This window comes from Salvelinus sp. IW2-2015, linkage group LG37 (genome assembly GCF_002910315.2).
Source record: "Salvelinus sp. IW2-2015 linkage group LG37, ASM291031v2, whole genome shotgun sequence".
Taxonomy (NCBI): Eukaryota; Metazoa; Chordata; class Actinopteri; order Salmoniformes; family Salmonidae; genus Salvelinus; species Salvelinus sp. IW2-2015.
In genome coordinates this window covers 9,636,652-9,708,740 of record NC_036876.1, presented here as the reverse complement: position 1 = coordinate 9,708,740, position 72,089 = coordinate 9,636,652, and the positions used below count along the sequence as shown (strand labels likewise).

The 72,089-nt window shown below is 43.7% G+C and overlaps 2 protein-coding genes across 4 annotated transcripts in view; both read left to right on the top strand.

Moving 5' to 3' along the window:
* LOC111960002 (coiled-coil domain-containing protein 149-like) overlaps nt 1-15,851 on the top strand; it is a 27,629-nt gene extending 11,778 nt beyond the window's left edge. Inside the window, 12 exon segments of the mRNA XM_023981837.2 lie at nt 2,496-2,657; nt 2,923-2,961; nt 5,341-5,448; nt 5,549-5,665; nt 5,874-6,046; nt 6,430-6,502; nt 6,763-6,847; nt 7,816-7,960; nt 8,249-8,325; nt 13,213-13,326; nt 14,660-15,052; nt 15,055-15,851. Coding sequence (XP_023837605.2) covers nt 2,496-2,657; nt 2,923-2,961; nt 5,341-5,448; nt 5,549-5,665; nt 5,874-6,046; nt 6,430-6,502; nt 6,763-6,847; nt 7,816-7,960; nt 8,249-8,325; nt 13,213-13,326; nt 14,660-15,052; nt 15,055-15,197 — 1,629 coding nt within the window. The 3' untranslated portion in view covers nt 15,198-15,851.
* A 12,142-nt stretch (nt 15,852-27,993) lies between these two features.
* LOC111960242 (ATP-dependent RNA helicase DHX15) lies at nt 27,994-60,307 on the top strand. 3 transcript variants are annotated; one of them, XR_002876793.2, is made up of 15 exons: nt 28,585-28,721; nt 30,203-30,500; nt 31,250-31,443; nt 31,741-31,900; nt 34,003-34,221; nt 40,842-41,009; nt 48,130-48,216; nt 48,701-48,850; nt 49,509-49,617; nt 53,027-53,218; nt 54,838-54,960; nt 56,464-56,654; nt 59,302-59,471; nt 59,550-59,668; nt 59,866-60,307. XR_002876793.2 is itself a non-coding variant. In XM_023982151.2 (14 exons), exons 1-14 carry the CDS (start codon nt 28,148-28,150, stop codon nt 59,981-59,983), a joined length of 2,187 nt encoding a protein of 728 aa, XP_023837919.1. In that variant the 5' UTR covers nt 27,994-28,147; the 3' UTR covers nt 59,984-60,307. The 3 variants fall into 3 exon arrangements, 2 of the variants coding, with proteins under 2 accessions (XP_023837919.1, XP_023837918.1); XM_023982151.2 differs by lacking the exons at nt 28,585-28,721; nt 59,550-59,668 and adding an exon at nt 27,994-28,155; XM_023982150.2 differs by lacking the exon at nt 59,550-59,668.
* The last annotated feature ends 11,782 nt before the right edge of the window (nt 60,308-72,089 follow it).

Below are 72,089 nucleotides of genomic sequence, written 5' to 3'. Positions count from 1 at the left end.
TGAATCCACCAAGACTCTTCCTAGAACTGGCTGCTCGACCAAACTGAGCAATCAGAGAAGGGCATTGGTCAGGGAAGTGAACAAGAACCCGATGGTCACTCTGACAGAGCTCCAGAGTTCCTCCAGTGCCTATAAAGCCCTTTTAACATCTGCCGATGTCACAGTGCTATACAGAAACCAAGCCTAAAACCCCAAACTGCAAGCAATGCAGAAGCACGGTGAGTAGAAAAATGATAACAATCACTGTGGTTGTAGAGAGGTGCAACAGGTCAGCACCTCAGGAGTAAATGTCAGTTGGCTTTTCATAGCCGAGCATTCAGAGTTAGACAGACAGAGCGAACACAGCAGGTCCGGGACCTTTCAGAAGGACAACCATCTCTGCAGCACTCCACCAATCAGGCCTTTATGGTGGAGTGGCCAGACGGAAGCCACTCCTCAGTAAACTGCACATGACAGCCCACTTGGAGTTTGCTAAAGGACTCTTAGACCATGAGAAACAAGATTCTCTGGTCTGATGAAACCAAGATTGAACTCTTTGGCCTGAATGCCAAGTGTAACGTCTGTAAGAAACCTGGCACCATCCCCACGGTGCAGCATCATGCTGTGGGGATGTTTTTCAGGGACTGTGAGACCAATCAGGATCAAGGGAAAGATGAACGGAGCAAAGTACAGAGAGATCCTTGATGAAAACCTGCTCAGGACCTCAGACTGGGGCAAAGTTTCACCTTCCTACAGGACAACAACCCTTAGCACATAGCCAAGACAATGCAGGAGTGGCTTCGGGACAGGTGTCTGAACGTCCTTGAGTGACCCAGCCAGAGCCCGGACTTGAACCCAAGCGAGCATCTCTTGAAAGACCTGAAAATAGCTGTGCAGCAACGCTCCCCATCCAACCTGACAGAGCTTGAGAGGCTCTGCAGAGAAGAATGTGAGAAACTCCCCTAATACAAGTGTGCCAAGCTTGTAGCGTCATACCCAAGATGTTTCGAGGCTGTTATCTCGCTGCCAAAGGTGCTTCAACAAAGTACTGAATAAAGGCTGTGAATACTTATGTAAATGTATTTTTTTATTTTATAAACATTTGCATAAATTTCTACATTTGGTTTTGCTTTGTCATTATGGGGTATTGTGTGTAGATTGAAAAAGGCTGTAATGTAACAAAGTGGGGAGAAAATCAAGGGGTCTGAATATTTTCCAAATGCACTGTACTTGTATGTAAAGTGATATACTTATTGAGTCACAGAAGAGGAAGATGTCACAACAGTTCTGAGATCTGGGACTTGAAAAATACTCAATCTCAAAACTATGCATTTTGCAGATAGAACCGTATAGTCTCAAGTCCTTTATTTTTAATATCATAGGTTCTGGTCCTCTTTTGTAATTACTTTTTTGAATTTTGAATTTATTTTTATATCACCTTTTCTGAAGAAGAAGCTCTTTATGGTAAAAACCCAAACAAATAAATACAGGTGCTTTAGAGCACGTTTAAGGCCCTTAGAGGCATTGCTGTTTTTGTCTTGTTCTATATCAATACAAAAAGCTCCATGGACGAGGTATTTCACTAAAATTACTAACATTTTATTGATGTGATGTACGAAGGGCTATATAAAATAAAATTGAATTGATAACTAGCAAGTAGTTTACTGACTTTGGATGTCAGAGACCAGACAAATATATCAGTTTACTCATCCAGAGCTAAACCTTAGCAATGTTGCTAGTTATCCATATGATAAGGTGTATTTATCATTTTAGGGAAATATTGCTTTAACAAATGTGTGATGAACATTAATTTGATGATGTGATTAGAAAGAAGGAAGGGTGTTGTCGTTATTCATTAAATGTCTCGAGTTTTTCAATTGAAATTGAAATAATTTTAACTTTCTGGGCCAGATAAAACGTTTTGGCTGAACCAAGAATGACATTTCAGAGCCATACGGTTCTGTCTGCGATAAATTATTTACAAATGTCTTTAGGATTTTGATGCTCTGCACTTCGGGTACCTTTTTTAAGGTTAGGACTTTGATGTGTTGTGAAAGAAGAATTCACTTTAATTCAACTTTAATGCTGAATATCTCAGAACAATGCTTTGTGCAGATAGAACCTTTTTATAGTCCCAAGGTCTTGAATTGTCAGTATACTGTGTATGCAAAAGTGAGGATGAGATTAGAAAGTAGTACCATGGTTGTAACCACTTAACTGTTTAGTTCTCATTTTATTTTTCCTGTTAAATAACTTAATGAAAGGGCCTTGATTTAGTTTTTCACCATATTATTTTCACCTTTCAAAGCTTTCAAAGCTTTGAATCAAATGAAATGAAAGCTATTCAACACGATTGGTGCAAAGCCCACACTTTCTGAAATACAAACCTGTCCTTACACTTTATCACAATGGGAGCAATAGTTTTTTCCTTTGACATCCGAACACGTAACGTGAGCATCCACAGTAGGAACCGGTGTTACTTCCCAGTCTGTACCCTCCCCTATATTGCTTCTTAGTTCCTGGTGTGTAAGCGTAAGCTGGACAGCAAGAAGGAGGCCCTCCTGATCCTGTCCAAAGAGCTGGACACCTGTCAACAGGAGAGAGACCAGTACAAGCTGATGGCCAACCAGCTGCGAGAACACCACCAAGGACTCAAGAAGAAGTACAGGGAGCTCATTGTGAGTCTGTCTATAGGATTTATGTTCAATGTTTAGAAATCTTCTTTATCTGTAATGATTTGCCTTAAAGTGATAATCCGGCCAAATGACTACTTTGACTTTGTTTTATGGTTTCTAAAAAGTGGTTTATGGACCTGGAAAATCAGTGACCCATGAATGTTTGTTTAAATTTGATAGAGCTTAGCATTAGTATTGTGAGGGCAAAACAATGGGACCACTGTTCATGCTCTGAATCAACTTTTAGTAAAATGTTTATTTCTTTCAGGATGGAGATCCTTCTTTACCACCTGAAAAACGCAACCAGGTAAGTTAAGCTGTCTCTAATGCCCATGCTACAGTTGAAGTCGGAAGTTTACATACACCTTAGCCAAATACATTTAAACTCAGTTTTTCACAATTCCTCACATTTAATCCCAGTAAAAATTCCCTGTCTTAGGTCAGTTAGGATCACCACTTTATTTTAAGAATGTGAAATGTTAGAATAATAATAGAGAGTGATTTATTTCAGCTTTTATTTATTTCATCACATTCCCAGTAGGTCCGAAGTTTACATACACTCAATTAGTATTTGGTAGCATTGCCTTTAAATTGTTTAACTTGGGTCAAACGTTTCGGGTAGCCTTCCACAAGCTTCCCACAATAAGTTGGGTGAATTTTGGCCCATTCCTCCTGACAGAACTGGTGTAACTGAGTCAGGTATGTAGGCCTCCTTGCTCGCACACTTTTTCAGTTCTACCCACACATTTTCTATAGGATTGAGGTCAGGGCCTTGTGATGGCCACTCCAATACCTTGACTTTGTTGTCCTGAAGCCATTTTGCCACAACTTTGGAAGTATGCTTGTGGTCATTGTCCATTTGGAAGACCCATTTGCGACCAAGCTTTAACTTCCTGACTGATGTCTTGAGCTGTTGCTTCAATATATCCACATAATTTTACTTCCTCATGATGCCATCTATTTTGTGAAGTGCACCAGTCCCTCCTGCAGCAAAGCACCCCCACAACATGATGTTGCCACTGTCGTGGAAAATCACTTCAAATATAACTCTTACAAGAACTTTGTGAACTCAAATATGATTTTTAATACAAATTGTATCGCAATCTGGAATGTCCGCGGAACACACACCGCTTCCCAACCCCGGTTCCAACATTTATACATAAATAGCATATGGGTCCACCCCATATGCAAATAAGCATACTTCCCCTAATTCTTCCTGCCATCATTATCTTTTTAGTTCAGGCTTCCTGCTTGTTCACGCCTACCAACGCCCATTATCTGCTTTCAGTTAAATTATAATAGTGGCCAGACCCGTGCTTGTCTTAAAAATAATATATGTCCATCTATCCTCTAGGCCTCTAACTCAACCCTGTATTTAACTCAATGCCCCAGCATGTTCTCTGGTATGTCCTTATTGGAATTGGCAGACTCTATGTCTCTACTTATCATTAGTGTCCAGTTGCCTTAGGCATATTTCTCTGGTATGTGTCTTATTGGAATTGTCAGACTATATGTCTCTTCTACCATTAGCATCCAGTTGCCTTATGTTACTACTACACCACCCCCGTGCTTCACGGTTGGGGTGGTGTTCTTCGGCTTGCAATCCTCCCCCTTTTTCCTCCAAACATAAAGATGGTCATTATGGCCAAACAGTTTTATTTTTGTTTCATCAGACCAGAGAACATTTCTCCAAGAAGTATGATCTTTGTCCCCATGTGCAGTTGCAAACCGTAGTCTGGCTTTTTTTTATGGCGGTTTTGTAGCAGTGGCTTCTTCCTTGCTGAGCGGCCTTTCAGGTTATGTTGATATAGGACTCGTTTTACTGTGGATATAGATACTTTTGTACCTGTTCCTCCAGCATCTTCAAGGTCCTTTGCTGTTGTTCTGGGATTGATTTTCACTTTTCGCACAAAAGTACGTTCATCTCTAGGAGACAGAACGCCTCTCCTTCCTGAGCGATGTGACGGCTGCGTGGTCCCATGGTGTTTATACTTGCGTACTATTGTTTGTACAGATGAATGTGGTACCTTCAGGCGTTTGGAAATTGCTCCCAAGGATGAACCAGACTTGTGGAGGTCTACAGTTTTATTTCTGAGGTCTCGGCTGATTTCTTATGATTTTCCCATGATGTCAAGCAAAGCAGAGATTGAAGGTAGGCCTTGAAATACATCCACAGGTACACCTCTAATTGACTCAAATGATGTCAATTAGCCTATCAGAAGCTTCTAAAGCCATAACATAATTTTCTGGAATTTCTCCAAGCTGTTTAAAGGCACAGTCAACTTAGTGTATGTAAACTTCTGACCCACTGGAATTGTGATACAGTGAAATAATCTGTCTGTAAACAATTGTTGGAAAAATTACTTTGTGTCAAGCACAAAGTAGATGTCCTAACTGACTTGCCAAAACTATAGTTTGCTAACAAGAAATTTGTGTAGTGTAAACTTATGTAAACTTCCGACTTCAACTCTATATCCCTCAAACTGTTACATATGTTATACTTTTATCACAATGTTTATATGATGGACAAAGCTTTATCTGACGCTTCCCCAGTTTGACTTGACTTGATCCTGCTCTTTCAATCGCCAACCTTGTGTGTCTGAGGGGTTGGGTACAGCAGAAGATGACATTTATGTCTCGTATGAATTAGTAAAAGCATTCTTCTATTTCTCTGACCTCTCCCCAGGTGAACTTGGCTCAGCTGTTGAGAAACGCAAGGGAGCGAGGGAAACAGCTAGTCGAGGAGGTGAAGGAGCTGAATCAGAGACTGGCAGAGGCCCAGGGGGATAACAAGGTAGGGCATCAAACGCACACACACACACACAAACCTACATCTTTCATACTAACTCAGTGAATCTGTTCCTCTATTTGACCCGTCTCTCCCTGGTCCACAGCTGCTGAGGATGACAATCACTAGACAGAGGCTGGGGGATGAGGAGGTGGGGGCACGCCACTTCCCCGCCCATGAGAGAGAAGACCTGGTCCACCAACTGGAGAAGGCAGGGCTACAGGTGGGAAGGGATCTTGTCCAATGGGAATGCTCTTTTTCTATGGTACATCGTGCCCTAATGAACACGACCCAGTGCCTCTTCTTCTTCAGCACTTTAAGAATAGTGCAAAAATGGAAGATAGGAGACAACCGTGTCCTATTCGCTTTCTTTGTTTCTCTCGTTCGCTTTCTCGCTGTTTCTCTCGCCCACTGTCTCTCTGTGTGTTCAGATGGAGGAGCTGGAGAACAGTGTTAAGGCACTGACTGATGAGCTGGAGGATGTTAAGGCAGAGCGTGGCGTGTTCAGCGAGAAGGCTGAGCGCCTCAACCTGGAGCTCAACCATATCCTGGGTGGCCACGAGACCCGGATCATCGACGTGGATGCCCTCTGTATGGAGAACAGGTGAGGGGGGGTGGACTTTTCTCTGCTAGTATTACATTTTACATTACAGTTGAGTAATTTAGCAGAAGCTCCTATTAAGAGTAACTTAGTCAGTGCATTCAATTAAGGTAGGTAAAAAAATGACATGCCACACAATGTTCAACACAATTAAATACCCCCCAATGTATATTAGGCTATGCACGCACAATTTATTTTTACTTCTGTACACCATAGGAGACATTTTCATACACTGTGAGGTTGGCACTATTTCAATGTCTTGCTATTCCAGGTAGGCATAGGGTGTTCTGTGTGTGTTTCTAGTTGAATAATTGTTGTTTGCTGCTGCTTTTGTTTCTTCTTTTGCCCAGAAAGATTAATCTAAAACTATTTTTTCCCTCTGTCAGGTATTTACATGAGAGGTTCAACCAAGTCCAAGAGGAGGTGAACTTGCTGAAGTCTAACATCATGAAATACAAGGTAGAGAGGTCTCTGTCATTCTGTCTGTCTGTGAGAGTGGGCTCAATACCCGCATTGCAGTAACAAGTAACTTTCTTTACCGTCAGACTCTCCTCACGTTTAGATACTTCAGAATAAGGTGTGTGTGTGTGCATGCAGTAAACAAAGGCGCTGTGTCAACATTGCATTGCAATTACATTGAATTCTAGCCAGTGTCTCTTGACAGTCCCAAAGAGAGTTAGAGATGACAGCTGATAGAGGTGGGTGTATTTGTTTTGCAGACTGCGTTGGAGAGGAGGAAGAGCTCTAAATTGTCTGGGAAGTCCAACAGCAGTGCTCTAACAGGAGTCCTCTCTGCCAAACAAGGTACACCACCATCGCATACAGATGCGTCCAGCTACCACATGGCAGGTCCCAATTCAGACTGGTAGCTCTGTAGTGAGTAAGATAGGGATGCTGGTCAGAGCAACTGATCTGAGAAGAGCAGTTAGGAACTTTCTAAGTGAGCTCCTCTCTCATTGAATCTAGGTAATGCATAGCCCAGTGACGCATAAGTATAGAAGATGTGAACTAACTAGCTAGTGAGTGCAAGCCCACTGCAATGATTTAACCTTCCCTAAGATTTGAAGGATCTATTCTAGAACCTGTGTTGTAGCGTGGCAGTGCGAGTTGCATTACATTATTTACTTGAAGAAATCAAGCTACAGTAGCACACTGACGTGTAGAAGCTATTTTCAGCTCTTGTAAAAGCCTATCATATTTATTCTACACCACCAGGGTTCCAGATAATAAAATAAGTACCTGTAATGCCCATTCTGTCTGAAGTAGACATTATTTCTTCATTAGAGTTATGTTAGTCTCCAGTGCCTAACCTTTGAAACACCTGAGACTCGTCCTAATTTGTATTCAGAGTTCTGGCAGAGATACAAAGCATAGGTCTTGATTGACAGTTCTCGGCAGAGCCAGCACAGTAGGGCAGCAGTTCAAGCTAGAGGAAGCAGGGAGGTAACCTATTGTACAGACAGCTGTTTCTATCGCTCTGTCACTCTTTCACTCACTCTCTCGCTTTTTCTTTCTTTCTTTATCCCTCTCATCTACCCTGTGTGTCGCTCCTGTCTATATACTGTTTCTCTCCTATTTTTGTCAGTCTCGCTATCTGTTTTCATCTCCCTCACTCTGTTTCACTTATGTCCTCCCCTTTCTTCTCCCCCTCTCTCTATTCCTGTCTCTCCCTTCCTGTCTTTTTTTTTTTTTTCTCAACGACTTACTACTCTTCCCCCTTTCTTTATCCCTCTTCCTGCTATCTTCTCGCTCGTCTGTCTGTGTGTCTGTAGTGCAGGAGTTGTTGTCTGAGGAGCAGGGCTGCAGTCTCCCGGCCACGCCCCAGTCCATCTCTGACCTAAAGTCCCTGGCCACAGCCCTGCTGGAGACCATCCATGAGAAGAACCTGGTCATTCAGCACCAGAGACACACCAACCGGTATACACACTGGCACACACATTTCTACAGTACACACAGGCCTACACACACACATGCGCGCGCACACACACAGCCCACACATTCTCTTTCTTATTCTTTCATATCCTTTATTTACGTCTGGTGTGCTTTGTCTCCATTAACCTTTACCCATAGTAAGTTCATAAACCTCGCCACACATTGTTCTCCACTCCTACTAGTCAAACAGTGGAGACACACTTAGTTTACAGTCTGGCCACTGGGCCATAAGGGACCTTGTGACTCACCCTCCAGTTTACCTTCTCCACACAGGATTCTGGGGAATAGAGTTGCTGAGCTGGAGAGGAAGTTGAAGACATTAGAGGTGTCCGGCTTGTGGAGTCTTCCAGGTTGGTTCCAATGATGTTGTTCGAATGCATTGACTGTTATTGACATGAGTGTAAATCATAGACAGTGGGGTTTTAGTTGGGTGGATAATACTAGATCTTGCAGCTAAATAACACTACAGAGAGCAATGCACCACACCATTAGCAAACACACTGTCTACCAACATTTCTTTGCAAATATCTGGTTAATGCTAGCTCCAATGGGACTGTATGATGAAATGATACCCAGCTTTACCTATTGAGAATTTTTTTATTGATACTTCAATTTACCAATGAACTGACCAATTGGTGGTGAACAGTCCAATGAAATGCTGTTTTATTAACTGGGTATCTCCTCCCTGGCTGCGGCTGCCTACAGGCCTGACCTACCACGTTTCTCTGGGAATAGGGAGTATGTGTTCTGTATATACCGCCCTTCTTAGCCCATGCCTTCCATTGTGTCATGCCACCTTGGCATCATCCCCAAAACTGCCATCTCATATCCATCGCCCTAATGCTACCTCCATTCCAGCCCAAGGCCACTCCTTGTGCATTCATGTCACCTGTTGGGATTTTCTCACCTGCTGTATGTAGTCACTTACGGCTTAACCTCGGAACCCAGAGCTAAATCACACTTGCACAATGGCCACCTACTCAGTTTGGTTACTCGATTCATAACATTTGTGTTAGCAGTCTCCTGAGAGACTACTTACTGCTCCGTTTATCAGAATAAAAGGTGAGTCCGTCTTTTGTATATATTTGAATGTCGGTACAACTACAGGTAGGTAACCTAGCGGTTAGAGCGTTGGGCCAGGAACCGAAAGGTTGCTACACTGAACACCAATATAAACGCAATATGCAACAATTTCATAGATTTTACTGAGTTACAGTTCATATAAGGAAATCAGTGAATTGAAATAAGTTCATTAGGCCCAAGCTATGGATTTCACATGACTGGGAATACAGATATCCATCTGGTCACAGATATCAAAAAAAAAAAAGCAGGGGCGTGGATCAGAAACCAGTCAGTATCTGGTGTGGCCACCATTTGCCTCATGCAGCGCGACACATCTCCTTCACATAGAGTTGATCAGGCTGTTGATTGTGGCCTGTGGAATGTTGTCCCACTCCTCTTCAACGGCTGTGCGAAGTTGCTGGATATTGGCGAGAACTGTAACACGCTGTTGTACACGGCGATCCAGAGCATCCCAAACTAGCTCAATAGGTAACATGTCTGGTGAGTATGCAGGCTATGGAATAACTAGGACATTTTCAGCATCCAGGAATTGTGTACAGATCCTTGCGACATGGGGCCATGCATTATCATGCTGAGACATGAGGTGATGGCAGCGGATGAATGGCACAACCAATGGGCCTCGGGATCTCAGCACGGTATCTCTGTGCATTCAAATTGACATTGATAAAAATGCAATTGTGTTCATTGTCTGTAGCTTATTCTTGCCAATACCATAACCCCACAGCCACCATGGGGCACTCTGTTCACAACGTTGACATCAGCAAACCACTCGCCCACACGACGCCATACATGCTGTCTGCCATCTTCCCCGTACAGTTGAAACCAGAATTTATCCTTGAAGAGCACACTTCAGCGTGCCAGTGGCCATCGAAGGTGAGCATTTGCCTACTGAAGTCTGTTACGACGATAAACTGCAGTCAGGTCAAGACCCTGGTGAGGACGATGAGCATGCAGATGAGCTTCCCTGATACTGTTGATGACAGTTTGTGCAGAAATTCTTTGGTTGTGCAAACCCACAGTTTCATCAGCTGTCCGGCTGGCTAGTCTCAGAAGATCCCTCAGGTGAAGAAACCGGATGTGGGGGTCCTGGGATGGCGTGGTTGCACGTGGTCTGTGGTTGTGAGGCTGTTTGGACGTACTACCAAATTCTCTTAAACGACGTTGGCGGCAGCTTATGGTAGCGTAATTATCTGGCAACAGCTCTGGTGGACATTCATGCCGATTGCCCGATCCCTCAATACTTGACACATCTGTGGCATTGTGTGACACGACTGCACATTTTTAGAGTGGCCTTTTGTCCCCAGCACATGGTGCACCTGTGTAATGATGATGCTGTTTAATCAGCTTCTTGATATGCCACACGTGGCTGGATTATCTAGGCAAAGGAGAAATTCTGACTAACGGCGTTGAAAACAAATTTGTGCACCAAATTTGCGAGAAATAAGCTTTTGTGCGTATGGAACATTTCTGGGATCTTTTCAGCTCATGAAACATGGGACCAACACTATACATGTTGCGTTTTTATATTTATATAATTCGAATCCTCGCGCCGACAAGGTGAAAAATCTGTCGCTCTGCACTTAACCAGGGTCGCCGTAAATAATGGCTGATCCCTGGCCGTGACCCCACTCTCCGATGTTTCGGGGGGGGATTTGGGATATGCAAAAAAGGCATTTCCATTTCACACCTCACACTCGTACAGGTTACCCACTTGTACATGCAGTGAAACAGGACAAATATATGTGTTCTAAAACTACTGGTTAATGAGTGACAGGTCATTTGGGGAGCTTGATGCTGTCACAAGAGTCCTGCGAAATGGGCAATTCCTACTGCTTTCAAATACTGAAATAGACTAACTTTTTAAGCGTATGATTTAGTAAATATCTGAACTAGTTTAACAGCTTCCCTCAATCTAATGGAAAGAACAGCAAATGTATAATGCACAGACATGCCAGTCAGACATTGAGATTATAGAACAGTTTCTCCAGTGTGCACCAGAGGGGGGTGTTGTGCTGTGTTTAAAGTGCATTGGTGGGATTTAGGTGGCGAGCTGTAGCTCGATGAAGCTCGCCTGTCATGAGACTGTCATTCTCCGCCATAAAACTGACAAGCATCCATTACTGAAAATGATTGCCCACATTACAAACACATTTAGGGGAATGTGCTGTTATTAGGGGATTTGTAGACGAGGCCCAAAGTGCCTCATGACTCTGTCCACCACAATCGGCGTAGGGCAGAGGGAGAGGGCGAGATGGAGATTGAGAGAGAGAGTGGCCTTGTCAAGATGGACAGACACGACGGGGTGAAAAAAAACAGGGGCCGATTTGGGGGCAGGCCCCGAGTCAAAACATTGGAGACGCCATGCGTTGTTGTTCCCGAACGACAAGTTAAAAGGGAGAGTAAAAAAACAAAAGCGACTCACTCAAATAGACTTGTGATTTACTCGACTACCCAAACCCCCCCTGGGAGCGATCCCCTGTTCAATGAGCGCTGGAATACACGCAGACTGAAAGCCTGTCTGGGCGCATCAGCCACACTCAATAGCAAACGGGGTGAGACTCGCATATACAGTAGCCTACTACACTGGAGAAGAAGATACATTGTGCAATGCCCTGATAGATAGACATGTCATTACCCAGGTATTTTTAAACAAAGATTTCTCTATTTTCTCTCCCAAACTCTTCCCTGCCGTTGTTGCCACCTCTCCGCGGATCAACGTCCGTGAGGGCGCGGGACGGCATCTCACAAAGACGGTGTATTGGGTGTGACAGACCTGCCTCGTTGTCAAAATAAGAGACGGGTGACCCCCCCCCCCCCCCCCCGAGACTGGTGTAGAGACTAGAGAAGCTGGGTACCAGAGAGATGTCAGATGTCTGTTTTGTATGAGGGAGATAGGCCTACAGTATAGGGTGTTATCGTTTGGGTATCAGTGTAAAGGTAGAAGCAGTTCTATTCATGGAGGTAGTACTTATTTTGGTACCTCTACTATCTTTGTTTTAGCATGTATGTAGGATATGTTTTGGCAGAAATAGGCTTCAGGATTAATGCATTCATGCATGCATATGTGTGTGCGAGTTGGGATGTCTGTCTCTTAGAGTGTGTGCAGTTATTAATGTGTGTGTGCGCGCACGTCTGTGAGAGGAGGAATGGACGGATGGATGGGCAGCTGTCAGGAGGGTATAAACCCACTCCTCCATACCTCCTCCTGAGCACGGCGTGGGCTGAAACCTGCTGCGTTCAGCCCAGGCCCTGCTCTGCATACATAATCACCACTTTAATACTGGCTTTAAAAAGCAGCCTGAGAAACTCAAGTCACCAAAGGCCCTCTCAACTCCGAACGAGCAAGGCTCTCAGCCTGTATGAGGGCTAGCGTCCAGATGAAAGTTTGAAGTATTACTTAGCCTTGCCAGTGCATGTATCCCAATGGGCATTTTATTTAAGATGAATATGCTAATGTGTGAAATGAGGTGTACAGAAACTAAGTTGCAGAGTCCTTTTTCATAAACAGCTTTCGAGGAAAGTAAAAGGGGAAACTTCACAGGACAATCAAAGTACAGTGTTCATCCATTGCCATAGATTAACGTGAAGAGGAATTGACCCCGAACCCTGGTGTACTATAGAAAAGATGCATTCACAACATAAGTGTTTGTGCCATTCATGCTTGATAGTCAACATGTTTCACATGCTGACATCCATGTTTAGCATTCTTCTGCTTTTGTTTATGTTTGTTTTAATGTTTTAGTTCGTAATTCACACTTGAGTGACCCTAGTTTGTGTCGAGTGTGTTTGTGCTTGCGTGGGTATGTGTGTGATGTCTGGTATACGGTGCACGGTCCCCTGTGAGTAGCATATGGCGTCAGCCCAGGAGGCGTGCAGCCATCACTAATGAAGACTGATGACAGGGAACTGCAGCCACTTCCTGTGAGCACAGTTTTGTGTGTGTGTGTGTGTGTGTGTGCATTTGGATGAGTATGACTTTATCTGTGTGTAGGAGCACGCGCAGTCCTTACCTGCTTACACACGCACCTTTTTTGAAAACCACCCTCATGTTTTTAGCATCTGTGTCTGTTGGGTGTTTTTATTTTCTGACTGGGTGGGGGAAAACTCCCCCAGAAGGTAACTCTTGTTCCCCTGTGGGTTTGTTGGGTTAACAGGGGGACGAGACAACATTATGCTGAGCGAGAGCCAGCGACCCGAGCTCCTATCGCCCAGCATCATGCCGTGCCCACCTCAGCCACACACGCACGCAGCAACGCAGCCACCTAAAGGTGAGTGTGTAATTGTGTGTAACTGGGCTTCGCCGTTCGTTAAACGTCGCCCCCCCGGGCAGAGGCTGAAAGTCTGTAATTAGCTCCAGCCCCCTCTCCCCACACACCCTTCTTCATTTTGCGCCCAGTCCCCTTTCCCGCCTCTCCTCCAACGCTGGCCTCTCATTGGTGCTGACGGCTAAGTACCTGATGCTCCTCAAATGCCATGGCATTTTGGAAATGTGAGCACAATTCTCGCCCGCTGACATTCAAAAAGTTGGTGTGTTTTTGGAAGGGGGGCCCTATAAATATGGATGCTGGTGTGAATTTTCTTTCCTTCTCTTTTGTGGGGGCAAGTGTTCTCTGTGGTCTGTCTTTAACCTTTTTGACTGAACATTCACAAATATGGGTCAGTAATCTGCGGAATGGGAGAAATATTTTGGAGAGGAAGCAGAACTTAGGGGCGTCGCTATTTTTAGCCCTTTGTCGTGGAAGTGCTTGAGTCACAAGTTATTGAAATAACTTTTGTCGATTGACACAGCCTCCAACTCCAAAGAGAAGTAGGGGTGGCTAGTTATTTAATCCTGTAATGGCATCTTAATTCTCTGTCAATTTTAAAGGGAGGATTTAACTATCAACTCTTTACAGGTGCTCAGAGTAATGTGGTGTGGAGTTGTTTTCAATGTCTGTAACGTTCACACTGCATATTCACTCACTTAACTTGGTTGGTTTTACATAGCTTACACTCATGCATAATCCATTTACACAGCTCTACATACACCCAGGCTGGTTGGATATAGCATGCAGATTAAGGACCGACAGGAATTTGGTTGGGTCACCACTGTCTTTTGACCACTATCAAGCATTACTGCAACATGCAAATATCAGCAGACTGCGTCCCCTAGCACCGAACACGTTGGTGTTTTGAAGTGCTGATCTAGGATCAGGCCCCTCTGTCCATACGAGCTTGTTCATTATGATCTGAAAAGCAAAACTGATCCTAGATCAGTACTCCTACTCTGAGGCGCATTATGAAACTGGCCCTGATAGGACTGTTAAGGTACTGTATATGTAGAAGGAAAAACTCAACCTAGTTTACTAATGGGCTTTGGGGAACTTTTGTTCCAGTCTTGCTCAAACACACCTGATTTAAAACTCAACTATGCTTCAGCTGCTTATCAAAACCTTGATTAGCTGAACCAGCTGTGTTATAGCAGATTAGGAGGAAAAGCCTGGACACGCAGAAGCTCTCCGGGAGGACAGTTTACCACTAGGTAGAGTTTAGAGGGAGTTACAGCTTCATTATAACTACCCTCTCACAATGAACTCTTCTCCTCTCTCCCAATGTGACTAGACGACAGAATGGGAGCATCGTCGTGGGAACGGGCCACAGCTGGCGGTGACTTTGGCGCAGATGGCGTCGGCAGGGAGGGCGCACCCGAGCCCAGTAACGGGGCGGAGGCTAACTGCATCTGCCTGAGTGACAGGCGGGGAGTGGAGATTGTGACGCTGTCGGAGGAGCAGGCTGCCGCGGAGCTGGAAGAGGGGCAGAGTCCCGTGGAGGAGGAGGGGCATGAGGTGAAAGTGGACGAGGAGCTGGGCTCCACAGTGGAGGAGGGAGAGGAGGCGGCCCTGGCGCTCGACGCCCCACCCTTAGAGGCGGAGTCCGACTTGGGTGAACTCCCACAGCTGCCTGTAATGCAAGCTACCATAGATGACACCCTTGAGGCGGGTCATTCGACCTGCCATGATCAAGCACAGGACTCCCTGACACAGAAGATGCCTCTAAGCCAGCTTCCATATTCAAGACCCCAGACTGGGGTGGCACAGATGGGTGGGACCTGCACTGTCAATCAGGACAGAGTGACAGTTGCCATAGCGACAATCATTGAAAAGTGATGTTTGTCTTGGTTGCATTACTACTCACTAGCAACATTTCCACAATGTAGACCAACACCCCTTTTGTGCTCCCAGCCATTCTTTGCGTGAGTCTATAGAATGGATAGAGAGAACACTTTCTCAGCTTCCCATTGACAGTCAGTGCCTGAAGTGTACTTTGCATCTAGATAGTGTTGTTGCTCTGAAAAGAGCAGACAATCTTGAAATCAATCCACTTGCAAGTCTAATGTCCTACAGGAGTAATTTAGCAAAGAAAATAGCAAAGATAGCAAAGTCCCCCTGCAAACTGCCTCCATGGTAGGATAATCCCAGCTGTTTGCTTCCTGTTTATTCCTAAGGGTTGCTAGTTAAATGAGAGCTGTTTTATTTTTTTCCGTTGCCCACATACAGGAGCCACTGTGAGTTAGTGTGATGAATGTATTAGATTTGCATGGAAATCTGTGAAGAACATTGTTCGAGAGTTTGTAATGTATTTGTATTATTGTAGCTTTATGTATATAGATTATAGTTACAGTCACTAATCAATTATGGAGCCATTTTCTTATTCTGTTTCTAATGGAAAAGTAGATGATAGCTTGTGACTGCATGTGCCTTATATACACTGGAATATTTAAATCATTTTACATTTTAAAATCCATTTGAATGAGCTTGACTGACTTTTTGAATGTCATATCTTGCAGTGTCACATGTCTAACTTGTTGCATAGGAGCACAGACGTATAATCAATATGGGCCTCAGTGCTGCCTGAGGAATGTCAATGTCCTTGTTTTCACAACCAACTGATTGTCATGGTTGTCTACTCTTATAAAGCTTTGTTTACCAGCTGCATAACCACACACACACACACACACACACAGTCTTACTACACTTTTGTACGTAAACACATTGACTAATTTTGTCACACAAAGTTTCATGTACTTGCCCCAAAATTCTGACACACACACAGACACTTACAGCCAAAGTCCAGGCCCTGCTAAGGTATTCAGATTCAGTTTTTCCCACATTCAGGTGGCAGCTGGCCTCTCCAAGCAAACGGCATCAAAGCCATAATCCATGAAGTGCTTATTCTGCATAAGGCTGCTTGCTATTTTTACTCTTTGACACAAAATAGAGGAAGAAAAAAATATAGAATCCCGGGAAGCCATGGTGTGTACGCAGTACGCACACACACACTCACACACAGAGTAGGCCCGCTGCCAGCCAGCTTATTTGGCATATTGGCGAGGCGTTTCGAGGAATCTGATGACTTTATAAAGCAGATGGGATTTGCTGCTAATGAAATTGTGAAACGACGTGGTGCCTTGGGCTTTAGCGAAATGCCTATCCTGCGTGCCAATTCACCACGATAAGGGGGTTCCTCATCCTCCGGTATCTTGCCTAATTTGACTTTAATGTCTGTGTGAAATTTAACTACTCAAAGGGGTAAACAGTAGAACTACACATTTGTTATTTGCTGAGCAGTGGCGTGGAGCTGGTAGTTGTCGTTTTGTAGAAGTGAGACTGTAACCTAGGTTACAATGCGTGACCTGCCCTGTACTAGTCAACCAAAACTGACTGCCGCTCAGAGAGCCCTGGGCATTGAAGAAGTGAGCAATTTCAGCTGCTCTCGCTGGGTTGCTCAAGTTGTGACATGGATTGAAGTTGACAATTCACTTTTTCCCCCTCCCCTCCCTGCACCGATCCCTGATGGTCTGTCACAGCCTGCCGCTTGCACTGTGGGAAGTCAGAATCCTCCCGCGTCTCACTACCAGTATACTTTTATATTCTCTTAGAGGAATTTCTATTCTCATTTGCAAAGGAAAGTAGCTATGCTCATTGTTTAACTCTTCAGGTCTGTACAACAAATTGCATTAAGACTCACTGATTAGATATGGCTTGACTTTATTATCCAATTCCTTTGTATCAGACGTGACATTCCAATATCCAAAGCAGAGGTGGCCAACCCTTCCTGGAGAGCTATTGGGTGTGGAGGCTTTTGCTCCAGCCCTGCTCTAACACATCAGCGAATCAATGTCCTGCAGTTGAACCAAATGTGTTGGAGCATGACTGGTGCAAAAGTCTGCACACCCAATAGCTTTACAGAAGGAGGCTTGACCATCCATGATCTAGAAGAATAAAAAACACATCTAGCCTCAACAATATAATTATTAAATACAATCTTATTTCACGGATTGATTGACATCTAGGGTTACTTTTGCTCCTCTCCCTATGACAGGATTACCTGGGAGGCTCATTATATATATATATATATATATATATATATATATTATATAGTATATATATAGTGAAGTCGGAAGTTTACATACGCCAAATACATTTAAACTCAGTTTTTCACAATTCCTGACATTTAAACCTGTATAAATTCCCTGTCCTAGGTCAGTTAGGATCACCACTTTATTTTAAGAATGTGAAATGTCAGAATAATAGTAAGAGAGAATGATTTATTTCATCTTTTATTTCTTTCATCACATTCCCAGTGGGTCAGAAGTTTACATACACTCAATTAGTATTTGGTAGCATTGCTTTTAAATTGTTTAACTTGGGTCAAATGTTTCGGGTAGAATATGTTGGGTGAATTTTGGCCCATTCCTCCTGACAGAGCTTGTGTAACTGAGTCAGGTTTCTAGGCCTCCTTGCTCGCACATGCTTTTTCAGTTCTGCAACAACGTTTTCAATAGGATTCAGGTCAGGGCTTTGTTGATGGCCACTCCAATACCTTGACTTTGTTGTCCTTAAGCCATTTTGCCACAACTTTGGAAGTATGCTTGTGGTCATTGTCCATTTGGAAAACCCATTTGCGAGCAAGCTTTAACTTCCTGACTGATGTCTTGATGTTGCTTCAATATATCCACATAATTTTACTTCCTCATGATGCCATCTATTTTGTGAAGTGCACCAGTCCCTCCTGCAGCAAAGCACCCCCACAACATGATGCTGCCACCCCTAGTGCTTCACGTTTGGGATGGTGTTCTTCGGCTTGCAAGCGTTCCCCTTTTTCCTCCAAACATAACGATGGTCATTATGGCCAAACAGTTTTATTTTTGTTTCATCAGACCAGAGGACGTTTCTCCAAAAAGTATGATCTTTGTCCCCATGTGTAGTTGCAAACCGTAGTCTGTCTTTTTTATGAGGGTTTTGGAGCAGTGGCTTCTTCCTTGCTGAGCGGCCTTTCGGGTTATGTCGATATAGGACTCGTTTTACTGTGTATGTAGATACTTTTGTACCTGTTTTCTCCCACATCTTCACAGGGTCCTTTGCTGCTGTTCTGGGATTGATTTGCACTTTTCGCACCAAAGTACGTTCATCTCTAGGAGACAGAACACGTCTCTTTCCTGAGCGCTGTGACTGCTGCGTGGTCCCATGGTGTTTATACTAGTATACTATTGTTTGTACAGATAAACGTGGTACCGTCAGGCGTTTGGAAATTGCTCCCAAGGATGACCCACACTTGTGGAGGTCTACAATTTTATTTCTGAGGTCTTGGCTGATTTCTTTTGATTTTCCCATGATTTGAAGGTAGGCCTTGAAATACATCCACAGGTACGCCTCCAATTGACTGAAATGTCAATTAGCCTATCAGAAGCTTCTAAAGCCATGACATCATTTTCTGGAATTTTCCAAGCTGTTTAAAGCACAGTCAACTTAGTGTATGTAAACATCTGAACCACTGAAATTGTGATACAGTGAATTATAAGTGAAATAATCTGTAAACAGTTGTTGGAAACATTACTTGTGTCATGCACAAAGTAGATGTCCTAACCGACTTGTCAAAACTATAGTTTGTTAACAAGAAATTTGTGGAGTTGTTGAAAAACGAGTTTTAATGACTCCAACCTAACTTACGACTTCAACTGTGTGTGTTTGTATGCATATATATATGTTATTTTTGGTTGTTAAGTAGTTGTCTCAGAGCAGAGCGCTGCCAGGCTAGCTTGCTGTTGCTCCTTGTGAGTGGTGTCTCTCTGCCACAGCAGGTAGAATTAGGCCATGGTCACCACTGAGCAGCCCCTGCCAAAACTAATCTCAGCCCCACATCTCTGACAGAGACATCCCCGACCCATACCCCACCCTTATGTTAGTATGAATTTGTTTAGAATAGTAATGTAGTTTCGTTTATAATAGTATTTGTTAACACTGTGTGTGTGTGTGTGTGCACAGCTGTGCCTTTATTATATGTGCCTCAGTGAGTGTGTGAGATCCAGTGTGGTGATTTTGGCAGCACTGCAATCTAATCACATTCTCACAGGGAGTGATGGTGAGATGCTTTGCTCCAAATGCTTCAGCCACCTGCCCCCCTCTCCTCCTACCCTGGACACACACACACACACACACACACACACACACACACACACACACACACACACACACACACACACACACACACACACACTACCCTGGACAGACAGACGCAGTGGCCCAGCTGGGTCACCACGGGGCCTGCTGGCTCTAATAGGTGTGATTTGAGGAGGCAGGAGGCAGCTGAATGTGGGGGGAATTGACACCCCATCATCGCCAAGGGAACTAGGGGGATAGGGGAGGGGGTGGGACACTTGGAGTCAGCGGTTTCCACGCCAACCACTCAGCGGGGTTAATTACTTTACCAGCCAGGTGCCCTGGCCACTGATGGCCAATGGCTGTGTCTATGTCCTGCGCTTCATTCAGTTCTCTCTTCTTTATGCTACCTGACTTCTGTCAACAATCCCTGAGAGAGGGAACCAATCAGAGTGCACCGAGCGAGCCCACCAGGTTGTCACCTGGTGATGTGAAAAGTGTAACTTTCTGCTCGGTGGATGACGGGTCTGTCATTATCTCTCATGGGGAGGTGGAAAAACAATGTGAAATGTCTTGTCAGATCTTTTTTCCAGCTTGTTTGTCACCCACGCATGGATGAGCCATACGCCTCGTTCCCACCCTTGTGCGATCAACTGGTTATTGAACAATGTTGTGATTATTACATTACGTCTATTCGCTCGGATCCCTATACGTCAGTGCAATGGCTTCGATGATACTGTCCTTGATTAAAGAAGCAAATAAAGCAGCCGCCCGTTAGCATTAACATTAGCATCAATCACCCAAACCCAACATCAACCTCCACGAATGTCCTAGATATACTGTAGAGTTACGTCTCTCCACTGTTATTTATTACATTCAATTACATGTGTCGTGCTTCCCCACAAGGGCAAAGTCCCAGGGAAACAACACGCGGAACCGCTCGGGTTGTTGCTTTTTATGGCCTTATTTATATTCAATTTGATTTGTTTATGCACAGGGAATTGAGTTGGAGAATCCGTGGGCAGTTATGCAAATTATTTTTGTAAATCACCCAAGTTGAGTAGCTAATCGCGTCGTGTCGAGTGGCGCCTCGCTCGACTTTAGACACTTCCATCCCCGTCGCTCTTCTACATTTGTTGACGGGGGTTCTTTATCCATTGTGACCTACCTTGCAGTTTCCGCTTTTTCTTTCTGGAAACGAGCGACCGCGGCACCTAAATGGCTCCAAGGGCCCCAGTGAGGCCGGCGTCGGATGACGTTATGGATGGAGGGGGAGTTGTGGTGGGCCGATAAGCAGAGGCCACGCCGGGGGGGTCAGCACACTGTCAAGGTGTAGTCCTACAGTGTGATCTCTATTAAGATAAGAGGGTGGGCTGGAGCTATAAGAGGAGACATGAACCACTGATCTAGCCCATGCAGTAAGGGGACAGACCAGCTTATCCCGTCCTGCATGACTATTCTGTTAGTGCCGTTGTGCCTGATGAGCTAAATCAAGTGCAACTACGATATTTTGAATACATATTCTACCCAGGTCTGGATAGGAATGAGTTTGACTGATATGTTTGGAGCTTCTACAGGATAGTCAATTGACATGTGTTATTGAGTATCCTTCAACCCCTCCCCCCTACTCAATCTTTGGCATAACTATTGAAAATGTGTGTTGTGCCTGTTTGTGTGCCCTCTCCTTGCTGAGAGAAGCCCCATCATGCACATTGGCATATTGTTGTCAGAGCGTTTCAATGCCCACCCTACCTAGAGTTGGCTGCTCCAGTGCATCGCCTCAGGGCATCACTACCTGCAGGGCCGCCATTACTCCAGTGTGTGACAACCATCTTTAGAAACTGCCAGCTTTGTCATCTAGAACTCCCACACACTCCCTCTTGATCATTGCAACACTGTCTCACTCAGGCAAAATGAGCCATCCAACAACCTGGTTAGTCACTCGCTTTATGGCTGGTGTTTTAAAATGAGATCGGGATGACTAGAGCTAAATGTTGAAGGGGGAAAAAACACTTATTTTTCTAGTGTGAGTAATGGTTGAGCTATTTCTGTCAAATGAAATGACACACCTGCATGAGCAAAGTCACGCATTAAGCCTTTAAAAGCAGGTTAGGGCATCACATTGAGCTAACACATCATTCCAGACCACACAGTTGCCAAGAGAGATGTATACAGTGGATGTAGGAGAGTTAGCGTTAGCTCACACAGTGCTGATGAGTCAACCAGCTTTAGCTCGCTTAATGTAATGTGACAACAAGCAGACATATCCACATCAATTTGTGTGTCTATAGTTAGAATGATTGAAGTTGGGACACCGGCATATAAAACCTTTTCTATCTATATCTGAAAGGATAAGGGGTGAAAATCCTAATATATAATTTTGATATTTATGTGGTTTCCCCATCTAAGGTGCTCATCAGCACTGACCTTTAACATTTCAAATGTGGCTAACTTTGTGATTAAACCATGGATATTGCTGCCACTTTATGAAATAATGCTGCAATTCATGCATGGGCATAGGGTGACTTATTTTCCACAGTATTTGTCCTTTAATAAAGGAATACTGTGACATTTTGACAATTAAGCCCTTCTTTTCTACTGGAAGTCTTCAGGAACAGCTAGCATGCTAGTAGACTTCCAGGTATTGCGCTAACACTAGTTAGTAATGGCTCCAGAAACTGCCTTCCACTTCCTTCAAACTGCAAGCAGAGACATAACAATGGTATCCATGAGTTCATTGGACTCTGGGTAAAAAAAAAAAGGCTTCATTTCCAAAATGTCACACTATCCCTTTGAATGTTTATAACTTATGATTGGCTAAATAAGTGCTTTAACTTGCCCTATGTACAAAAAAAAGTTTTTATTGTAAGGTGAGTAGGGCAGCTGTTTAACTGTGTGATTTGTCGTTTCCCAAAGCTGTCTGTCTCCTACAGTGGTCCTGTAAAATGTGATGGTGTTCTTGTTATTTAATTGTATATTACGCAGATATTTTGTTTCTTTTCAGTGTATGAATGCATTCAGATTCTAAATAGACATATCAGGACTAGACATTAACAAAATACAATATGTTTACATTAAAGGAGCAATCTGCAGTTGTTCATCCATTTTTGGACTTCTGAATTAATGAAATAAACCTATTGATTCTTGAAGAATATAACTTATAAATGTCTCATGAGCTTAGTTCAAATGTCGTACCCCACCAGAACCTAGAATATAAGCTTGCTTCACTCCAATGTTTGTAAACGTAAACAAACACTATGTAGCCTCAACATGGTTCAAACTATAATTTTGATTTCACGGATGGTCAGTCCTTGCATCCATAGCCCTGCCTATACATTTGAGAGTGGCTACATTTCTCCAGCCCTATCCTTTAACTTTTTACCGACACGGGTGAGGTCGCATTGTTTCAACTGCTGAGTGACGCTTTAAATAAATGTTTATTTCATGAATGTACACTGAACAAAAATAGTGTATAAACACAACATGTAAAGTGTTTGTCCCATGTTTCATGAGCTGAAATAAAAGATCACAGAAATGTTCCATACGCACAAAAAGCTTATTTCTCTCAAATTTTGTGCACAAATTTGTTTACATCCTGTTCGTGAGTATTTCTTATTCTCCATGATAACCCATCCACCTGACTGGTGTGGCATATCAAGAAGCTGATTAAACAGCATGATCATTACACAGATGAACCTTGTGCCGGGGATAATAAAAGGCCACTCTAAAATGTGCAGTTTTGTCACACAACACAATGCCACAGATCTCAAGTTGAGGGAGGGTGAATTTGGCTTGCTGACGGCAGGAATGTCCACCAGAGCTTTTGCCAGAGAATTGAATGTTCATTTCTCTACCATAAGTCGCCGCCAACGTTGTTTTAGAGAATTTAGCAGTATGTCCAACCGGCCTTACAACCACAGACCACATGTCTGGTCTTGTGTGGGTGAGCAGTTTGCTGATGTCAATGTTCTGGACAGAGTGCCACGTGGTGGTGGGGTTATGGTATGGGCAGGTATAAGCTACGGGCAATGAACACAATTTAATTTTATCAATGGCAATTTAAATACCATCAGGCTGACCTCGGTCATCAGGTGAACAGTGTTTCCGACCCATTGTACTCCACCTTTGCCTCCCGAGCACATTGGGGAGTTGCAGCGATGAGACAAGATGGAGATCCTCTGAGGCTGTGGAGGGATCCAAATTGTGGATTTAAAAGAACACATGAATCATCAGCAGAAAATGACACCTTTTGTTTTTAAGCCCTGGATTTCTAGCCCCTTGATATTATTGTTGGATCTGATTTTAACAGCTAACATTTCAATGGCCATAATAAATAGATATGTCGATAATGGACAACCTTGTTTTACGCCTCTTGACAGTTTAAAACTTTCTAGTAGCCATTATTTACTATTTTACATCTAGAGTTACTATACATAACGTTAACCCATTGTATAAGAGATTCCCCAAAATGTAAATATTCCAGGCATTTCTATATAAATTCCAGTTGTACTTTATCAAAAGCCTTTGCAAAGTCCGCTATGAATACCAGGTCAGGTTTCCCAGATTTTTCATAGTGTTCTATTGTTTGGAGTACTTGTCTTATTATCTCCAATGTATCATCCATGTAAAAAACATGTCTGATTAGGATGAATAATATCCGACATACCTTTTTAATTCTATGCAACACCTCTCATTGACCCCAACACACTCACCTTAGATTGTACTGCTTTATTAAAAATTGATCTCTAATGAAGTATATTATTTATCTTTAGTCTCTCCTAATGGTATATACAGTGTATTCGGAAAGTATTCAGATCCCTTAGCTGTTTCCACATTTTGTTATGTTACAGCCTTATTCCAAAATTGATTAAGTTATTTTTGTCTGTCATCAATCTACACGCAATACCCCATAACGAAAATAGATTTTTAGAAATGTTTGCACATTTATTATGAGACTTGAAATTGAGCTCATCCTGTTTCCATTTATCAACCTTGAGATGTTTCTACAACTTTATTGGATTCCACCTGTGGTAAATTCAATTGATTGGACATGATTTGGAAAGACACACACCTGTCTATATAAGGTCCCAGAGTTTACAGTGCATGTCAGAGAAAAAACCAAGCCATGAGGTAGAAGGAATTGTCTGTAGAGCTTCGAGACAGGATTGTGCAAAGGCACAGATCTGGGGAAGTGTACAAAAAAATAGTGGCCAGACGGAAGCCACTCCTCAGTAAAAGGCACATGACAGCCCACTTGGAGTTTGCCAAAAGGCCGCTCAAGGACTCTCAGACCATGAGAAACAAGATAATTTGGTCTGAAAAAAACAAGATTGAACTCTGTAGTCTGAATGCCAAGTGTCACGTCTGGAGGAAACCTGGCACCATCCCTACAGTGAAGCATGTTGGTGGCAGCATGCTGTGGGGATGTTTTTCAGTGGCAGGGACTGGGAGACTAGTCAGGATTGAGGGAAACATGAACGGAGCAAAGTATAGAGAGATCCTTGATGAAAACCTGTGCCAGGATGCTCAGGACCTCAGACTGTGGCTAAGGTTCACATTCCAACAGGACAACGACCCTAATTACACAGCCAAGACAACACAGGAGTGGCTTCGGGGCAAGTCTCTAAATGTCCTTGAGTAGCACAGACAGAGCCCGGACTAGAACCCGATCAAACATCTCTGGAGAGACCTTAAATTAGCTGTGCAGCGACACTTCCCATCCAACCTGACAGAGCTTGAGAGAATCTGCAGAGAAGAATGGCAGAAACTCTCCAAATACAGGTGTGCCAAGTTTGTAGCGTCAAGAAGACTTGAGGCTGTAATCGCTGACAAAGGTGCTTCAACAAAGTACTGAGTAAAGGGTGTGAATACTTACTGTACAGTTCAAAAGTTTGGGGTCACCTAGAAATGTCCTTGTTTTTTAAAGGAAAGCACATTTTTTGTCTATTAAAATAACATAAAATTGATCAGAAATACAGTGTTGACATTGTTAATGTTGTAAATGACTATTGTAGGTGGAAACTGCTTTTTTTTAATGGAATATCTACATAGGCGTACAGAGGCCCATTGTCAGCAACCATCACTCCTGTGTTCCAATGGCATGATGTGTTAGCTAATCCAAGTTTATAATTTTAAAAGGCTAATTGATCATAGAAAACCCTTTTGCAATTATGTTAGCACAGCTGAAAACTGTTGTTCTGATTAAAGAAGCAATAAAACTGGCCTTCTTTAGACTAGTTGAGTATCTGGAGCATCAGCAATTGTGGGTTCGATTACAGGCTCAAAATAGCCAGAAACAAAGAGCTTTCTTCAGAAACTCGTCAGTCTATTCTTGTTCTGATAAATGAAGGCTATTCCATGTGAGAAATTGCCAAGAAACTGAAGATCTCGTAGAACGCTGTGTACTACTCCCTTCACAGAACAGCGCAAACTGGCTCTAACCAGAATAGAGTGGGAGGCCCCGGTGCACAACTGAGCAAGAGGACAAGTACATTAGAGTGTCTAGTTTGAGAAACAAACGCCTCACAAGTCCTCAACTGGCAGTTTCATTAAATGGTACCCGCATAACACCAGTCTCAACATCAACAGCGAAGAGGCGACTCTGGGATATTGGCCTTCTAAGCAGAGTTGCAAAGAAAAAGCCATATCTCAGACTGGCCACTATAAAGAAAAGATTAAGATGGGCAAAAGAACACAGACACTGGACAGAGGAAGATTGGAAAAAATTGTTATGGACAGATTAATCTAAGTTTGAGGTGTTTGGATCACAAAAAAGAACATTAGTGAGATGCAGATAAAATGAAAAGATGCTGGAGGAGTGCTTGATGCCATCTGTCAAGCATGGTGGAGGCAATGTGATGGTCTGGGGGTGCTTTGGTGGTGGTAAAGTAGGAGATTTGTACAGGGTAAAAGGGATCTTGACGAAGGAAGGCTATCACTTTTTTGCAACGCCATGCCATACCCTGTGGACGGCTCTTAATTGGAGCCAATTTCCTCCTACAACAGGACAATGACCCAAAGCACAGCTTCAAACTATGCAAGAACTATTTAGGGAAGAAGCAGTCAGTTGGTATTCTGTCTATAATGGAGTGGCCATAATAGTCACCGGATCTCAACCCTATTGAGCTGTTGTGCGAGCAGTTTGACCATAAGAAGTGCCCATCAAGCCAATCCAATTTGTGGGAGGTGCTTCAGGAAGCATGGGGTGAAATCTCTTCAGATTATCTCAACAAATTGACAACTAGAATGCCAAAGGTCTGCAAGGCTGTAATTGCTGCAAATGGAGGATTCTTTGACGAAAGCAACATTTGAAGGACACTACTATTTCAATTAAAAATCGTTATTTATAACCTTGTCAACGTCTTGACTATATTTCGTATTAATTTTGCGACTCATTTCATGTATGTTTTCATGGAAAAAAAGAACATTACTAAGTGACCACAAACTTTTGAACGGTAGTGTATATAACTTTTTCTAAATGAGAAAATATTAGATCAACTTACTTCTACTTCAAGTTACACTATTCGATGTGCACATGGCATTTACCTCCTCTACTTGACTTTTTATTGATTCTATTCTGTGAGGTCAAAGTAAAAAATGTGGGTGAATGACTAAACGGCTGTGGTGCAAAACTATGAACAAGTTGTAGATCTTGAAAATCTGAAATAACTATTTTAAACAATACCTGTTTACTGTCGATTGGAAATAATAATTATTCATAGCTTATACAGTTACTTGATGTTTCAAGTGCAGCTTTGCAATCCATTCATCTTGATATTATTGAGAGGTTGTTTCCATTCAGGTTGCATGCTATTGTCCCTTTTCACAGTGAAATAACAGGGCTATTCTTTCCTGTGTCGGTGTTGGTCCTCTGTCTGTCAGCAGCTCTGTTTGGCAGACCTATTTCACACACAATTGGACTGTTATTTAATTGCCTGTGAAAGAAAGGGAGAAAAAGACCTGATATTTTAAATTAGCCTTGGATAAAGAGCATTAGTAAGGCTTTGTTATAACGTTGACTTCTCCTTCCCTATCACCATCAATCCCTGGTTACAAGCAATGAGCCATTTGCCATTACAAAGCTTGTTAGGAATGTCCAGGCGGTGTAATTACCTGTGTCAACGGCAATGATCGTCTCCAGTGTCAGCTGATTCATCACTACATAATCTTATAGGTTGAAACATTTAAGAAATCTCTTGGAAGAGAGGTGTATACATTGAAAATGTTTGTCAAATGTTCTTGAAAGATTGACATGGCTTGAAATAATCACTTACATCCAGAATGTGCATAATGTGGCTGTCTTGCAATAACAAACACTTTGACAGCCCTCTATACATATATGTCGTATAATGTTATTTATAAAATGTTTGGCTTTGGGATGAATTCTACAACTGAGTTTCACCATCGGAATCGGTCAATGTTGGTATTGCACATGGACCCTCTTTTTTTTTTTATGTATTAGGTGGAGGCTGAGTTTGGTGCAAGCCACAACATCCCCCAGACAGCTAACAACTGACTCCACGTCCACGGCAGCAGCTGTCCTTTACAGTTCCCCGTGGCGCAAATATTTAAGTCGCAATATTTTGCTAATATAAAAACGTTATTTAATGTATCTGGCTCGACGAAACTCACGCTAAATTGCTGTTTTTCTGTCATTTACGCAGAGATATTAATGATGAGGTAAGTGCTTCCGGTCGCCATACTTGTGGTGCTTAACAATAGCAGCAGCACAGATAGAACGATTGGATAGGACCGATTTCTAAATATATTTGGCAGAAGTGTGCAGAAATTGTATGGCATTGACCTACTTTTGTTCCTTATTGTGGATAGCTATTTATGTGTAGGAAAAAAAGTATGTCTAAACGACATCGGTTGGGTTTGGTTGATTATTGTTATTCATCGAGTAAAAAGAGAGTCTTCTGATGGGTGTGTATAGGGAATAATAGGGAGAGGATCCTTTGTTTTCGTGTTTCATGGGCACTGCAGTGCAGAAGGTTTTTTGGCTACAGCTAACGTCTTTCGCATGCTATCTAGCTAGATAAAATGTAAATGGCGAATGGACAGGTCGTACATGCGGAGAAAAAGTATTCTAGCCTAGTTACGCTAGTTAGCTATCTAGTCTTTTAAATAAACACGCAGTATAAGCTAACATAGTTAGGAAGCTCCTAAACCAGGCTAACGTTACAGAACAGTGCAAAAGATGCATCATTCATGCACGTGGGTTGCCTCCTGCGCGTGGCCGTAAGGTAGGTAGGTAACTTAGGTGTGTAGATAGCTAGTTAGCATCCAGTCTGTAGTATTGCTAATGTTAGCTAGACCGCTATCATGGCAAGTTAATAATGTTAACTAGTTATATTAGCTAACTATATTATTTGTGTTTTTAAACAAGAAATGTAAGTGGCTAGCTGACATGCTTTAGGTTTGTTTTGATTGAAACTAGCCGAAAAGCCGTTTCTGTCCATTGGGTATGCCAGCAGCATACCACCCTGCATCCATTACACTGCTGGCTTACTTCTGAAGCTAAGCAGGGTTGGTCCAGGTCAGTCCCTGGATGGGAGACCAGATGCTGCTGGAAGTGGTGTTGGAGACCCAGTAGGAGGCACCCGTTCCCCTGGTCTAAGAAAAATATCCCAAATGCCCCAGGGCAGTGATTGGGGACGGTAAACGGGTGTCTTGACTCTTTTTGGTCACTGACGATCCCATGGCACTTATTGTAAGAGTAGGGGTGTTAACCTCGGTGTTCTGGCTAAATGCCCAATTTGGCCTTCATACCATCATCTCCAGTTTACAATTGGCTCATTCATCCCCCTCCTCTCCCCTGTAACTATTCCCAAGGTCGTTGCTGTAAATGAGAATGTGTTCTCAGTCAACTTACCTTGTAAAATATGGGTTAAAGAAACATAACGCACTGTTAACTAGCTAAGTCACAGACTTGATACATTTCTATAATAGTTTATATAATCCCTAGCTATATAAAATGTCTCATTTGTATATAATCCGATGATTCGGTTGTCAGTGGACATCAACGTGGTGCTGAAACACATGGCCAACTTTGTCAGAACAAGATTCATTCATTAATTAAGTCCTTTGCAATAATTGGGTACTGAAATGTCAACATTCTAGGCCCATAAGAACATGACATGAGTTCTGAAGGGTCAGCTGGTGTGTGTATGTATGTACCCAAGCCAACATGATGTCCTAGGAAATAGTGCAGTTGCTCATGACACCGGCTACATTGCTAAGACCAGTTTTAGCTTTTTGCCAATTCTTCAAATGGAGTCTTCAACATTAGTCTGGTCAAGGAAGGAAATGCAATACTTTGGTTCTGGGGTGCAGACATGTGTTGTAGCATAATAAAAAGGAAATAAAGATATCACCCATTTGTAAAAGGAAAGTGTTCCCCTTTTGACTTTTGATATTTTAGCCTATTAATTTCTTTATTAATGTGACCTTTGCATGCAACACTTGATTACATCCTTCTTCAGCGTGAAAGGGAAATGCGCAGTAACCTTTTCATGTTATTCGAGGAAAAGGACATGACATAGCCGAACCGCGGCACATTGTAGGATCTGAGCTGTCCTATTTCTGTGTTGGTTGTTGGGTTCATTCCATTTTGGAATGGTGATGGGAAAAGAGACGGGAGTGGGGCCTGGCCGATATATATATATAAAAAAAAAGAAGCTTTGTCTAGTCTGTCACACTACTCACATTCATGCCTCAACCACAGGCGAGACCGCGACAGGGACCGCGACGAGCGGTCGAGGGACAGAGACCGGGATGTCAAGCCCTCTGGCATGGCCCTGAACCCGGCTGTTGGCAGCGCAGGCCTCTCCCACAAGCAGACGGCCATGCAGCAGCAGATCAACCCGTTCACCAACCTGCCCCACACGCCGCGTTACTACGAGATCCTGAAGAAGAGGCTGCAGCTGCCAGTGTGGGAGTACAAGGAGCGCTTCAACGACATCCTGGGACGCCACCAGAGCTTCGTGCTCGTCGGAGAGACGGGCTCCGGCAAGACCACGCAGGTAAGCTGGACAAGGGGTAGAGGCTTTACATTAATGTGGTGAGACGGAATGTATCTATTCGTTGTTCTCCAAGCAATATATCATTGTATTCACGAACAAACAGTAACACAGCCGAGAAAAGACAACTGATAACTCAATACTGTTTCCTATGAGATTCCTTGTTGCCCTCACACACTCTCCCGTTATTTTCAAAATAATCCTGTTGCTGTGACTCATCTCCTTTTCCCCCCCATCTTGATTTGTTGAAATGTTAAATGCAGAGTGTGTTTCCCTTCCCCGTAGCAAAGAGGTTGGTTGCCACTAACGGGCACTCATCCGAGCACAAGGCTAATCCGGCAGAAGAAACAGTTTCTAACTTTAGGCTGCTCTTAGCAGGTCCCCTCGTCTTTTGAACAGTGAGCGGGGGGATCCCCACCGGGAGTGCCTATCAGCAGAAAGCTGGCAGACTGTCTAATACAAGCTATCATCTCAACTTCTCTGGAGCTCGCAGTTGATTATCAGAGAGTGGAAGTGATCGGGGATGGTGGCATGGGGTTTACAGACAGGAACTGGCAGTTTTATTCTTTGCTCTCCAAAACATCCATGCTATCATTCATTTTTTTGACTCAAAGCTATCTTCAGTGCCATTTTATAAAGCGCTTTTGAGTGGTATTGGTTTGGTTGCTGATTTGTGTAAGGTCAAGGGGTTGTAAAAGTGAGTGTGGTTGAGTAACTTCTTCCTCTCTCCATCTCCCCCTCTCCCTCCTTAGATCCCGCAGTGGTGTGTGGACATGGTGAAGGGGTTGGGCGGACCTAAGAAGGCAGTGGCCTGTACCCAGCCCAGGAGGGTGGCAGCCATGAGCGTGGCCCAGAGGGTGGCCGACGAGATGGACGTAATGCTGGGCCAGGAGGTCGGTTACTCCATTCGATTTGAGGACTGCAGCTCGGCCAAGACCTTCCTCAAGTAAGTGCCAGTCTCTACTGAAGTTGAACTGCCCAAAAAACAGTTTTATTTCACTGGGGTTTAGAGGGGCGCTTCGTAGGATATGTTTTCTGTTGAAAAATGTATTGCTATCTGAACATTTAGCATGTTCAGATAGTACTTCCCTGTTTTTCGCTGTTAGCAAAAAAAAGTTAGATTTCAAATATTCTTTACAAGAGAGAACTGGCTAATTTGGCAGTACACAGTTAGTAGTTAAATTGTTCGATGAAAATGTCCACTTTGAAAGACTTACCCATTGTGTTTCCTCCCTCGGTGCAGGTACATGACAGACGGTATGTTGCTGCGGGAGGCCATGAACGACCCTCTGCTGGAGCGCTACGGCGTCGTCATCCTGGACGAGGCCCACGAGAGAACGCTTGCCACAGACATCCTCATGGGCGTCCTCAAAGAGGTGGTCCGACAGAGGTCAGACCTCAAGGTACACGTCAAATCCCCATACCCCTGGGTGCAATGTACTGAACCTTGCAGGTAGAAATGTCCTGAACAGAGCTGACCTTATTTGTACTTGACTCTACTTGTCAGAGGAGCATGTCAGTTCTATGGTGTGTTTCTATCTAAATGTTTCCTAACTTTGTGCACCACTTGAAAGCGATCTGATCCGTGCCAGGTGAATGCAACCCTGGCCTTGCCAACAGTTTCCACTCGCCAGTCTACATTCCACAGCATCTCATAGAGTCATGCCACAGAGTTTCTAAATCCAAAGGTGGAAAAAACGTTTTTATGGTTTGAGAAGTCAATGAGAGAAGTGAAAAATTCTTCCTTATTTGTTCATTTTCTCGATTTCTAAAGGCAGAACCTATATTCGAGCCAATGTCTCAAGTAGCTGAACCTGTCGTTACTACAACCTTGTGAAAGTGACAAATTGACACGTTTTCATTTGAATCAAAAACAACTTTATATCGTAAGAGTGCCTTTGATTTAACGGCCGCAGTTCGACACAACCTGCAGACCTATGACGTGTTTCTGCGCATGAGCTTAGCTAGCTAACTAACGTCACCATGACATCGCCTACAAGCGATCAGGGATTTCTATTGGAGAAGCAGTTTCTGCTGTGTTCTTTACTGCTTTTCAAAGCCCTGTACCGTCTGACCCTCATGTCTTCTCCTCAGCTCACTCTCCTAGAATCAAATCCTACCTCCGACCTAGTCCTCTATCCTACACGAAAGCCTGCCTCTCTGTGTGCACACACCTGGTTGTGTACACACACACTCAATTATTACTCCACCCCCCACCCTAAAAATCCTCAGTGTGGCAGTCTCTCCACGGGCTGACTGCTGTGTGTCTATTGAGGAAAAGACAAACGTCAGCCATTCAGCTCAGAAATGCACGGCGAGTCTCCTCTGCGGCAGCACTGAGATTGCTGCCCGGGTCAGCCCATTTAAGAGAATCAGACAGGGATGGGTGGGGTGGGGGTTCAGTTTTTATAGGCCGAATGTGCCGGACACAATTCTCATAAAACAGATGGGTAATGACTAGTTGTTGTCAGGGACGGCATCAAAGGTTACACACGTGTTCAGGGACTTTTAAATAAGGTCTAGGTTAGTGGCAATGATCTTACCGGCCCTGCTCATGTCCCTCTTCCCAATCTCCCCCCTCTCCCAAATTTGAAGTGTAATTTGCCTTGATTAAGAGGAATTATAATGTCTTGTTATGCGTAAAGCGAAGTAGCGCATAGACCGTGGGGCCGAAATATTTGAGAGTGAAAATGGGAGAGCAGAGAGGCGCGCCGCCCACCATCAGAATTTTAATGTGCTTAATGGGCCCTAAGGGAGAACATGGTGTGCCCGCGAGACTTATCCGGGCAGTGAGCGTTGTGATCCTCATGGGTCAGGGGCTCTGTCCTCCTGTGATATGTCCACCATTTTGTTTCCTCTCACTTGGCCAGGGTCCAATCTACACTCTCTTTTTGGCTCACGCCCACTTCCTATTCTCCTGCATAGAGGGTATCTATTACGTTTCCTATTTGTTTTTTTTAACGGTTTTTGCCTTGTCATCATGGGGTATTGTGTGTAGATTGATGATCATTATTGTTTATTTAATACATTTTAGAATAAGGCTGTAACATAACAAAATGTGAGGAAAGTCCAGGGGTCTGAATACTTTCCCAATGTACTGTATGTTCTACCTCCTAGGCCTTATCCATTTCATCAGTCACATGTGTCGACTATCACTCTTAACTCCCCTGTGGTGAGACTACACCAGACCCTACCATTCGTCAACTCCTAAATACTCCTACCTTAACCTTTATCTACCTACACTATACTATCGTCGCTGTCCCCTGGTTATATGTAAGCTCCTCTCTTCACAGTATTGCTCCTGCTAAAAGCTGCTGTTTCAGGTTGCCCTTAGACACTGATCTAAGATAACGCTAATCAGAATCTGAACCATTAGGCCAAACTATAATCTAGAACTCTGATCAGTGTCTAGGGGCAACTTCATCCTATAGCATCATATAACCCCATCGGCAGCCATTTTCTCTTCCCAGTCCACCTCTCACCACCCTGTCCTTTGTCTCATCAGGTCATCGTCATGAGCGCCACGCTGGATGCCGGCAAGTTCCAGGTGTACTTTGACAGCTGTCCGCTGCTGACCATCCCGGGACGCACGCACCCGGTAGAGATCTTCTACACGCCGGAGCCCGAGAGAGACTACCTGGAGGCAGCCATCCGCACCGTTATCCAGATCCACATGTGTGAAGAGGAGGAGGGCGACTGTCTGCTCTTCCTCACTGGACAAGAGGTAGGCCCTTTTCTGCCACCATTCCAGCTTTTCGCACGCACACGACCGAGATGATCAAAGCTTAGATGAATAGAGATATTGAATGCATGTGGCCTTTCCTGTTTGGAACATTACCCTGGTAAGAGGGAAAAAAAGACAATGTCCCAGATTTTGCCTGCCCCATGAATCCTTGAAATTTCACTCCTAAAAATGTTGTATACTAATGTGTAATGGAGGGCGAGGTTTATGCCCATAATGATGAATTTGGTCACAGCTGGGCGGGCACACGCCTCCCTGCCTTCCCCCAGAAACATCTGTCTGCCTCCCAGTTCACGAGTGGGAGAGGCAGCCTGTCTCAGGGCTCAGCAGTGCCACACTATTATTCTCACCATTCTCTCCCTACGTAATGTAACAGTTCGTGTAGCTTATGGTTGTGACATGAGAACTAATTACGTGAGGTTTGTATGATTGCAACCCTAGACTGAGTTTAAAGGGATACTTGGAAATTTTGGCAAGGAAACCCTTTATCTACTTCCTCAGAGTCAGATTAACTTGTGGATACCAATTGTATGTCACGGCTCCCGAGTGGTGCAGCGGTCAAAGGCATTGCATCTCCGTGCAAGAGGCGTCACTACAGTCCCTGGTTCGAATCCAGGGTGAATCATATCCGGCCGTGATTGGGAGTCCCATAACGAGGCGCCCAATTGGCCTAGCGTCGTCCGGGTTTGGCTGGGGTAGGCACTCATTGTAAATAAGAATTTGTTCTTAACTGACTTGCCTAGTTAAATAAAAAAAGATGTCTCTGTGTCCAGTTTGAACGAAGTTAGAGGTAGTTTTGCGAGCCAAGGCTAACTAGCACTAGCACAATGACTGGAAGTCTATGGGAACAGTTAGTTAGCAATTGCGCTAACGCTACTTAGCAACTTTCTTCAAACTGCATGCAGAGAAATACAAATGGTATCCACAAGTTCATCTGACTCTGGGGAAGTAGGCTAGATAAATCTCTAAGTATCCTTTATGACCGAGCGTGAATGTTAATGTGCCTGGAGCTTCTCATTTTGAATGTATGGATTCCCTTACGTTAGCGCCACGTCATCATCCAGCGTAGCCATCTTTAAAAATAAATCATATCTGCTGAGGGCTCACCCAGTCAGATAATATGGCAGCCTATTCATTAACGGCAGTCATTTGTCATTCATCGGCGGGACGGCACTACCGCGCACCTACATCCGTTTTCATTTGCAGATGCCGGATCGATGCCTGGTTCGTTATGTTAGGGATGAAGTCACGGAGGAGCATTGTATTTGAAGTGGTATCCTTCAGATTAGATTAGTGGTGTTCCAGCCACTCGAACAGCCAGGGAACAGCATTGGCCTCCCCTCTTTGAATGTGCAGAGGAGAAGAGAATCTTTGCGGGAAATGCGTTAAACATTGTTTAGAGGTGGACAACGTCTCTTGCTGAGTATCCACCCCCATTCCCACCTCCTCTAGCTCAATAACGCTGAACGCGTCGAGGTGTCAAGCTACCGAGGCAAAGCAAGCAGTGCAGTCAGCGAGCACTCCCACGGCGAGTTCATTAACACTTTCCTAATTGGGTTAAAGAAGTCAATGTGAGGTAGCTCTGGAGGAGATGGGCGTTAAAATAGTGCCTCCCCGGAGCGCATCTCAACCTCTCGTCGTCCCGCAACTTTGATGTTGACTAATGATCGGGTACGCAGATCTACAACGTAGTTCTGTCTTTGAGGTAAAGCTGTTTTCATTTATGCGGCGGATTTCTTTCCCTCCCAAGTATTTGGGGGAGATTGTCTGTTTTTTAATGGTTCGCGGCAGGGACAAACTCAAACTCCCCAAAAAAGAGAGGCAAAACTTATCACAGCTGCCTCGCCCTGATAAGTCCCACCATTTAAGCTGCCCCCTCAGCGGTTCACTTCAAAACGTAAAGATTCGCCCGGGCCTCTGCTAATTAAGTGGACCGAGGCGAGTGCCTAATTGAGTCTGGTTAGGTGCCTGGTGCTCCACCGCATCGCTCCTGGGGTCGCGTGGGCCGGCTGGTGTGCAGGTTCTCACAGTTGGCTGGCCGCCCCGCTGTGCACGCGCTCCATTTCTCTTCAGGCACTGGCACACCAGCTCAATCCCGGCGCCTTGGCAACGGCGTCCACTTTTCATGACAGCTGCTGCATCCAGAGGGTTGATGGTCTATTAATACCCAGGCTAATTTTACCAATCTATTCATTACTCTTTTCCACTCTAACTTGTCAACTTGTTGATTACATGGCCATCGGTGGGATGGATTTGACTTGTGTAGTGAGTGAACACAGCAGGGAAAAATTGGGCTAGGAATGCATTACTGTCTGCAAACAAAGTCCACAAACACACAGAGAAATCCTAGCTGAGGCTCCCTATGTTTTTGTGTTTTACTCAATTGGGGCCTGGCCAGTGCTTACCCTGAGTAAAGTAAATGCCACGTAAAGAGTAAACGCTCCAGGTCAAAGGAGAGCATCTGTTCTACTGGGTATCTCTAGGTTGCAGTCAGTGTCACATTGTGGCTTTGGTATTACTATCAAATATGGTTCCCATAATTTCAGAATACACCAAGCCCCTATACCCCTTTCTGCCCCAAGCCCCCTTCTCCTTCGCACTCCAATAAAACATTTATTTTAATCTGTAAGTGCTAATTGTCACGTGACCCTCAACCAAACTATAGAAGGAGCTGCACAGCTCCCTAGGGCCTGAAGGTGGAGCAACAGCACAGGCTGTGGCCGTTTACATGTTGGTGTTCTTGTTTAAAGGGAAGATTGCAGAATTAGGTTTCTTTTAAACATTCTGATTGGTTTCATCCTTCCAACTAAAAGTCCCAATACGACATATCAATTTTAAGTGTTTTGAAAAAGTGATGTCAAGAGAAGAACACACAACAGGAGTGAAGCCACTGTCCACATAAGACGGTAAAGACCCACATCATAGAGTCGTCATTGTTTTTGAAAAAATATTTTGGCACTCTGAATAAAGCCAACTTATCATCTGACCATATCCTGTGATTTCTTTATTCTATATCAGATATAAAAAAAAGTTTTTTTTAATCACTTTTACAGCACACAGGCTTTTAGCATGGCCCCTTTTACACCCATATTACCTACCCACTAACAGCTTTGAAACATCAAAGTATTCAGATCCCTTCACTTTTTCCACATTTTGTTGCATTACAGCCGTATTCTAAAATGAATTAAGTAAAACATTATCCTCATCAATCTACACACCCCATACTGACAAAGCAAAAACAGGTTTTTATAAACAGGTTTTTAGAAATGTTTGCAAATGTATAAAAAAAACTTTGCTATGAGACTCGAAATTGAGCTCCGGTGCATCCAGTTTCCATTGATGATTCTTGAGATGTTTATACAACTTGGAGTCCACCTGTGGTAAATTCAATTGATTGGACATGATTTGGAAAGACACATACCTGTCTATAAAAGTTCCCACAGTTGACTGTGCATGTCAGAACAAAACCCAAACCATGAGGTTGAAGGAATTGTCCGTAGAGCTCCGAGACAGGATTGTGTCGAGGCCCAGATCTGGGGAAGGCTACCAATTTTTTGTAATTGATAATTGAAGGTCCCCATGAACACAGTGGCCTCCATCATTCTTAAATGGAAGAAGTTTGGAACCACCAAGACTCTTTGGAACCACCAAACTGAGCAATCGGGGGAGAAGTGCCTTGGTCAGGGAGGTGACCAAGAACCTGATGGTCACTCTGACAGAGTTTCTGTGGAGAACCTTCCAGAAGGACAACCATCTTTGAAACACTCCACGAATCAGGCCTTTATTGTAGAGTGGCCAGACGGAAGCCACTCCTCAGTAAAAGGCACATGACAGCCCACTTGGAGTTTGCCAAAAGGCAGCTAAAGGACTCTCAGACCATGAGAAACAAGATTCTCTAGTCTGGTGAAAGATTGAACTCTTTGGCCTGAATGCCAAGCGTCACGTCTGGAGGAAACCTGTCACCGTCCCTACGGTGAAGCATGGTGGTGGCAGCATCATGCTGTGGGGATGTTTTTCAGCTGCAGTGACTGGGAGACTAATCAGGATTGAGGGAAATGTGAACGGAGCAAAGTACAGAGAGATCCTTGATGAAAACCTGCTCCAGAGCGCTCAGGACCTCAGACCGGGGCCAAGGTTCCCTAAGCCTAAGCACACAGCCAAGACAACAAAGGAGTGGCTTTGGGACAAGTCTCAATGTCCTTGAGGGGCCCAGCCAGAGCCTGGACTTGAACCCGATCGAACATCTTTGGAGAGACCTAAAAATAGCTTTGCAGCGAAGCTCCCCATCCAACCTGACAGAGCTTGAGAGGGTCTGCAGAGAGGAATGGGAGAAACTCCCCAAATACAGGTGTGCCAAGCTTGTAGCGTCATACCCAAGAAGACTTGAGGCTGTAATCGCTGCCAAAGGTGCTTCAACAAAGTACTGATTAAAGGGTCTGAATACCTATGTAAATTTGCTATTTTACCAGATTTTTGCTGCTTTGTCATTATGGGGTATTGTGTGTAGATTTGATAAGGGGGAAAACAATTAATTCCATTTTAGAATAAGGCTGGAACTTAACAAAATGTAGCATAAGTCAAGGTGTCTGAATACTTTTCAAATGCACTGTATTAGCAGTTCAGCACATCAACATTTATTGTACTGTTACACAAAATCAAAATAAACCTTTACCATCATAGTAGACATTGAACATCTATAACCAAACTGTTGTTGGGTGATGGTAGCTATAGCTAGCCACATGCTAACCTGAGTACTAACGTTACTAGCAGTAGTAATAGTAAATCTTGGTGTAATGGCTAACACAAACATCAGACACCATGATATCCTGCAAGTTACAGTTGAAGTCGGAAGTTTACATACACCTTAGCCAAATACATTCTAACTCAGTTTTTCACAATTCCGGACATTTAATCTAGTAAAAATTCCCTGTCTTAGGTCAGTTAGGATCACCACTTTATTTTAAGAATGTGAAATGTCAGAATAATAGTAGAGAATGATTTATTTCAGCTTTTATTACTTTCATCACATTCCCAGTGGGTCAGAAGTTTACACACTCAATTAGTATTTGGTAGCATTGTCTTTAAATTGTTTAACTTGGGTCAAATGTTTCGGGTAGCCTTCCACAAGCTTCCCACAATAAGTTGGGTGAATTTTGGCCCATTCCTCCTGACAGAGCTTGTGTAACTGAGTCAGGTTTCTAGGCCTCCTTGCTCGCACATGCTTTTTCAGTTCTGCCCACACATTTTCTATAGTATTGAGGTCAGGGCTTTGTGATGGCCACTCCAATAACTTGACTTTGTTGCCCTTAAGCTATTTTGCCACAACTTTGGAAGTATGCTTGGGGTCATTGTCCATTTGGAAGACCCATTTGCGACCAAGCTTTAACTTCCTGACTGATGTCTTGAAATTCATTCATTCATTGCTTCATTATATCCACATCATTTCCTTCCCTCGTGATGCCATCTATTTTGTGAAGTGCACAAAATAGTTAGTTAGTTTAAAAAATAATCTATTGGCAACATAACATGACAAAACACTTTGGGCACTTTAGTACCTACTTTCCCCGATTCGCCTCTATCACTGAAGCCACCAGTAGGCTGTTCCTCTCTTGACGTCAAAGCCGCAATGTGTTGTTGGTATGAGTTAATACATTTAATTCAAATTGCGAAAATAGAAGTGTATAATTAAAAAAAAATGTTTTGCATGAAGACTGTTTAGCTGTTGTTAGATTTGTGGAATATATATATACATATCTCGTGCAACCTTTCCTTTAAGTATGGACATGAAAATGGACTTAATCAGGCAGTGGCTATCGCTTCAGTACGTTTTCTGGTCTTTTCATAGCTAACATTGTCCTATGTCTGGAGATGGGGGAAAAAACAAGTGTGGTGTTTAGTGTAGATATTCCAGGAATCATAGACACTTATCAGGCTATATAGTATTATGTAGGCTGTATATAAGCTTGTCACTTAGGGTTCTCGTGGGCATGGTCGATTGCAAAGTAATAGTCTTAATTATTCATGGGCCGTTTACCGATTTGATATGTTGCATTTGCTAACGTCACATTATTGCAGTCCGTACCATGTTGGTTTATTATATTCAGGCTGCCTAGTTCAGTCGGAGTCCTAGCCTTTTGTCGTCTGTCATGTTTTCTTATTCCCCTGGTTGTTAAGTTTCTCTGTCTGGGAGCCCACTGGCTCTATAATGTTCAGCTCCACTAAACTGATCTGCCATGATTTGCCGCTGGTTATGCATCAGTGCAGCATTCTCATTTCACATTTCCCCTACAATATTGCGGTATGGAATAATGAACCGTGTGTGTCTGTGTTCTCCTGATTGCTGCATTTGACAACACAGCCATGGGGAGCTCAACCAAGCACGCGGCAGTCCAGGTTTAATTTCCTCAGTCAGATGGAGAGATGGGCAGAACAAATGTTCTCCTTCTAACCCCGCCTCTCCTCTTCAGACCTTTTTCTCCCCATTGTCTCTCAAGGTGTTATTCAAACCAAGCCCCAGGTTACTGTGTGCCCAAATGCTTGCTCCTCGTCAGCCACCCTTCTTCACCTGCCTGCCCATTTACTTTTTCCGCTTCATCTTTCAGGAAATCGACGAGGCCTGCAAGCGCATCAAGAGGGACATCGACGACCTGGGACACGACGCGGGGGACATCAAAATCATCCCGTTGTACTCGACGCTCCCGCCCCAGCAGCAACAAAGGATCTTTGAGCCGCCACCACCCCGCAAGCCCAGCGGAGCCATCGGGAGGAAGGTAAATGCCACTCGATTCACTCCTCAGCAGCACAGGGCATCCCAGCAACTCAATATCTCCCTTCCAGAGAGGGAGGGAGTGAAAGTGGGAGAAAGTGAGAGGGCTAAAGGAAGCGAGAAATGCAGAGTGGCAGAGAGACAGGGAAGTAGGTGGGTGGATATGGAGAGGGAGGAGTGGGAGGGGGGGGTTAGAAAAACTGTTTTCCCGCTTCAGCTTTGGTGCAGGACTGACTCACACAACATATGCTGCTTTTGTCAGCATATGATTCCCTGCTCTAAAATATAACTGGGGTATTACTCACTCCCTCCATGCCTGAGGAAAGCACTGAAGCCACAGTCTTTTAATCTCTTGCACTCCTCTATTGGTTTTGCACAGCCTCTCTCTCAGAGAACAGAGGCCACAATCATCTGGTCTTCTCAGTGCCGGGGAAAGGCAGCATGCATTACCGGAACTTTGCTCATCTACAAAAGAATGTGTGAACATTCCCCTCTTCTTGTTCCCTTGTCCTGAACTGGTCCCACAGAGCAATGTACGGCCCTTCGACTTCATGTTCCATTATTAATACGGACCGCAAACCTGTCCAGCGTTTTGTTTATGGCTCAGTGTTCAAACGAGCGCACTATAATCACAGCAGTGGAACCACCTGGACGGCCACGCTGTTGGCAAGGATTCTGATGGAATATCAAAACCCTGTCACACCGCCAGTAATTTGCGAACATTTGCCCCAACATCTGACTGGGATTTGATGAATGACTCATTGTGTGCTGCCTACCCAATCGAGGCTGATTTGGCTGTCATTGGAGCCCCAAAAGATTATTGATGACTTATTTGGAATAATGAAGTCACCGCCTGATCATTTTTATATATACACTGCATTCGGAAAGTATTCAGACCCCTTGACTTTTTCCACATTTCGTTACATTAAAGCCTTGTTCTAAAATTGGTGTAATTGTTTTTTCCCTCCCCTCATCAATCTACACACAATACCCCATATTTATTTTGCAAATGTATTAAAAATAAAAAAACTATCACATTTACATTAGTATTCAGACCCTTTACTCAGCACCTTTGGCAGCGATTATAGCTGCGAGTCTTCTTGGGTATGACCCTTTAACCAAGGGACCCTTCATCCAACCTGTATTTGGGGAGTTTCTCCCATTCCTCTCTGCAAATCCTCTCAAGCTCTGTCAGGTTGGATGGGGAGCATTGCTGCACGGCTATTTTCAGATTTCTCCCGAGATGTTCGATCGGGTTCAAGTCTGGGCTCTGGCTGGACCACGCAAGGACATTCAGAGACTTGTCCTAAAGCCACTCCTGCGTTGTCTTGGCTGTGTGCTTAAGGTCGTTGTCCTGTTGGAAGGTGAACCTTCGCCCCAGTCTGAGTGCTCTGGAGCAGGTTTTCATCAAGGATCTCTCTGTTCTTTGCTACGTTCATCTTTCCCTCAATCCTGACTAGTCTCCCTGTCCCTGCCACTGAAAAACATCCCCACAGCACCATGCTTCACTGTAGGTATGGTGCCAGGTTTCCTCAAGACGTGACGCTTGGCATTCAGGCCAAAGAGTTCAATCTTGGTTTCATCAGACCAGAGAATCTTGTTTCTCATCTTTAGGTGTATTTTGGCAAACTCCAAGTAGGCTGTCATGTGCCTTTTACTGAGGAGTGGCTTCCATCTGGCCACTCTACCATAAAAGCCTGATTGGTGGAGATGGTTCTCCCATCTCCACAGAGGAACTCGATAGCTCTGTCAGAGTGACTCTTGGGTTCTTGGTCACTTCCCTGACCAAGGCCCTTCTTCCCCGATTGCTCGGTTTGGCCGGGCGGCCTGCTCTAGGAAGAGTCTTGGTGGTTCCAAACTTCTTCCATTTAAGAATGATGGAACCCAGTGTGTTCTTGGGGATGTTCAATGCTACAGACAATTTTTGGTAGCCTTGCCCAGATCTGTGCCTCGACATAATCCTGTCTCGGAGCTCTACGGACAATTCCTTCAACCTCATGGCTTGGTTTTTGCTCTGACATGCACAGTCAACTGTGGGACCTTATATAGACAGGTGTGCCTTTCCAAGTCATGTCCAATCAATTGAATTTACCACAGGTAGACTCCAATGAAGTTGTAAAAACATCTCAAGGATGATCAATGGAAACAGGATGCACCTGAGCTCAATTTCGAGTCTCAAAGCAAAGGGTCTGAATTCTTATGTAAATAAGGTATTTCTGTTTTTTGTTTTTAATACATTTGCAAACATTTCTAAAAACCTGTTTTCACTTTGTCGTTATGGGGTGTTGTGTGTAGATTTCTGAGGGGAAAAAAACATATATTTAATCAGTTTTAGAATAAGGCTGTAACGTAACAAAATGTGGGAAAAGTCGAGGGGTCTGAGTACTTTCCGAAGGCAATTCTAGGCAGGCTGCTGTCATCACGTTCCTTTCTACCGCTGCAGTTTGATCCACAGCAGTTTGACAGACCCCTCTTTTCCTGTTGTTCAAGACGAGTCGGATGAAATGCTTGCTCCGGCCTCCCTCGCTCACCCTCCCGGTGTGACATTATTTTATCTCTCTTCTCCACGTGTGTGTGTGTTTTGTGTAAAGGAGGCTCAACAGTTTGGCCTAAGCCAGGGCCTGGGATCATTCCAAAGTTCAAACATCATCCCTGTGTTTGCTTGCGGTGTTCAAAGGGATGTTGACATGAAAGAAGGACACGGGCAGCACAGGGAGTGGTTTGGATGCCTGGTCCCAGGAGACGCCACCTCCACATCTTTGTAGATTGGGGCGGGGTGTTTTGGGTGGTTGGGAGAATTGGTAAGTGGCTGTAAATTTGCATTCAACAATTCTTTGAACACTGAACCTCTTCCCAACATGCACTCTCAGCAGTGCCAGACTCCTGGTGTTTACAGACTGTCTCAACAGCGTGCTACCTCTCAGGTAGTTTTTTTTCATGTTGTCCCCCATACCTGGCCTGAAGGGACTGTCACACGGAGGTGTGCTGGTGTCTGAACTTACATTGCAAACAGGGAGGGTGAGGCTAGAATGACCGTGTAGGTCGCAGTGATCATTGAACACCCTATATGACTTGCTTTCACTCAATGTCCAGGTTGATGAATATCATCAATTCTGGTCTTTCACTAAGCTCAATTGGTCAAGGGTCTTGAATGTAGCAGTGGCCGCCAATGGCATTTGTCTTGAATGGACAAAAGCATGCACAGAGTGAGTTTGGCCTTCTGTTGTCAGTCTGACGCCGTCAGTGGCTGAGTCTTAGGTGAGGTGAGATGTCACCCAAGCAAGTCCAAGGAGAGGCAATGAAAGAATTAAGGCTACCAGCCTCTGCTGTGCCGCATGCTAATGGTTGCATTAAGCACTCCCTCCATTAACATAACTTGCTTGCCCGTCATGTCTCCTCAGAAAAGCCACTGATCTCCCATTTTAGAACATTTTAATGATTTAGTGTTGGAGCTTCAATTCACTGTGATTACTAGCAAAGACTTTAATCCCCCCTCTCCCTTTCAAAGTATCATCGTTATGCGCTTTTGACAAATGGGCTCTTGTTTAGCGTTAGGTTTGTTTTCTATCATCCTCACGTGTGTGGATATCCCTTCAATAGTCAGCGACGCACGCCCGCTGGGATCCATTCCAGTAAGTCACTGATGTGGCAGGGCCCAAATTGTTCGAGGCGTCCTCCATTTTTACCAATCAAGGGAAGGTTTTATTTTTCAACAGGCAGTTCCTCCCAGAGGGTTGGAGTGAAAGATGGCCCCTGTTAGCCACAGTGCTCGCCCCCTGCAGGTTAATAACCCAGAAATAATGCGCAGAGATGATGCTCTAATGATATTACTGATGAAAAGTCTGGAACGCTCAATACAGCTGACAGACAGACAGGAAGGAGCCGCACTGTGCTACTCTGTGTAACAGGCCCCAGCCTCCAGACGCATTCTGAATCAATGCAGTCAATGAGAGGCCCTCCTATATGGTTATGAAATGTGAGGAGACAGGCTAGCTACCGTGGCAGCTGCTAAAGCACTGACTGACTCTTCCCTGACGTACAGGTCATTGGCCTAAACTGGTGGGAGTCATCCCATTGAACCTTTCACAGCTCCCTTTGAACAGGACACGAGGTGCTCCTTGCCACCCGTTCCTCTTGGGAAATGTTGGCCGACATTGTTGTTTTCCAGAGATGATGGCCCAACCTGCCGGTCAATGCTAGGCTAGCCAACATTGTTCAAGATTGCTTATCAGCTGGGTCATTGACTCAAAGAAGACGCAATTTCTCCACACCTACGGGTCACTGAATGTGGCTGGGCGTTCTTAATGTCTTGAACTCTTTGCCAAGCAATTGGCTTTGGTTTAATTACAGTTTTGCTCTAGTTGTCAGCATTCAATTTTGTATTAAAAGGTGGTTGATTCCTCTTGGTTCAAAGATATCCCCTCAGATGTATTGTGAAGTGATACCTGCCACCGTTGATTCTTGCAATGCACCTTTTAGTGTTCAATCCGATCAAGATGTACATCCCTCCCGAGGGGGAGGTGTAAACTAATCGAAGTGACCGTTGGCTTGGCCAGGCTGCCTTCTGACAGGTTTAAAATGGGTCGTCTTTGGCTGCAGCCTCTCTCCTCAGCATGAATAGAAAGCAGAATGCTTCTACTTCTGACGGCAGAATTACACAAGGCCAAGGGCTGGGCCCCATAAAAATGTTCAAGGCATTAATAACTAAACAGTCAGGCATTCTCTGGCTGGAGAGAAATCCTCGCTTAAAAGGTAGGATTTTGAAAAGCCTTTAAGGCTCACAGCTTTAGACAGCCAAACGAAACGGAGCTACGCAGGATGGGCGGCAAGTGCTCAGAATCTGTTTTGGACCCATATCGATGGATGATAACTCATGATAACTCACAATAGGATTTTTGCACCGGCAAATGTTTGATCAAGAGATGTGAAAGCATTAACAAAATGCATTCACATGTACACTAACAAATTAAGTACATGATTGGTAGATTTGTTAGAGGAAAGTGATGCTGTCTTTTTCCTTGGGAGAATGTTTCTCACGCCTGTCATTCGTTGCAAGGAAGTGTCTGTTCAATGCTTTTGGAGATTTAATGCAAATGGATAACTCATTATTAGCATCTTTCCTGTGCTTGCAGTTGAACTGGTATTACTTTTCTATATGAAAGAAGTGGCAGTGGACAGAATATGCAATGAAGCAATTTTATTACCACCCCCCTACATTATGCTGAGACATTGGAGTGGGAGTGGAAGTTCCCAGTACAGCAGGTTTCTGCCTGTCTGACTCAGTCTTCAGTGCCATGGTGCACAACGTAGTTCGAAGGGTTCTGGGGCCAATCAGGCTCCGCCGTTACATAACGGGAACACCCCCCCAGCGGCGGTCAAGGCTCGCGTGAGAGCAGCTGCAGATCTGCCTTCCTCCCCTCCTCTCCTGTTTGTGTAAACGCTGACAGAGAGAGACCCATAGGGTGATGTGACTCATTTGATTTCGGTGCTCCGATTCAGCTGTCATTGCTCATAGACAGCCTTGCTATAGGGGATAATTGTAATAGAAAAAGATCTGGGACTGGGAAACGTGCAACTCCACAGCAGCTTCCCCGTTTGCGTTGATACCACAACCCAAACGGCTTTTCATTTCAGTTATTTCTCTCCCCTCCCTTACGCAGTATTTGTCTGCACCCTATTAAATTTTAGGGAAAATAAATGTTGCAGCCGGGCCCTGATGCTTTGATCAACCGACGCACCCTTCTGACAGCTGAGGAGTGGCCTTTTTTTCCTCCTCGTCTCCCCTCTGCTTCTTCTAAGTATTACTATGTGGTACCTCGGATGAATTTCTCTTAAAGAAACCCAGCTGTAATGTTTCTAACATTATACTTGGAAATGGGGAATCATAGGAAAAGAAAACCCCTCCTTGGCTTTGAAGCAGTTGAAAACAAATCTCTGTTCTCATCACCTGCTCTAGTTTAGAGCCTCATTTTGCCGTGACTCATTTTTTGTGACTCTAAACATAATTGCCGCAATCCTCCGAGCGTATTAATTTTAATGCAACTTCGCTTCTATTTCGAGGTGGGTTTTGAGCACATCTCTGATTGCCGGAGTGAGTGATTTTAATTTGGTGGGCGCTCTCTTGCTGCCACACGACGCCTGCACCTTGGGGCGCATGAAACATCCGCGTGTTGCTTTGTTTGTTGAAGGCGACAGGCTCCATTACTCAGAAAGGAAGTCAGAATTTGATTTCCTTTCATTTTTTCACCGCAACTTTCATTTTAATCTAAAACAAATTCCTCCAGTCTTGTCAAACTATAATCTCGGAGGATGAACGTCAACGTACACAGTGATTCTGAAAGAACTCCATTTTAAATGCAGGCCACCCGCTGGAAAAGGAACTATTACATCAATTATTTGTTGTAATTTTGAAGACCTGTGGGAGGGGCTTTTTGTAAGAGAGAAGATGACGTCTCGTGGAGACTGGTAGCGTGCTGCGAGCTGACAGCGGCACCCCCTCCAAAAAGAGCAGTGTTAATACATGTGGAAGGGACACTCAGCGGCGAGGCAGCCCGCTGCAGTTTGCAGACGCCTCATTCGACTTGATTGCAACAACTGTTGCAGTACTGCCCTGTTGGGTCCTATTAGACAGTGTGTCTGCGATGGGCCATGGAAGTGTCTGCAGAACCTAATTCATTCAGATGTTGATGCGTGCTCGCTGTAGAAGTGTAGTGACTTGAGTGTTGAGCAGTGTCTCCACTAAAGGGGGATTTGTATAGGGCCACAAATTAACTATTGGTCATTTTTCCTTTTATTAAAACATTTGCTCCGTCTCTCTCTCATACTAAGATATTTTGACCTCCCCCAATGGCAGTAGGTTTTGACCTATGACCCAATCATTTCCCTCACAGATTCAACACCTTATGACTAGACTCTGTGTCAAAATTGAGAATTCATGAATATGTGAATGACTGAATTATTAAACTATCAAATGACCAAATACCGAAATGAGTGAGTGATTGAATAGTGCCATTCCATTACAGGGAATGGCACTATTCAATCACTATTCGACCCATGTTACTCTCCCTTTCCCACAACTCCTCCTTAACGACTGACTCTAAACCCAGCTGTACTCATTTCCGCAGGTCGTGGTTTCAACAAACATCGCCGAGACATCCCTGACCATCGACGGCGTGGTGTTTGTAATTGATCCCGGATTTGCCAAGCAAAAGGTTTGCCGCTGTCCTTCCTCCCCTGCGTCACCCCCCATCCACCCCCCCTCAGCCTAATCTTCTCCGATCATCTGCCTCTGTTGCCTGAAAATCCCCAGATAAACAGAGCAGCGCTGCACCTGACAGCGGCAGAGATGGAAAAGCCTGTTATTTATTCCTCTGACATTTCTCTAGCCCAGAGCCAAGTCATACACGTGGCTCAATCAGAGATGATATATTTTCCTGGTTGGATTGTGTGTGCTTGTGTGTGCACATGTGCTTGTGTGTGTATGTGATTTGGGAATATGTGTGTAAGTGTCTCTTGTGTATGTGTGAAACTCAATTTCCCCCTGTAACCTGCATATAAATGCTGGTCTATTTCTCAACCATGATGCCCCCTATGCCTCATCCCTTTTGTAAATGATTGTATACCTGTGTTTGTATGTGAAAAGAGTGATTTGAATCCTCTCAATATCACACCTGTCCCCCTTGCTGTTCCTTCCAGGTATATAACCCTCGTATCAGAGTGGAGTCCCTCCTGGTGACGGCCATCAGCAAAGCCTCGGCCCAGCAGAGGGCGGGGCGCGCCGGGAGGACACGCCCAGGGAAGTGCTTCCGCCTCTACACAGAGAAGGCCTACAAGACCGAGATGCAGGTTAGTAGTGGTACTGCTATAAGAATTATTTTAGTCCCAGATGAATTGYTGTCTATAACCGATTTGATTATTTGAAGCTGCTTAGGAACGCTAATGTCCCGAGGTTGAGACATACCTAGGTCTTACATTATTTCCAGAGAGTGTACAGAGCATCGTCGTTCATTGCTTACTTGTATCTGTGATTCTTATAAGTGCAGTGCACTTGTACCTCTAGACTATACGGAGAAAAGGCATATGAGGCTTAATTATACCTGTACACTGAAAATAAATATCTCCATTTCCCAGCTATCCAGTATTTCCACTTAGAACACAAGTCGCCTATTCCTTATTCAGCCCTTTTCACTCTGACAGCTGGATTCCCCACCAATCACCCACAGCCCTTTTTAATAACCTGCGCCAGTGACACGGATCCCCCCCTGTGACAAATGAACACGTGAAAGACCCAGTCCTCCACTTTAACAGGGTAATTCTTTCACGTCACACCGACTGGCAGAGGGCATTTTAAAACAAGTTAAATAGCCCTTCAAACGTCCCTAGACTCCTATTTTCTGTTCACTTTGACGTACGAGTGCATGTGACGAGATAATCAGCACCCTTACTAATTTGTTTTGATTTGAAACCGTCTCCTCCGGTTTCCCCTCCCTTTCTTCTGTCACAGGACAACACGTATCCAGAGATTTTGAGGTCCAACCTGGGTTCGGTCGTGCTGCAGCTCAAGAAGCTAGGTATCGACGACTTGGTACATTTCGACTTCATGGACCCACCAGGTAAGAGCTCTTGTATTGCATTTTGACAAAAGGGATAGATCTTCTTGTTGTGTTAATATCTTGTTTTTGTGTTACTAGAGGCACTATTCAGTCAATCTCAGTCAAGGCGAAATTAATTTCTTTCTGCACAGTGTGTGTACACAGTGTGATTGTATATGCTGCTGAGTTTTTCTTTGTTTCACAGTGTAAATCACAAAGCCAAACATGACTTTTTTTTACTTAAAAGAGATTAATGTTCTTGACTTATCCTGGAAACCCAGTTACGGAGATTGATTGAATGGGGCCTCAAGTTGTAAAGTTTAGGCTTTGATAGATAACATCACGGTGAATTTCTGTCTCATTTCAATCACAGAATCATCTGTTAAGGGCTAATGAATAGACATGGACAGGTATAAACTGTTGCTCTCAGGTCCACAAAACCTTTTTGTTGAACTGAAAATGTTTGATGTATGACACCCAATCTGGGTCAGCTATGAGCCTAGAAAAATGAAAAATGAAAAAGAGAAAATGTGGAGTGTTTTTAGAGACAAAAATAATTGTTCTGTCTTGGAAGTTGAGCATAATGGCCACATTGGACCTTGTGGTTCTTTGCTCCTTTGCCGGAATAGGTAGTTAAACTGCACTGTCAAAACAAGTCTGTTTCTATCCGCTGTGGGTGGACATGGTGTAGTGACTAGGGAGGAGTAGTTTGGCTGGTCAGTCGATGTGTGTTTGGGCTGTCGCTTCTCCAGGCGCTCCCTATTCCCACTGTTCATCTGCACTGGGCTGGAGCCTGGCCAAAACGCACAAGAGGTGCCTTGTCTCGTCCCAATGTCACTTACTTCCCTTCCCAGCAGCCCCGGAGCCAACACACCATGTGTGTGTTCTTACTCTCCCCAAGGAGAACCCCCCACTCCCTCGGTCTCTGTCCATAGCCTTAACCCCAGACTCCCCCACCCCCTCCACCTTAATACAGTTTTCATCTCACCTCCGAGATTAAACCCATCTCTCCCCATCCACGGCGCCAAACACCATTTTGAGAATGAAATTGGTTACATCAATAGCCCCGGTATCACCTTGGCTATTGCCTTCTCTTTATATTCCGCCGGTGAAACGTGACTGACCTATTCCCCCAACCTCCACCACCCACCCCCTTCAGTTCTCTCCCACAACTATACGTCTCCTAGCACTTAAGGGTTAGCCCCCCGCCTGGTCCACTCAAGCCTTGTCCATTTAGTCTAACTGGGAATGAGGGGAAGGAATGATTACCTTATTCATCCACTTAGAAAAAAAGGCTGTCCCTGGAAGTTCTACACGCTGTCAGTGGAGGCACTGGGTCCGTCTAACTAGCTGCTTAGCGCCCCGGGAACAGGAGCTGATTGGACTAGAAAGATGAATAGCCGGAGTATGCTGTGCCCTCGCTCCAACGCACTTCAATGCTTCTCCTCCAAGAAAAGTCTTTGTATCTCGCCGGCGCACAGGTCAATTTGACATGCGGTGCAGAAGAACCACTCCCAGGATGGCTACGCCAGAGTTTTCGGTTCAGCCAAGTGGATCTCTGGAACTGGTTAAAGAGAGCAATGGATTTGGGTCTCCAGGTAGAGGGGCATGATTGGAACATGTTTTGCTCCTTAGCCCAGCGTTTCCCAAACTAGGGGTCACCTGATTTTGAAAAATGGGGTCATGAGAGAAACTCTGAAATACTGGCCCAACGCTCTAACCGATAGGCCAGAGCGCTAGTCCCAATTTGTAATAGACTGGCATAGCCCCAATTAAAAAAGTAAATATTGGGCGTTGATTTTTTTTTAATATTTGTTTTTTTACATGTCGGGGTTGCGGACCAAAAAAGGTTTGGGAACCCCTGCCTTAGCCTGTAGCCATTTGGATTGTCCACACACCGTCATCTGACTGATGAGGCCACACAACCCAATGAATAAAATGTCAGCTCCTCAAAGGGCTTGAGAGATGGGATGCTACCTTGAGACGATTGAAAACCTCTGCCGCTATGATGGTGGGGGGATGCGTCCTATCAGCCATTTGTTTTCATTTATCATCAATTTGGGCACATTAAAAGGATTTAATCACGACTTGGGTTTGTGATGCTGTCATTAAGGCAAGTGGGGACATTGTCATTGAGCTGCTGCTCTCCTCTGTGGCTGTATGCAATGAAAAGGTACAGGCAGGGTGATACCTCGGAGTGGGCAAGGATTGGAGGGGTCCATATATTTTAAGGTTAACCAAAGAACCCAGGCATGGAGGCCATTGGCTTTTAGTCTGTGTTGCATTTGAGTTGGGCCTGAATCTTAATGGAGAACATTGGTTTCCACCCTGTAATCCAGGGAGCACACGAGCGGCCAGTCTATTTCTCTGTCAACCTGCCTCGCTCCACGCTCAATAAGCACAATGGCAGTGGCGTGAAGCGGCTCACCAAATCACATGGAAAGTCCAAGAGAAATCAGTAGCGATTTACAGGAAGGACCAGCCTTAGGTGGGATTCATTTGCCTCTTGACATTTGCAGAGTAGTACATTTCAAAGCCAATGTGAGTTTAATGTACCTTTTAGCCTTTAGTCCCATTGATTTGGCCCTTGGTTAATATATTGGATTCTCATGTATTGAGGCGGTCAATAGTTTATTTCTGATGAGGTGCGTCATGTATAGATTGCATTTCCACACTTGTTCATCATGTTACAGATACTGCAAAATCAGATTTTCCTCCAAAAGGAGTGCGTCCGCCACAAGCCATTGATATAGTAAGTAATGTGGCTAGATCTCATTTTTCTATAACAAAAGTAGGTTTGATGCCCTGAATCGATTTGTTCGTCATAAGAAAATACCTGCTTGCATTTTGAAAAAGCCTTTTTTTATTCCTTATTTGAGAGAAATTAAAGTGAACAACACGGCCCTCAGCTGAAGCTGAAGCCGAAGCTAATTTTCAGTTGACATGCAACTGGTCATTAGGCTTCAGTTCTCCCCAGCCGAAGGTCAATAATTGCATCTTGGGGAAAATCTTTTAACCAAACGGTGGGAGCCCTGTTTTGATGCATTAAGTGAAGGGTTCCCCTGTAATTGCATTAGAGTTGTTTTGAATCAGCGGAGCGGAAGATGAAAAATGAGCCTCCCCACCACCATTAAAGTTTCCGTCCGGGGTAACTGGCCATCACATATAGAGGTGCTTGTTTTAATCTCCCCTTGTGTTCTGTTCTTTCCATCTTCTTCCTCTGCAGTTTATTTTTTCTCTTTCCTCTTATGCCATCCCTTGCGCTTCCTGTGCTTCTCTTCAATTTCTTATTTAAACCTTATTTATCCAGGTTACTCTCATTTGATATAAAATGTAGTTTTTGTGTGAAAAGACCTGGTCCAAGATGGCAGCGGTTGACAATAGTACAAATATGTTCTTACCCTCGTCTCCCTCTCTCGTCTCCCTCTAGCACCGGAAACCCTGATGCGGGCCCTGGAGCTGCTCAACTACGTGGCGGCGCTCAACGATGACGGCGACTTGACGGAGCTCGGCTCCATGATGGCCGAGTTCCCCCTAGACCCGCAGCTAGCCAAGATGGTGATTGCCTCCTGCGAGTTCAACTGCTCCAATGAGATCCTGTCCATCACAGCCATGCTGTCAGGTAATACTCAGGGAGAAAAGTGTGGTATGCCCATCACAAGCCACCGTCATTATTGTGCACACTAATTTTCCTGTGAAAGTTGTATGTTCATGACAAATTTGCCCTTCATCCTCCACAAAAGATGGATTCAGTGCCCTGCATCTGCAACTTTTTTTTCTCTTAGTTGTCTAGATCCCTTCACCCTTGACCCCTTTCTTGTTTAGTCTATTTCACCAGACAGGTTTTGGAGATAATTAGATGATATGTTTAAAGTCATGAACTTGCCTAGTTAAGTAAAATGAAAAAGTAATGAACTTCTCCTGAAACTCAAGACTTTTATGTGATTGGGTCTGCAGACACAACATGAAGACCCTACTCTAGCCTTTGATATGCAGTTGTTGACGTTAGATTTGTTTGTCTGGTGTCTAGAGCTGGTCCGAGCATTTCACACCTGGTTCGTTAGAAAAACATATTTGTCCGGGAAAGAACATAAAACCATGCCTCTCTGTCATTGTAGCAATGGCATCACTCTAGGACTGATGCAGTACATGGAGCTCTAAAAAGAGCTGTGTATAGGAGGTGTAATCTGAACTCCATCTCTGCAACTGTGAATTTCAATAACGATGTTGATGAATGTGATTTGACTTGCGGCTGATAGCAAATTTAATCTCTAATGGGCCTTAACTTTGCACACGACCCCACTGAACACAGTGAGGTAGAAAGAGTAGAGCAGAAGGAGTTGGTGGTGTCAGTCAGTTAATATTTGTCAGGCAGGAAAAATGCGTGTCTACAGTAAATTCATGAGTTTATAGTCTAAGCAGCACCAATGTGCTGCGGCAGTAATTGCACTTTAGGCTTGCCAAAGCAGAGTGCTGCTCATTGAGATGAATCCGATGCTTTTGAACAGAGGGAAAGGGAATTTAACTAGCTGTTTGGACACGCTGCACATCTATAACTGGTGTGTCAAGGAACCCGGTTTTCTGCTGAGTTCATTACCGAGTCAGCAGTGGATACTAGGCCTCGCATCGCCCAGGCAACCAAGTGTATGGGTTCGAATCGATAAACACTCAGCTTTCACCCGTTAAGCCCAGGATGGAGCATGTTTTAACGTTAGGCTGCTCACAACAAGTTTTGGGAAGGCGGGAGGTGTTTGATGCAGCCTTTTGATGTACAAGTGCTTTTCCGCGTGGATGCAAGACCACAGTCTTCCCGCTAAAGTGCTCAGGCAAAGATTGAGTGGTTAAGAGGACACTTTCTTTGGTGTCCCTCTGCACCACCGCTTAAAGAGCTTATGAGTCAGATGCAGGCTAGCCTTATAAATGCCCTTTAGCCAAACAGTTTGAGTAAAGATAATTTTTGGGGGGTTGGAGCCCCTTTCTATGCCCCTCTCATACCCTGGTTGAGGTTAGGTCTTACAGTATGCAGCTCGTAAAACAGCTAAACTCAATCCTGCGCAAAGCCTTCTCCCAACCCCCCTTCACCCCCTTCTTCTGACACGCACCTGTGGCAATGCTCTGTGCCCTGTGAAGTGCTCTCTCTCTCTCTGGCCTCTCTGACCCGAGGCCTTGTTCTTCTCTGTGGGAATTGCTTAACTCATCCCTATGGGCGGCTGTGTTGGGGCCCATACCAACCTTGTTTAGTCCCACAGTGCTTCGTACGACCCACGGAGGCTAGGAAGGCGGCCGACGAGTCCAAGATGCGTTTCGCCCACATTGACGGAGATCACCTGACCCTCCTCAATGTCTACCACGCCTTCAAACAGAGTACGTGTCCCACAGAATGTCCATTGAGCATGCTTTATTAGAATTCAGGACTAGGCTTAATCTGTGTCCGGTAAGCCAACCTTAATGTCACCTAACATACAGTGCCTTTTTGTCAACAATCTACACAAAATTCTCTGCAATGTCAAAGTGGAAGAAAAATTCTAACTTTTGTAAAACATAAAACACTATCTTGATTCCATAAGTATTCAACCCCCTGAGTCTGTACATGTTAGAATCACCTTTGGCAGCAATTGCAGCTGTGAGTCTTTCTGGGTAAGTCTAAGAGCTTTGCACACCTGGATTGTACAACATTTGCACATTATTCTTTAAAAAATTCTTCAAGCTCTTGTCAAGTTGGTTGTTAATCATTGCTTGCCAGAGATTTTCAAGACGAGTTTAAGTCTAAACTGTAACTAGGAACATTCAATGTTGTCTTGGTAAGCAGGTCCAGTGTATATTTGGCCTTGTGTTTTAAGGTATTGTCCTGCTGAAAGGTGAATTTGTCTCTCAATGTCTGTTGGAAAGCAGACTGAAACAGGTTTTCCTGTAGGATTTTGCCTCTGCTTAGCTCTATTTCATAAATTTTTTATCATAAACTCCCTGGTCCTTGCAGATGACAAGCATACCCATAACATGATGCAGCCTCCATTATGCTTGAAAATATGAAGTGCTACTCATGTGTTGTGTTGGATATGCCCCAATCATAACGCTTTGTATTCAGGACAAAAAGTTAATTTCTTCGTCACATTTTTTGTAGTTTTATTTTAGTGTCTTGTTGCAATCAGGATGCATGTACAGGCTTCCTTCTTTTCACTCTGTCATTTAGGTTAGTATTGTGGAGTAACTACAGTTTTTGCCTATTACAGCCATTAAACTCTGTAAATGTTTTAGTCACCACCGGCCTCATGGTGAAATCCCTGAGTGGTTTCCTTCCTATCCGGCAACTGAGTTAGGAAGGACGCCTGTTTCTTTGTAGTGACTGGGTGTATTGATAGTGTAATTAATAACTTCACCATGCTCAAAGGAATATTCAATATCTTTTCATTTTTTTTACCCGTCTATTAATAGATGCCCTTCTTTGCGAGGCATTGGAAAACCTCCCTGGTCTTTGTGGTTGAATCTGTGTTTGAAATTCACTGCTCGACTGAGGGATAAGTGTATGTGAGATATGAGATGAGGTAGTCATTCAAAAATCATGTTAAACACTATTTATTGAACAGAGTCCTTGCAACCTATTATGTGACTTGTTAAACAAATTTTTACTCCTGAACTTATTTAGGCATGCCATAACAAAGAGGTGTAATACTTATTGACTCATTAATTTGTAGACCTTTCTAAAAACATAATTACACATTACGGGGTATTGTGTGTTTGTAGGCCAGTGACTCAAAATCTAAATTTAATCCATTTAAAATTCGGGCTTTAACACAACAAAATATGGAAAAATGAAGGGGTGTGAATACTTTCTGAAGGCACTGTAAATCTATATCTCACCTCTCACAGACCATGAGTCGACACAGTGGTGCTACGACAACTTTGTGAACTACAGGTCGCTGATGTCGGCCGACAACGTGCGCCAGCAGCTGTCCCGGATCATGGACCGCTTCAGCCTGCCCCGCCGCAGCACAGAGTTCACCAGCAGAGACTACTACATCAACATTCGCAGAGCGCTGGTCACAGGATTCTTCATGCAGGTCAGTGCTCACTGGCCAAACAGAGAAAGGAAGGGCCCAGAGGGTTCTCTCTCGGAATGTGTTGTCATGCTCTATGGCGCCATATTGTCCCCCAACAACACAGCACTTGGTTTTGACCTTTGGGTAGTTGGCTAGTCCCTTGTACATGTTCCAAAAATGTCACAGGCCAGAGTAGAGTATGTGGGTTAGTCAGTTAACCCTCGTCAGTGTCTTCAATATAAGCTTGTTAGCGTGTCAAACTAATGCCATGCCTTAAAGTAGCAATCAACAGTTGAAACAATAACAAAGCGTACTCCACGCCTCTGTTTCAGTAAAAAGCTGAGGGATGGGGCTGGAGAAATGTAACCGCTCTCAAATTCGTACACAGAGCTATGGATGCAAGGACTGATCTAAAAATGATAGTTTTAACCATGTTTTGAGGCTATAGTTTTACATTTACTTTAACAAACATTGGCGTAAAACAAGCTTATATTTTGGGTTCTGATGGGGTACGACAGTTGAACTAAACTCATGAGACAGAAGTTAAATTCTTTGTAGCAACTGCAGATTACCCTTTTAAGACTGAAGTAAGATGCAGCGCTGCTTTTGTGCTTCACCTTGGTGTTCTTTTCTCGAACTCACCATGTCTGTTTAGTTAACAGGTGTTTACACTGTTGCTTAAAACACAACACGTCAAGATACTTATTGTAATGGATCGCCTCCCCTAAGTGTGCGCACATGGGCGCACTACCAGTTAAACACATAATAAGAATTCAAGGCAATTTGCTGCCTGCTAAGGGAAAATAAATGACATTTTGTTGAAAGTCCATTTCTGGGGGAACCTGAAAACAAGCGACCTGACAAGTTGAATTACGCCGTTAATATAAAAATATTTGTCAACATTAACCTTTTATCGCAAAGACACATTTGTAGCTCATATTGCAGTTTAGAGGCGTTTGAGCGCATGTCTTTGTCTGGAGAGGTCTTTATTGAGACTGATTGATTGGCCTCGTTAATCACAGCAGCCATCGTCTGCATATTGAAGTACCCCGAACGGAAACCAAAAATGAACCGCCCTCCTTAACTTGGCAAATTCTGCTGAAGTTAAAACGCCTCAGCCCAGAGCTGCTTCTTCTTCCCTTTTCTGTGTAATTGATTGTGTTCATTGTACTTTAAGATGTACACTACATTCCATGGGGTCAGTCTAGTTCAAACCTGAATAGGCCGATTCGGCTGCAGGGATTATAGATGGTAAAAAAAACTATGTTAAATCGCCTCAGGATTTTTTTTAAACCACGAGGGCCTGATCAGTAACCCTTTGATACTGTGTTTCTGTGCGTGTATGGTAGGGATGTAACGTTTGATATGCATCGGTCCCTGGTTCAAATGTTTAAGATTTGAGTGCATCGGTCTGTGGGACCTCAAACCGATCCAAACGTTGCATGCATCGGTCAAAAAATAGATTCAAACGTTATGAATCGCCGGTTCACTAAAATGTTTTGCTCATATAACTTTTTTCTACCTTCTGAAAATACCTACTCTTTTGTGACAACTGATACGTCCTCTTCTTCAGTGGCAAACTAAGCATGTAACTGTGTTGAACGTCTTTGATCTACAAGTCATTTTTCATGTTGAAACACCCCAGGCAATATCAGTAGCCTAGTCAAACTGCTCACTGTGCGGCTTCGTGCACTGACCAACAAGATGTAGGCGGACTATTCCTGATCTTGCACATCTGCACGGCACCTTCAGCATTTAAATGCTTGTAAACCGGCTTGCACAATATTAGGCTTTATTAGTTGAGTGAAAACCAATGTAATTTGATAGGTTATTGTGCAGTTGAAAAATGTGTTTTACTGGAATAAAAGTAAGCTACCGGAGACAACTTTCATCTGGCTATAGCCTATACCTGCTGATCGGGGCTTATATTGGATTTTATTACGATTGTTCAGGTTCCCCATCAGCAATAGTTTTGGTAGTTTTGCTTTAAATAATCTGTGTATATGGTCAGTTTTAGATATACAGGGTCAAGTTGATAATTACATAACGATCAAAACCATTCATTTTGAGACGGGGTGAAATCCAAAGTTGTGCTATTTATTAATTGCCATAGCTAATTATTTGATACATTACTAGCTAAAACATGTTTAATTCAGATCAAAAGAGAAAATCATACATTGCCACCCAATCTGACAGTGGCTCAGGTGACTACATACACCATAGACATATATGGTCTCATAATTTACACACACACACACACACACACACACACACACACACACACACACACACACACACACACACACACACACACACGTCAGCTCAGCAGATTTTAATTGAAAATGGAAAATGTATGTGTTTATGCAACAGATGTTAGAGCATCGAATCGTATCCCACCGAACCGCATCGATTTATTCCTCTAATCAAATAATTTCAAACTAAAACGTATTGTTTCTGTATCTAGATACATATCGAATCGTCTTGAAAGAGAAAGATGCATATCCCTCGTGTATGGACTTTAAATTAGTTGATACTGTATGCATTAGTGAGATTTTGTTAATAAATGTAAATGGAAGCCCTCTTGAAATGTAGTTAGTCTTGTGTGAACATGTGCCCTGTGCAGCTAATATCTAGCCTACTTATTCCTGTCTCTGTATGTGATTGACAGGTAGCCCATTTGGAGCGTACAGGCCACTACCTGACTGTGAAGGACAACCAGGTGGTCCAGCTGCACCCCTCCACTGTGCTGGACCACAAGCCGGAGTGGGTGATGTACAATGAGTTTGTGCTGACCACCAAGAACTACATCCGCACCTGCACCGACATCAAACCAGAGTGGTAAGCTCACTGCCTGCCTAGCCCCAGGTCCATCATGTCTAGTACGTGTGCTCCTGACTATAGTCGGTCCTCTCCTAGATTCTTCTAGGCGTCTGTGTATGTGTTTGCCTGCAGTCAACCCGCCTGCTCCTAGATCCATATTCCAGAGAGAGACTACAGCTTCTAGTGTTCATGTTTCCTTCTAGACTGGTGAGAATGTGAGTAGCGTGTGTGAAAAAAGCAGTCAGCCCGCTCCTTATGTGTTTGTGAGACTGTGCGCGTTGTTGGTTTACATGTCTGGACCAATCTCTCTCTCTCTGTCTATCTGGAAGAGAAAGCCTTCCTTCTCTTTCTCTCATACACACACACACAATCCAGACACATTTCATGACTGTTTATTTGTGTCCTTTCCCAGGCTGGTGAAAATCGCCCCGCAGTACTATGAGATGGGTAACTTCCCCAACTGTGAAGCCAAGAGACAGTTGGAGCGCATCGTTGCTAAAAACTCAACCAAGGAATACTCTCCGTACTAACACTACAAGTGTGTATGAGAACAATACCATCACCACCAGCACTAAGGAAATCTGAACTCTTTATCTGAGCACTCTTCATTTTCTTCAAAAGCATTTTCTTCTCATTGGTTCATAATGTATTATTTTCATACTTTTTGTTTGGGTCTTCCTTATTTTGACCACCTGTAGTCATTTGTGATTAACAGGTGGTTGGCACTGCGGCTGATCCGGGTGGGAGTTAGCGGTCAACACAATTACTGCCATTGACCATGGTAAAGCATGACCATTTATGTAGATGTTGACATTCCTTTTTAGAAAGTGTGAACTCTTACTGAAATGTACTTAGGTAGAGACATTCCATGCTAATTCATTGAACAGACTTTGACTTCAATTTAAGGAAAAATACCAGCGTGGACGGTTTAGCACCCACCGTCTTGCTTGTATAGCTACCAGACTTTGGTGTTATGTTAGGGGGATGGGCTCAATAGGTTGAAATGTTAACAACGTAATTGTCTTGTGTTTTATATATTGTTTTTGAGGTTGGAATAATACTGTGAAAATGATAATGCCCTTTTAGTGTAAGAGTTGTTTGAAAAGAGCCTGACATTTCAGCCTGTTTTGATGGGATGGACTTTTGTAAATTAGTTGATAGACCAATAAGAAAGAGTTCCAAACCTCTGCCAATTACAGCTAGTTTTCCGTTTTCCCCTTGCCACTCAGACCACTCCCAGACAGTCCAAGCTAAGTTCTTGCTTGAGAAATTGCTTTCTTTTTGACCATTTTAATTGAAAACTATCACAGTAAGGTACTTAGTTAACAAGAAAGGTTTGATATTGATATAAAAACAGATGCATTGGGCCTTTAATGTATTTTAATGTTAATGGACATAAGGGCGCTCCCCTTGTGTGAACAAATGTGAGATTATAGTGGTGTGCGGACTGGGAAATCACCTAGTCATCCATTTTAAATTACATGAATAAACTAATAATTTGTAATGAAGGTCTTTGCATTTTTTTGTCTTTTCAAGCTTGGCCTTGGAAATCAATTAGTTATTTTTTGTGTTTATAGATATGTACTCTGTATACTGAACAAAAATATAAACGCAACATGCAACAATTTCAAAGATTTTACTGAGTTCATATAAGGAAAGCAGTCAATTTTTAAAAAAATCATTAGGTCCTAATCTATGGATTTCACATGACTGGGAATACAGGTATGCATCTGTTGGTCACAGATACACTATATATACAAAAGTATGTGGACATACCTTCAAATGAGTGGATTCGGTTATTTCAGCCACACCCATAGCTGACAGGTGTATAAAATTGAGCACACAGCTATGCAATCTCCATAGACAAACATTGGCAGTAGAATGGCCTTACTGAAGAGCTCAGTGACTTTCAACATGGCACCGTCGTAGGATTCCACCTTTCCAACAAGTCAGTTTGTCACATTTTTTTGCCATGCTAAAGCTGCCCCGGTCAACTGCAAGTGCTGTTATTGTGAAGTGGAAACTACTCGGAGCAACAACGGCTCAGCCGCGAAGTGGTAGGCCACAAAAGCTCATAGAATCTAACTGCCGAGTGATGAAGCGTGTAGCGCATAAAAATCATCTGTCCTCAGTTGCAACACTCACTACCAGGTTCCAAACGGCCTCTGGAAGCAGCGTCAGCATAAGAACTGTTTGTCAGGAGCTTCATGGGGTTTCCATGGCTGAGCAGCTGCACACAAACCTAAGATCACCATGCGCAATGCCAAGTGCGGCTGGAGTGGCGTAAAGCTCGCCGCCATTGGACTCTGGAAACGCGTTCTCTGGGGTGATGAATCATGCTTCACCATATGGCAGTCCAACGGACGAATCTGGGTTTGGCGGATGCCAGGGAAATCTTAACGCTACAGCATACAATGACATTCTAGACGATTCTGTTATTCCAACTTTGTGGCAACAGTTTGGGGAAGGCCTTCATTGGCCTGCACAGAGCCCTAACCTCAACCCCATCGAACTCTTTTGGGATGAATTGGAACGCAGACTGCGAGCCAGGCCTAATTGCCCAACATCAGTGCACGACGTCACTAATGCTCGTGGCTGAATGGAAGCAAGTCCCCGCAGCAATGTTCCAACATCTAGTGGAAAGCCTTCCCAGAAGAGTGGAGGCTGTTATAGCAGCAAAGGGGGGGAACAACTCCATATTGCCCATGATTTTGGAATGAGATGTTCGACGAGCAAATGTCCACATACTTTTGGTCAGAAAACCAGTCAGTATCTGGTGTGACCACCATTTGCCTCATTTAGCACGAGTTGATCAGGCTGTTGATTGCGGAATGTTGTTCCACTGCTCTTCAATGGCTGTGTGAAGTTTCTGGATATTAGCTGGAACTGGAAAACGCTGTCGTACACGTCGATCCAGAGCATCCCAAACATGCGCAATGGGTGACATTTCTGGTGAGTATGCATGCCATGGAAGAACTGTGACATTTTCAGCTTCCAGGAATTGTGTACAGACATGGGGCGACATGGGGCCATGCATTTTCATGCTGAAACATGAGGTGATGGAGGCGGATGAATGGCACGACAATGGGCCTCAGGATCTCATCTCAGTATCTCTGTGCATTCAAATTGCCATCGATAAAATGCAATTGTGTTTGTTGTCCGTACCATCTGCCTGCTCATACCATAACCCCACCGCCACCATGGAGCACTCTGTTCACAACGTCGACATCAGCAAACCCCTCGCCCACACAACACCATACATGTGGTCTGCGGTTGTGAGGCCGGTTGGACGTACTGTTAAATTCTCTAAAACTACGTTGGAGGTGGCTTATGGTAATGAAATGAACCTTCAATTCTCTGGCAACAGCTCTGGTGGACATTCCTGCAGTCAGCATGCCAATTGCAGGCTCCCTCAAAACTTGAGACATCTGTGGGATTTGACAAAACTGCATATTTTAGAATGGCCTTTTATTGTCCCCAGCTCAAGGTGCACCTGTGCAATGAACATGCTGTTTAATCAGCTTCTTGATATGCTACACCTGTCAGGTGGATGGATTATCTTGGCAAAGGAGAAATGCTCACTAACAGGGATGTAAACAAATTAGTGCACAGAAATTTGAGAGAAATAAGCTTTTTGTGCGTATGGAACATTTCTGGGATCTTTTATTTCAGCTCATGAAACATGGGACCAATGCTTTACATGTTGCGTTTTTAAAATATTTTTATTCAGTGTATATCAGCCAATAACTTGAAGTCTGCACATTTCAGGAAAATTCCATATATCACATTTAGTCTGAAAGTAATCATAGACGAGGGTTAAAAAGATGTGGAAATCTCTTTGCCTGGATCTGTTGGAGTGGTAGGGTCTTTAGTTGCATAAAATTGCTCAAGCTTTTGTCAAGCCACTGATGAGGCTGCATAATAATTTGAAACGGGACCCAATAACATTCTAAACGTTCTTCAGTACACTTCCTAATTTGTCATCAGGATTGGACAGTTACTTCTTATCAAACTTTGAACAAAGGAATTTAATATTTATTTGCTTCTCTAGCCAAGAAAGTTTGATGAGCCCTGGAGAAGTTTCTTAGAGAGCTCCCCTGTCATCCGATGGGTCAGCAGCCCAAATGAAACGCATCGCTGTGTGAGGCGGTGCGTGAAGCCACAGGAAATTGGACGCAGGACTCCTTAGAGATGAGAGCCTTGAAGACAGGGCTGTTCCCCAGGCTCAGGTCAGCCCAGGTCCCAAAGAAGACTAGCCCAACTGGTGGAGCATCTTGGTTCCTTCCACCCCTCCAGGCTCCCTCGTGGCTGCTTTGGGTTGAGGGGGTTTCGCAGTGTGTGTCCAAGGCAGCTTCAGCTGGCTCTTTTTGAGGCTCGGCAACTTCCATAAAATCTCTATATTATTCAGAGTTAAAGCCTCCTGACAGTTATATGAACTCTGGCGTTTTAGTCCCCCCTATGGTGGATCATGCCTTAAGAAAAATGTCAATGGCTGTGGATGCAGTTCTTTGAGATTTAGTGCTTATTCCCTAATATATGGTGCTTTATACACTCTGACCGTTGCGGGGTAATTCTGTTGGTTTTTCCCTGTTGTGACATTTCTCTTTTTTCCCCTCTTTCTCTACCTCATTGTATATTCTCAGTAAGGCTGTGAAGGTGGTCCAGTTCATCTCACCTGAATGGCAGCCTGTGTCTGGGACACCTCTGCCATTGCAGGTACTTTATGTCCATTTCTTTTAAAAATGGCTGCCCTTGTGTTGCTGGGCAAAAACTGAAGCATTTGCAGCAGCACGGTTCATGTTTCTGCAGCTGACTACGTGGGCGAGAACGCAGTTTGCCACGGCACCCAAGGGGTCTTTTTGTTTTAGCTCCGTGATGATCCATTAGTCTTACATGAGGACCAAATCATTTTTTTCTCCACCTATGGCGTAATATATCTCACCCGTGTGCCTGAGAAGTGTTGAGTCCTATGCTAAGAGACACGACTGAGGAAGACGAACTTCAAAAGCGACCCTTAACTCAGCATTTGCCCCCTGATTGAAGTTTCAAAGGCAAGTCAGCCAAGTGGGGAGGGGAAGTTTAAGTGTGTTCAGAGCGGTCTTTAGTAGCGAGAGGAGAGAGAGGAGGGGAATGTGGCACCCTATACTACTGAGGGAGTATTAAGGCTATGGTTTGCAAAGGTGGCTATGGTTTGCAAAGTATGCAAAGTCAGGAGATTAGTATGTTTATTTTATATTTCCAGACTGTTGGGAGGCAAGTTTTTCAGCCCAAGTTTTTAAATCGACTACTTTTTGCACAGGAACATGAATGTAACCACGAGATGGTGCCAGGGAGATTAGCACCCCTAACTGAAGACGATGGAAAACCCATAGGTTTGAGATGATTGGGAAATTGTCGTGCTCAATATTTCCAATCGATCCATTCTGTCATACATAATTACAAAAGAAAAATCACTCCTTTTTTTGTTATATGTTATTAGTGAGTGGCTAATGACACACAGTGAAAGCATAACATATATTTAACAAAATGTCCTTTTTAGACCCATCCACCATATATCCTTTGGAATTACGACGGCCGTCTGCACTGACAACGTTTGCTGCGTTAGTGTCTCCATCTGTCGGAAGACAATGGTGTGTAGTACAGTTAATTTCGGTGGCATGGTGAAATGTGTGTTATGTAAACATAATGTCCTCTGTGTCTGAACATACGAGCTGATATTTCCCCATTTTTAAATGGCATTCTTTTATGCCTAAGCAGTCATGATCAAAGTTTAGTAATCTCATGCTTCAGTATAAAGGAGTTGTATAATTTCAGCAAATGCATTCTATTTTAGAGGAACCTTTAGTCCTGGGTGATAAAAGGCCATGGATACATTATTATGTCGAGGAAGGAGATTGCCTGAACCAGAGTAACCTCAGATCATCACTGTTCACCCAACCCTCACCTGCTGACACGGTCATTCTCAGCCTTTGCTGATGTGCCCCCCTTTGAATGTGACAGAGGACAACACAAGGGACCATTCAACAGCGGTCTGTGAACATAACTTACCAAAACCACAAATTCTGAGACAAAAGGACGAGGAAATGGCTAGCCAACCGGCACACAAATCACCACTTTGTATGGGAACGACTGCATCTCTGGACCACCCATGGGGCGCTGGATGGAGGCCTCATCAGTTTGGGAGGGGGTTATTGCAAGACACCTCAGTGTTTCACAAACCCTTTCCACCATCTAACCCATCTAGCCCCCTACCATCCTGCACCAGACTTTCCTCCCGATACGAGCCCAGACAGGTGTCTTATCTCCATCACGCAGCACAAGAGTAGCCAATCTCACAGGAAGATGGCGACTGGAATGTGACAAATCCATCTGTCCTGGTTTGAATTTGTATGCTAATTTGAAGTAATAGCCTCTCTGGTGACAGTGCAACGGAACAATTCAATCATGCCATCTCTGACAGTCGCTTGCCAGCCCTTTATGTGATATGGTATATATGCATGAACCACCGGGTTAGGCTTGATAGATTGGCTATATAGGGGGAGGTGGGTGGTAGTCTGCATATTTAAAATTGAGCTGCCAATTGGAAATTAATCTCGCCCCCCAACTAGAGGGATCTATGCAGAAACGTGCTGGCAGGAAATGAAAAACAATATTTGCATCATTTGTGACTTCATCTATTTCCTCAAGCTCAGTAGATGGATATACTGACATATCACCTAACCAGTTCACTGGTGTGGTCCCCTTATGAAAAAAAACATGTAAATTATTAAAATATACCAGTATTGAAATGGCACACATGATTGTCACAGTGGATTATTACTACCTGTCAATGTGATTTCTCTGAAAAACAAATATGCCCCTAGAATTAGACGTAATAAGAAAGGGAGATCAGAGAAAGCAAAGATTCAGTACATTGCAATGGACCCTGAAGGGTAGCGTGTGCCGTACTACATTTGTTTTTAAAAAGCTTGCTCAGACTATTGTGATTTCTCTCGCTGTGCAGCTCCCCTGTGCTGTGTAAATGCATGGTGCTCTGCAATCTTTAAATTAATCTACAGTAGAGGACAGATTATGGTAGATTATGACAGAGATAAAGCACAAACCACGCTCCCCCCCCAGTGTTCATATTGCGTGCGTCACCCCCCCACCCCCCAATCTCTATTCTTTCATCTAGGCCTCCTTACTCTTACTACTTAATTGGTTAACCTATTTTTTTCTACCCATAGAAACAAGGTTTAGGCTATTTACAGACATTCTATAAGGCAGTACCACACTTGGGAATTCTAACTAATGACCTTAATAGGAAAGGTCATTAGCAATCACTAGTCCGGAGAAATATAGGAGGAATGTGTAGGAGAAATTATAGTGGAAACATGACACTAATGATCCTTGGTGGTAAATCCCAATTAAGACAATTTGATCATATTTAATTGACAAATTAAATACAATTACAGTATGCATTTTGATGTGAAATTTGCATGATACATGAATTCCCTATTGGCCACATTAACTGTGACACATTAAACATGTGTTTTTCTTATCTTCCTCCAAACCAAGTGACCATGCTGAAATCTGATTGCTGTATGAAAAGCCTTTTACAGTGAACACAGTTTCTCCTTCCATGTTAATACCATCAGTGTCCATTTCATTTTTACATTACTCTAGCCAGTGAAGTGTATGACCAGTTGTGTGTGAATGAAAATGCACAACATTGAGCCACTCAACCAAAATTCAAAAAGGTCACAGCTGATGCGTAACAAACACACGTCAAATCAAACGAGGAGGAGAGCAAAGAGAGATACAGGGAGAGAATGAAAGGCTCTGGCTGCTTTGTAGTCCTCAGCTACAAGTCATGATAACAGGCAAAAGACAGCCCTCCAAACAAGCTCTGTTGGTGAGTCAAGAGTAAAGGCAAGAGAATCAGGCTTGTTTGATGAGCAATGTTTGGTATCCTTTAATCCAGTGATTCTCTACTGTTGGGTTGTGAGGTTTTGAATGGGTCGCAGGTGTCTGGGGAAAAAATATATTTATATATTTTTTGGGGTTGAGAAATACTCCAGTCTGAATTTAAACAACTAAAAACCCAGGTAGAAAGTGATTAAATAATTTAATCGCTTAACAATTTTTCTTCAATCACAGTATTTTTAATATAGAGCTATTAGCAGCGCTATTTAGCGGATTTGGTAGATTTTATGGTCTCAAAATAGTGATCTTATTAATGTTCTTAATGAAGAATATGGGCAAAATGTAATTATTTACTATTTTCCTTTGTCATGTAATTGCTACTTCTATCAATATAGCATTAAAAATATTTTTCCAGATTGCATTTTGGCGACTTCCGCAATGTGAATATTGGGTCGCGAGGCAAAACCATTTGGGAACCACTGCTTTAATCTCAACAACCCAAAACCAAACTGCGTGAGCGCTGGCCTCCGGGAAGATATACGATTTGAATTTGGGGGGAAAACGTAGATGTTTGGCCTAGTGGGAGTTCAGGAACCAGGGTGGACTCTCTTTGGTAGCTGACACTGGGTCAATCTGACATCTTGTTGTCTCTTCTCTTGCACATGTACACTCCCCTACGTATTTAATTGGACAGTGAAGCTAAAACTTTTCTTTAGCTCTACTCCAGCATTTTGGATTTGAGATCAAATGTCTTATATTAGGCGATAGTACAGAATGTCACCTTTTATTTGAGGGTATTTTCATACAGTCCATTCGGAAAGTATTCAGACCCCTTGACTTTTTCTTTTTTTCTTTCATTGTCCACATTGTTATGTTACAGCCATATTCAAAAATGTATTTCATTGTTTTTTCCCCCCTCAATCTACACACAATACCCCATAATGACAAAGCAAAATGTATTAAAAATAAGGGAAATATCACATTTACATAAGTATTCAGACACTTTACTCACTACTTTGTTAAAGCACCTTTGGCAGCGATGATAGCCTTGAGTCTTCTTGGGTATGACGCAATAAGCTTGGCACACCTGTATTTGGGGAGTTTCTCCCATTCTTCTCTGCAGATCCTCTCAAGCTGTATCAGGTTGGATGGGGAGCGTCGCTGCACAGCCATTTTCAGGTCTCGCTAGAGATGTTAGATCGGGTTCAAGTCCGGACTCTGGCTGGGCCACTCAAGGACATTCAGAGACTTGTCACGAAGCCACTCCTGCGTTGTCTTGGCTGTGTGCTTAGGGTCGTTGTCTTGTTGGAAGCTGAAACTTTGCCCCAGTATGAGGCCCTGAGCGCTCTGGAGCAGGTTTTCATCAAGGATCTCTCTGTACTTTGTTCTGTTCATCTTTCCCTCGATCCTGACTAGTCTCCCTGTCCCTGCCGCTGAAAATCATCCCCACAGCATGATGCTGTCACCACCATGCTTCACCGTAAGGATGGTGCCAGGTTTCCTCCAGACGTGATGCTTGGCATTCAGGCCAAAGAGTTCAATCTTGGTTTCATCAGACCAGAGAATCTTGTTTCTCATTGTTTGAGAGTCTTTAGGTGCCTTTTTGGCAAACTCCAGGGGGGTTGTCATGTGCGTCTTACTGAGGAGTGGCTTCCCTCTGGTCACTCTACCATAAAGGCCTGATTGGTGGAGTGCTGCAGAGATGGTTGTCTTTCTGGAAGTTTCTCCCATCTCCACAGAGGAACTCTAGAGCTCTGTCAGAGGCCCTTCTCCCCCAATTGCTCAATTTGGTCGGGCGGCCAGCTCTAGGAAGAGTCTTGGTGGTTCCAAACTTCTTCCATTTAAGAATGATGGAGGCTACTCTGTTCTTGGGAATCTTCAATGCTGCAGAAATGTTTTGTTACCCTTCCTCAGATCTGTGCCTCGACACAAGCCTGTCTCGTAGCTTTACGGACAGTTCCTTAGACCTCATGGCTTGGTTTTTGCTCTGACATGCACTGTCAACTGTGGGACCTTACAGTTGAAGTCGGAAGTTTACATACACCTTAGCCAAGTACATTTAAACTCCGTTTCACAATTCTTGACATTTAATCCTTGTAAAAATTCCCTGTCTTAGGTCAGTTAGGATCACCACTTTATTTTAAGAGTGTAAAATGTCAGAATAATAGTAGAGAGAAGGATTTATTTCAGATTTGATTTCTTTCATCACATTCCCAGTGGGTCAGAAGTTTACATACACTCAATTAATATTTGGTAGCATTGCCTTTAAATTGTTTAACTTGGTTCAAACGTTTTGGGTAGCCTTCCACAAGCCTCCCACAATAACTTGGGTGAATTTTGGCCCATTCCTCCTGACAGAGCTGGTGTAACTGAGTCAGGTTTGAAGGCCTCCTTGCTCGCACACGCTTTTTCAGTTCTGCCCACAAATGTTCTATAGGATTGAGGTCAGGGCTTTGTGATGGCCACTCCAATACCTTGACTTTGTTGCCCTTAAGCTATTTTGCCACAACTTTGGAAGTATGCTTGGGGTCATTGTCCATTTGGAAGACCCATTTGCGACCAAGCTTTAACTTCTTGACTGATGTCTTCAGATGTTGCTTCAATATATCCACATAATTTTCCTTCCTCATGTTGCTATTTATTTTGTGAAGTGCACCAGTCTCTTCTGCAGCAAAGCACCCCCACAACATGATGCTGCCACCCCCGTGCTCCACGGTTGGGATGGTGTTCTATTCGGCTTGCAAACCTCCCCGTTTTCCTCCAAACATAATGGGCATTATGGCCAAACAGTTCTATTTTTGTTTCATCAGACCAGAGGACATTTCTCCAAAAAGTTGGATCTTTGTCCCCATGTGCAGTTGCAAACTGTAGTCTGGCTTTTTTATGTGGTTTTGGAGCAGTGGCTTCTGCCTTGCTGAGTGGCCTTTCAGGTTATGTTGATATAGGACTCGTTTTACTGTGGATATAGATACTTTTGTACCTGTTTCCTCCAGCATCTTCACACGGTCCTTTGCTGATGTTCTGGGATTGAGTTGCACTTTTCGCACCAAAAAACGTACATCTCTAGGAGACAGAATGCGTCTCCTTCCTGAGCGGTATGACAGCTGCGTGGTCCCATGGTGTTTATACTTGCGTACTATTGTTTGTATAGATGAACTTGGTACCTTCAGGTGTTTGGAAATTGCTCCCAATGATGAACCAGACTTGTGGAAGTCTGCAATTTTTTTTCTGACTTCTTGGCTGATTTCTTTAGATTTTCCCATGTTGTCAAGCAAAGAGGCACTGAGTTTGATGGTAGGCCTTGAAATACATCCACAGGTAGACCTCCAATTGACTCAAATGATGTCAATTAGCCTATTAGAAGCTTCTAAAGCCATGACATAATTTTCTGGAATTTTCCAAGCTGTTTAAAGGCACAGTCAACTTAGTGTATGTAAACTTCTTACCCACTGGAATTGTGATACAGTGAATTAAGTGAAATAATCTGTCTGTAAACAATTGTTGGAAAAATGACTTGTGTCATGCACAAAGTAGATGTCCTAACCGACTTGACAAAACTAGTTTGTTAACAAGAAATTTGTGGAGTGGTTGAAAAACGAGTTTTAATGACTCCAACCTAAGCGTATGTAAACTTCAACTGTATATAGACAGGTGCGTGCCTTACCAAATCATGTCCAATCAATTGAATTTACCACAGGTGGACTCCAATTAATTATGGGGTATTGTGTGTAGATTGATGAAAACATTTTTTAAATCCAAATCTCTTTTATCGTTTAGAAATTAATGCACTTTATGTATCTAGTCCCCCCATTTGAAGGTGTCTTAAGTATTTGGACAAATTCACTTTGTGTATTACATCTAGTCAAAGGTTTAGTATTTGGTCCCACATTCCTAGCACGCGATGACTACATCATGCTTGTGACTCTACAAACTTGTTGGATGCATTTGCAGTTTGTTTTGCCGAATAGAAATTAATGGAAAATACTTTGTCATTTTGGAATCACATTGCAAATAACAATAGAATGTTTCTGAACACTTCTACATTGTGGATGCCACTATGTTTATGGATAATTATGAATTAATTGTGAATAATGAGTGAGAAAATTACAGAAGCATAAATATCATACCCCCCAAAATGCTAACCTCCCCTGTTATTGTAATGGTGAGAGGTTAGCATGTCTTGGGGGTATGATATAAAATGCTAACCTCCCCTGTTATTGTAATGCTGAGAGGTTAGCATCTCCCATTTGGAGAGAGGCTGATACTGCCTGAGTGTACAAAGTGAGTGCCCCCTACCTCTTTTGCCCTCAGAACATCCTCAATTTGTCTGGGTATGGCCTCTACAAGGTGTTGAAAGCGTTCCATAGGGATGCTGGCCCATGTAGACTCCAATGCCTCCCACAGTTGTGTCAAGTTGGCTGGATGTCCTTGGTGGACCATTCCTGATACACACGGGAAACTGTTGAGCGTGGAAAAACCCAGCAGTGTTGCAGTTCTTGACACAAACCGGTACGCCTGGCACCTACTACCATACCCCGTTCAAATGCACTTAAATATTTTGTCTTGCCCATTCACCCTCTGAAAGGCACACATACACAATGCATGTCTCAAGACTTTAAAAAAAATCCTTCTTTAACCTGTCTCCTCCCCTTCATCGACACTGATTGAAGTGGATTTAACAAGTGACATCAATAATGGATAATAGGTTTTTTACCTGGATTCACCAGGTTA

Excerpts from the sequence above, each read along its gene's own strand:
- LOC111960242 (XM_023982150.2), top strand. The coding sequence starts at position 28,687 with ATGCACGTGGGTTGCCTCCTGCGCGTGGCCGTAAG. Across the intron at positions 48,851-49,508 it reads CCTACAAGACCGAGATGCAG|GACAACACGTATCCAGAGAT; the intron begins GTTAGTAGTGGT and ends CTTCTGTCACAG. Across the intron at positions 49,618-53,026 it reads CGACTTCATGGACCCACCAG|CACCGGAAACCCTGATGCGG; the intron begins GTAAGAGCTCTT and ends GTCTCCCTCTAG.